Raw genomic sequence first — 72,089 nt, forward strand, 5'->3', positions numbered from 1 at the left:
GGGAAAGGGTTCATAGGAGGTTCACAAGAATGATCCCTGGAATGAAGAACTTGAGGACTCTGGGTCTGTACTCGTTGGGAGTTCAGAAGGATCAGGGGGGACCTTATTAAAACTTACAGGATATTATGAGGCCTGGATAGAGTGAATGTGGAGAGGATGTTTCCACTTGTTGGAAAACTGGAACCAGAGGACACAATCTCAGACTAAAGGGACAATTCTTTAAAACAGAGTAGGTTGAATTTTTTCAGCCAGAAGGTGGGGAATCTGTGGCACTCTTTGCCGCAGAAGGCTGTGGAGGCCAAATCACTGTGTGTATTTAAGACAGAGATAGATGGGATTCTTGATTAATAAGGGGATCAGTGGTTATGGGGAGAAGGGAGAAGAATGGGGATGAGAAAATATCATGATTGAACGGCAGAGCAGACTCGATGGGGCGAGTGGCCTAATTCTGCTCCTATATCTTATGGTGTTAGATCCTGAGTTTTTATTTTCTACAAGAGGGGCTGTTTAGCACAGGGCTAAATCACTGGCGTTGAAAGCAGACCAAGCAGGCCAGCAGCACGGTTCAATTCGCGTAACAGCCTACCCGAACAGGTGCCGGAATGTGGTGACTAGGGGCTTTTCACAGTAACTTCATTTGAAGCCTATTTGTAACAATAAGTGATTTTAATTTCATTTCATTTTGTCAAATGCCTTCTGGAAATCTAAGGACAGTGCATTCACCTGTTCCCTTTTATCCACAGTACATGTGACTCCATCAAATAACTGATAAATTGGTTAAACATGATTTGCCTTTCACAAAACCATGTAGGCTCTGCCTGATTACCTTCAATTTTTCTAACATGTTCCCTATGACAGATGTTTGGTTAACTGGCCTGTCATTTCGAGCTATCTGCCCCCCCCCCCCCTTTTACTTTTGTTATTTTCCAATTTAATGGATTCATCTCGATATCGAGCAAATTTTGAAAAATGAAACGGGTGCATCAACTCTCTCATTAGCTGCTTCTTTCAAGATCTTATGGTCGACCTGAATCCGGGGTTTTGTCAGCCTGCAGTCTCAAACATTGCTCATTAACACTTCCCTGGTGATTGTAATTTTTCTGAGTTCCTCTGTCCCTTCCATTTGCTGATTTACAGATATTTCTGAAATGTTACTTGATTCCTCTACAGTGAAGGCTGATGCAAATACCTGTTCAATTCAGCCCCACCTCAACCCATTTGTTTTCATTTCATTTTAACTGTCTTTTACCATTTCTTTCTTTCCTGCACCTTTCTCCTCTTTGCTTCCCCCTTCCCCTCCCCCCACACCTACAGTTCATCCTCTGATGTTAGTTTCCCTGCTGTTTGACCTTTCACATCTTTTGTCCTCTCTGGGGACTGCCATTAGCACTCTTTCCCATTGGTATCTGTGGCCATTAGCACCCGGTTCCCCAGGGTTTCTGTGGCTATGACTTTCATTCTCACTCCACAGTCTAAATATTTCCCACTCTCTCTGTCTGTTAGCTTTGACAAAGAGTCATCGGACTCGAAACGTTAGCTCTTTTCTCTACAGATGCTGCCAGACTTGCTGAGATTTTCCAGCATTTTCCCTTTTGTTTCAGATTCCAGCATCCACAGTAATTTGCTTTTACCTGTTCAATTAATTTGCCTTAACCTTACTTTCCATTGTTAATTTCCCAGATTGCTTGCGAGAGCATCAACACTCACTTGAAGAAAGAAGGAAGAAAGAAGAATTGAATTATTTACTATCACAAATATCTATTGAAACTCTATCTGTCTTTATATTTCTAGCCAGCTTTCTCTGGTACTCAAATTATTTCCTCCTTATTAATATTTTTGTGTTTATATTTGATGCTTTATATTCTGCCCAATGTTCTGACCTGCTATCTGCCTTTGCGCTGTTCCATGCTTTGTAAAAAACATTGATATGTCTTTAACTTTTTTAGTTAAAGAGAGATGCTGTGTCCTCCCCTTGGAATTTTCAATTCTCATGAGAATGTATCTATTCTGTTTATACTGAAATATCCCTTTCAATGTCTGCTACTGAATCTCTATTGACCTGACACACAAGCTCATTTTTTTTTTTAATTTTAGAGTACCCAATTCATTTTTTCCAATTAAGGGGCAATATAGCATGGCCAATCCACCTAGCCTGCACATTTATGGGTTGTGGGGGTGAAACCCACGCAAACACGGGGAGAATGTGCAAACTCCACACAGACAGCGACCCAGAGCCGGGATCGAACCTGGGACCTCAGTGCCGTGAGGCTGCAGTGCTAACCCACTGTGCCACCGTGCTGCCCCACAAGCTCATTTTAAAGTTCATTTTAGCTAGCTCTGCTTTGATGCCCTCATAATTGCTCTTATTTAAGCTTAACTTACTCGTCTTGGGCTCAATCTTCTTCCCCACAAACTGCATGTCAAATTCAGTCATATTATGATCACTGTTACCTGGGGATGCCTTCACCATGAGGTTATCAATTAATCTTTGTTGCACAATACCCAGCCTGGTGTTACCTGACCTCTGGTTGGCTCCAAAATGTGCTGATTGTAGAAACGATCGCAAGAACATTGTGAACTCCTCACCTATGCTACCTTCGACCATCTGATTTTTCCAGTTTATAAGTGTACTAAAATCCCCCTTGATATCGCTGTACCTTTTCTGACAGACTCCCATTATCTCTTCCTTTACACTCTGTCCTACTGTGTCGTTACAATTAGGAGGCCTGCACACCACTCCCAGAAGTGAATTCTTGCCTTAACCATTTTTCATCTCAAACCAAACCACTCCTACATCCTGGTTTCCTGAGCTTAGATCATCCCTGTCTAATGTGCCAACAGTATCGATAATTAACAGAGCTGCTCTTCCAACGTTTCCGAGTTTTCTGTCCTTCCTAAATTTCACATACACTACAATATTCAGCTCACCACCACCTTTTGAAGGGAAATGGATGATGGGCAATAAATGTTGGACTGGCCAGCGACACCCACATGCCACGAATGAATATAAAAAAATTCAGGCCCCAATCTATTTCTCTGAATGGCCATCAGATCATACTTACTTATTTCTATAGGTGCTGCCAATTCATCAGTTTTGTTTCAAATGCTACTTGTGTTTTGCTGCAGATCCTTTGGTTCTGTTCTTTTATTATTTTTGTAGTGTTTATCTGATGTAATTTTAAATGTGTTCTCTCCGTCTCTTCCTGCCACAGTCTGTTTATCATTTCCCATATTCTTACTTTTCTCTCTGGTCTTACTCTTTACTTTACCACATCACACAGATCAAATCAGAAAAGAGACAACAATGTAACAGTCGGTAACAGGACATCAATCAGTCTCCTCCGATCTGAAAATGTAAATCGCTTATTATCACAAATAGGCTTCAAATTAAGTTACTGTGAAAAGCCCCTAGTCGCCACATTCTGGCGCCTGTTCGGAGAGACTGGTACAGGAATTCAACCATGCTGCTGGCCTGCCTTGGTCTGCTTTCAAAGCCAGCGATTTAGCCCTGTGCTAAACCAGCCTCGATCTTAGCGAAATCAAGGACTGGAACACTGTCGTTAACACAAAGCAAATTTTATTAATCTATATCCAGAATATTAAACTCCGGCCGAGTCACAGGAATGATTACACATCAACTGAAACAAACTCCAACTGTCAGAATGAACACGGCTCAGTCCTGGATGTGATTAACAGCAGCAATAACAGAATCCAAACCCTTGTGAACTCGCTGGTGTTTCTGCAGGGTGAATGAATGAGTGAATCCTTTCCCACACACAGAGCAGATGAATAATGTCTCCCTGGTGTGAATGCGCTGGTGTTTCAGCCGGAGGGAATGCTGAGTGAATCCCTTCCCACACACGGAGCAGGTGAACGGTCTCTCTCCAGTGTGACTGCGCTGGTGAATCAGCAGATCCATTTTGCCTTTAAAGCTTTTATCACAGGCAGAACATTTAAAAGGTCTTGTATCAGAGTGAACACGTTGGTGTGAAGTGAGGTGGGCAGACTGAGTGAATCCCTTCCCACATTCAGAGCAGATGAACTGTCTCACCCCAGTGTGAATGCGCTGGTGTCTCAGCAGAGTGGATGACTGAGCGAATCCCTTCCCAAACACACAGCAGGGGAATGGTCTCTCCCCAGTGTGAACCCGCTGATGATCCAAAAGTTTGCATAACTGAGCGAATGTCACCCCACACTCAGGACAGGTGAATGGTTTCTCTCCAGTGTGAATTCTCTGGTGTGTCAGAAGGTTGGATAACTGAGCGAATCCCTTCCCACATTCAGTGCACGTGAATGGTTTCTCCCCGCTGTGCATTCGCTGGTGTGTCAAAAGGCTGGATAACTGAGTGAATCTCTTCCCACACTCAGAGCAAGTGAACGGCCTCTCCCCAGTGTGAACACGCTGGTGTGTCAGAAGATTAAATTTGTTTTTAAAGCTCTTCTCACAATCGGAACATTTAAAAGGTCTCATGTCAGAGTGAACAAGTTGGTGTGCAGTCAGATGTGTTAGTCGAGTGAATCCCTTTCCACACTCGGAACAGGTGAATGGTCTCTCCCCGGTGTGACTGCGGTGATGAGTTTCCAGCTCAGAAGGGTAACTGAATCCCATCCCACATTCCCCACATTTCCACGGTTTCTCAATGGTGCCGGCACCCTTGTGTCTCTCCATTTTGGACGATCAGTTGAAGCTTCTTCCACACACAGAACATGTGTGCAGTTTCTCCTCGCTGTGAATGGTGTGGTGTTTTCAAGGCTGTGTAACTGGTTGAAGCTCTTTCCACAGTCAGTTCACTGGAACACTCTCACTTGGGTGTGTGTGTGTCTTTGTGCTTTTCCAGTCACACTTAAGTTTGAAATCTTTTCCCACAGATAGAACAAACATTTCTCCATCCACATTCAAAAGTTGATGACATTCAGATTCTCATCAAAGTGTGACTGTCAGATCTTGATGTGTTGCTTGATTTGAGTTTCCAGTCTGTCAATCCATTCCTTGTAACCCTGTAAAACCAGTTTACACAGGTCAGAAATTCAGAACAGATAATTCAAGTTTCTGGGGAATAATTGTTTCTCTCGTTTCCTAAAGCTGCAAATCCCAGTCCCACACTTTCCCCTTCCCACACACTCACCACAATGGTTTCCAGGTCATTAATACTGAGTGCAGCTTTGAATTCCAGATTATCCCTCGAATTTAAATTCTACCATCTTCATTAACAAATCCATCTGTGTGAGTGCAGGATAGAAATCCTCCCCATTCTCTCCTCCTGCTCCAGGATCAGTAAAGTGAGTTAAAGATAATTTCTCCTGAACAAATCCATTGCTGCATTTCCTTCCTGAAGCCACATTTGTCCACTGGGGCCTGGCACCGGGAGAAAGCGGCAGCTTCCGTTGTGTTGGGTGTTGAGGCGGTGCGGCTAGTTTGTTATTGGGGGTGTTGAGGCCCCCACTGGGTGTGTGTGAAGCCTCCCCTCCCACCCACTGCCCCTAACGCTGCCTCCGCTTATCCGCCTCCTTCCCGCCTGAAGATGAGACCAACAAGCGTCTGTCCCTGGACATGAGCCGCACTGCGCATGCCCCACATCACAATGCCTGGGAGAGATTGACAGCAGCTCCAGACCAATAGTAGGAGGGAGTGGGGCTGGAGGACCTGGAGGGGAGGTTGGTCCTCCAACCAATCGGAATGAGTGAGGGTGGGTGGGACTTCGACTGAAGCATGCGCAGTGCAGGTAATGGCGATGGAGAGAAGCTGTTCTTTCGGATTCACAAAGGGTAAGAGGAATATTGTGGAACGCGGGAGCGATGGATCTGGCTGGTGGGTGGAGACATTTTCTAAACATGTTGTGAAAGTCCATACCCGGACAAATCACTTTTAGTTCCCCCATTTCACGGAGCGGGGCCGCGAGGGTCCAGTGAACGGTTCGGGGTAACGACCGCCATCTTTACTCGGGACAATGAGCAACAGAGCGCATGTGCGGCCGCCATGTTTGTTGGGGCAACATTTTCAATGACTGGGAGACGCTTGTTCCACATTGTTCAGAATGGAGACAGACTGGCCAGCAAACTGCATTAAACTTTGTCCTGGGTACTTGACCTCCCATTACCCCGGTTTGCACAGACGCAGATATCTAATTGTTGATCAGAGTAGCAACAGAGAAGTAAAGAAACAAGCAAATTGTGCCCCATGGATCCCACTAACTCAATGGATATCTGACTCCCTGTGCGGCTCTGTTCAGTCACGCAGAGACCCATGTCAGGAGAACTTTAGCAGTCTTGCCTATGGCGCTGAGGATCTGTATCGATGCCGGCCCCAGGTCACTGTGGAGTTGCACATTCTTACCGTGTCTGTGTGGGTCTCGCCTCCACAACCCAAAGATGTTCAGGGTAGGTGGATTAGAACATAGAACGATACAGCGCAGTACAGGCCCTTCGGCCCACGATGTTGCACCGACATGGGAAGTCAAAAGCTAAAGGCCATCTAACCTACACTATGCCATTATCATCCATGTGCTTATCCAATAAACTTTTATTGGATTGGTCACGCTAAATTGCCCAGGCTACATTGCCCCAGAATTGGAAAAAAAATTGGGCACTCAAAATTTATTTTTTTCAAAAGAAAATCTTTTCCTACAGACAGAACAGACAAAAATTTCTTCTTCCACATTCACAGGCCAATGATATTCAGGTCCTGATGAATGGAGTGACTGTTAAATCTTGATGTGAAGTTTGATTTGAGTTTCCATCTGTAAATCCTCCCCTTGTAACATCCTGTAAAATAAATTTATAAAACTCATCACTGGGGGCAGTCACGGTGGCTCAGTCGTTAGCCGAGGACCCGGGTTCGATCCCGGCCCCGGGTCACTGTCTGTATGGAGTTTGCACATAATCCCCGTGTCTGTGTGGGACTCAGCCCCAGAATCCAAAAAGATGCGCAGGGTCGGTGAATTGGCCTCGCTAAAATTACACTTCAATTGGGAGAAAGAGAATTGGGTAATCTAAAAAAAAAATTAAAAATTAAAAATAAGCAAAAGCCATCACTGCCAATCCTGGATAGAAATTCTGAACCAAGAATTCTAGTTTCTCCGGAACATTTTTCCCTGTCCCACACACTCCCTCCTCCCTGGGCTGAAATCCAAACCCATCTCACCATCTGCACCATTTCTTTCCTCCACTCCCAGTTTTCTCTCTCCCTCTCCTCTGCCTGGGTTCAGTTCTCCAGCTCTGTCTGCAGATTGACAATAAAACCAATGGGTCTTATTGGGGGTTTGGGGCCTCCAGCGGGTGTTTGTGAATCCTCCCCGCCCACCTGCCAGGGTTTCCTTCTTTACCAGAGATCAGAGTCCTCATTAATGATTTTAGCCCAAACTAGAACCACATTAATTGGAAAACAAATATTTTCACGTAGGTTAGGAGCTCCACAAAGTGTTTCCAACCCCTCCGACCCATCTCCTGAACAGGTTGACACATTTATTTGTCTGACTAAAAGAATGATCTTTGATCGCACCGTGGTTAGCACTGCTGCCTCATGGTACCAAGGACCCGTGTTCGATCCCATTTCTGGGTCACTGTCTGCGTGGAGTTTGCACATTCTCCCCATGTCTGTGTGCGTCTCACATCCACAACCCAAAGATGTGCAGGGTAAGTGGTTTGGCCACGCTAAATTGCACCTTAATGGAAAAAAATAATTGGTCACTCGAAATTTATTTAAAAAAAGGATTGTCTCTTTCCTAATGTTCACAATTAAAGGGATGGGTTCCCCAGCAGATGGCTGACATTTCAGGGGAAAGTAAATTGATAATGGACAGAGATATGTCTCGTGTTGTTATATGGTACAGATTAGATATATTATTTATCGTTCTGTAATAAAGTAAACACATTATTATTTCTCTTCTTGTAATATAAGAATATAGCTACGTTGTAGATTTCCAGTCATCTCTTCCCTCAGAGGGTTGTTAGTCTTTGGATTTCTCTTCCACAGGGACCAGTTGTATCTGGGGGCCATTGAATATATTGAAGCACAAGTTGGACAGATATTTTATTGACATTGGAGTTCAGGGTTATGGGGAACAGGTAGGAAAATAGAGTGAAAGCTGAGATCATGGATTTCTTCACTCGAGGATGTGGTGAAGCTTTTGAATTCTCTATCCCAGAAGAATGTGGAGCCTCAGTCATCAGGTATGTTCAAGACAAATATTGACAGGTTTCTAGATATTGAAGATATCGAGGGATATGGGGATCGTGTGGGAAAATGGTGCTGAGGTAGATCGGCCAAGGATCTCATTGAATGGTTGAGCAGACTCGGTGGGCCGAATGGCCTACTCTTGCTCCTATTCTAATCTCTGTGTCCTGGTCAGGAAGCAGTGAGCTGAGCTTGGATCTGTCAATCAACATGAATCCGCACCTTCAGGAGAATTGGGAGGGTGAATATTAGATACAGCAGAGTTAGAATGGAGGGGGGATTGTGGAGATTTACAGTTTTTAGAGAACGAGAGAAAATTATGTTCCATAAGAACTAGAATTGTCCTGAATTTTAATAACAATGATCTTGATTGTCACAGGTAGGCATACATTGCAATGACGTTCCTGTGAATTTCTATCCTGTACTAACTGATGACTTTTGTGAATTTAAATGAATCAGCACCTTCAGGAGAATTGGGAGAGTGAACAGTAGATACAGCAGAGTGAGAATGGAGGGAGATTGTGTGGGATGGAGATTTTCAGACTTTGGAGAACAAGATGATAGGAATGGACTTTCCAATTAAACACTAATTTGATGTCAATTATCCAAATGAAGTCACTGAGACAAAAAGGGTTACAGGTGGCACTATTTGTTCATGGAGATTTGTGTGTGAAGTTGGATCAAAGAAACAAAGGTGTTTGTGGAGAAACAGAGCTCTTGCCTCCTTTATTCTACAGCAACGGGCAGCACGGTAATTCAAGTGGGTAGCACTGTGGATTCACAGCGCTAGGGTCCCAGGTTCGATTCCCCGCTGGGTCACTGTCTGTGCGGAGTCTGCACATTCTCCCCGTGTCTGTGTGAGTTTCCTCCGGGTGCTCCGGTTTCCTCCCACAGTCCAAAGACGTGCAGGTGAAGTGGAGTGGCCATGATAAATTGCCCTGAATGACCAAAAAGGTTAGGAGGGGTTCTTCAGATGTGGGGATAAGATGGAAGTGAGGGCTTAAATGGGTTGGTGCAGACTCGATGGGCCGAATGGCCTCCTTCTTCATTGTATGTTCTATGTTCTAACTCAGAAGCTCGAACACAAGAGAGGAAATAATGTTCCATAGAAACTAGAATTGTGTTCTCCGAATTTCTATCCTGTGCCAACAATGATAACTTTTATAAATTGTTTTTAAAGGATATTGGAAGAGGAGGAATCGCAGACAGACGTCTCAAACATCACGTCAAACTCAAACGATTCCTTTTGATCTGAATATCATCGGCGAGTAGGAGAAATGTTTGTCCGATCTGTCGGCTTCAAAAGGTTTTAAACGTGAGTGTGACGGGAAAAGCACCGAGACCCACACAACACACACCCGAGTGAGAGTGTTCCAGCGAACTGACTGTGAAAAGAGCTTCAACTATGATACAGTCTGAGAAAACGTCACACCATTCACAGTGAGGAGCGACAGTGCACATGTTCTGTGTGTGGACAAGGCTTCCGCTGATTGTCCAATCTGGAGAGACACGGCGAGACCCAAAACATGGAGAAACCGTGGAAATGTGGGGACTGTGGGAAGGAATACAGATTCCCATCTGAGCTGGAGACTCATCGACGCAGTCACACTGGGGAGAGGCCATTCACCTGCTCTCAGTGTGGGCAGGGGTTCACTCGGTTATCGCACCTGCAGGCACACCAGCGAGTTCACACTGGGGAGAAACCATTCACCTGCTCTCAGTGTGGAAAAGGATTAATTGATTTATCCAGCCTGCAGTCACACCAGCGAGTTCACACTGGGGAGAAGCCGTTCACCTGCTCTCAGTGTGGGCAGAGATTCCGTGCTTTATCCAACCTGCGGAGACATCAGTGACTTCACACTGGGGAGAGGCCATTCACCTGCTCTCAGTGTGGAAAAGGATTAATTGATTTATCCAGCCTGCAGTCACACCAGCGACTTCACACTGGGGAGAAGCCGTTCACCTGCTCTCAGTGTGGGCAGAGATTCCGTGCTTTATCCAACCTGCGGAGACATCAGCGACTTCACACTGGGGAGAGGCCATTCACCTGCTCTCAGTGTGGGAAGGGATTTCATACTTTATCCAACCTGCAGTCACACCAGCGAGTTCACACTAGGGAGAGACCATTCACCTGTTCTCAGTGTGGGAAGGGATTTATTGATTCATCCACCCTGCAGACACACCAGCGAGTTCACACTGGGGAGAGGCCATTCACCTGCTCTCAGTGTGGGAAGGGATTCATTGATTCATCTACCCTGAGGAGACATCAGCGAGTTCACACTACGGAGAGGCCGTTCACCTGCTCTCAGTGTGGGAAGGGATTCATTGATTCATTCACCCTGCAGAGACATCAGCAAATTCACACTGGGGAGAGGCCATTCACCTGCTCTCAGTGTGGGAAGGGATTCAGTGATTTATCCACCATGCAGACACACCAGCTAATTCACACTGGGGAGAGGCCGTTCACCTGCTCTCAGTGTGGGAAAGGTTTTACTCAGTTATCCATCCTGCAGACACACCAGCGAGTTCACACTGGGGAGAGGCCATTCAGCTGCTCTCAGTGTGGGAAGGGATTCCGTGATTTACCCAACCTGCGGATCCATCAGCGAGTTCACACTGGTGAGCGTCCGTTCATCTGCTCTAACTGTGGGAAGGGATTCACTCAGTCATCCAGTCTGCAGACACACCAGCGAGTTCACACTGGGGAGAAGCCATTCACCTGCTCTCAGTGTGGGAAGGGATTTATTGATTCATCCATCCTGCAGAGACATCAGCGAGTTCACACTGGGGAGAAGCCATTCACCTGCTCCCTCTGTGGGAATGGATTCACACAGTTATCCAGTCTGCAGACACACCAGCAAGTTCACACTGGGGAGAGGCCATTCACCTGCTCTTAGTGTGGGAAGGGATTACATAGAAACATAGAAATATATAGAAAAGCCCATAGTCGCCACATTCCGGCGCCTCTTCAGGTACACAGAGGGAGAATCTCTGTCCTAAATGGTCTACCCCGTATCCTCAGACTGCGACCTCTGGTTCTGTACCCTCCCACCATCGGGAAAATCTTTCCTGCATCTACCCTGTTAAGTCCTGTTAGGATAATATAGGTTTCTATGAGATCCCCCATTCTTCTGAATTCCAGTGGATACAATCCTAACTGATTCAATCTCTCATACGTCAGTCACACCATCCCAGGAATCAGTCTGGTAAACCTTCGCTGCACTTCCACCTGAGCAAGAACATCCTTCCTCAGATAAGGAGACCAAAACTCATACAATATTCCAGGTATGGCCTCGCCACAGCCCTGTGTAATAATAGCAAGATATTCCTGCTCCTATACTTGAATCCGCTCGCAATGAAGGCTAGCATATCATTTGCCTACTTTACTGCCTGCTGTAGCTGCATGCTTACCTTCAGTGACTGGTGTACGAGGATACCCAGGTCTCGTTGCACAGTCCCCTCTCCTAATTTATGGCCATTCAGATAATAGCCTGCCGTCTCGTTTTTGTTGTCAAAGTGGGCAACCTCGCATTTCTACAAATTATACTGCATCTGCCATTCATTTGCCCACTCACTCAACTTGTCCAAATCACAATGAAGGATCTCTGCATGCTCCTCACAGACTCCCCCCCCCCCCCCCCCACACGCAAAGTGGTGTCATCTACAAATTTGGAGATATTGGATTTTCCTCCCTCACCAAATCATTAATATATATAGGGTGTTGCAGTGGTTAGCACTGTTGCCTCACTGTGGACCAGTGTTTAATCCTGCTCCGGGTCACTGTCCGTGTGGATAGAAGTGTCTCCGTGGTCTCACCCCCATAACCCAAAGAAGTGCAGGGTAGGTGAATTGGCCACACTCAATTGCCCCTCAATTGGTAAAAAGGAATTGGGTACTTTAAATTTTTCTTAAAATCATAAATATATCTTGTGAATATCTCAGGTCCTAGCACCGATCCCTGTGGTATCCCACTAGCCACTGCCTGCCAGTTTGAAAAAGACCACTAATTCCTACTCTGTTTCCTGCCTGCCAACCAGTTTTTTTTATCCATATCAATTCACTACCCCTAATTCCAAGTGCTTTAATTTTACACATTAATCTCTTATGTGGGACTTTGGTCAAAAGCCATCTGAAAGTCCAAATATTACATCCACTGGCTGCCCCTCGTTAACTCTACCAGTTACACCCTCGAAGAATTCCAGTAGATTTGTCAAGCAAGGTTTCCCCTTCATAAATCCATGCTGACTCTGTCCGATCCTGCCACTGGTTTCTCAGTGCTTTGCTATAAAATCTATGAGAATGGATTCTAGAATTTTCCCCACTGCCGATGTCTGACGTGCTGGTCTATAATTCCCTGTTTTCTCTCTCTATCTCTTTTTAAATGGTGGAATTACATAAGCCAATCTGCAGGAACTGTTCCAGAGTCTATAGAATCCTGGAAGATGACCACCGTTGCATCCACTATTTCTACACGACTTCCCAAAGTACTTCGGTTGTAGATTATCAGGCCCTGGGGATATACCAGCTTTCAATCCCATCAATTTCACCAACACCATTTCTCTCCTAATATTGAGCTTCTTCAGTTCCTCCCTCTCACTAAATCCTGCTTTCCCCAACATTTCTGGTAGCTTTGTGAAGAAAGAAGCAAATTATATATTTATTTTCTCACCCATTTCTTTGTCACCTCTGATACAATCAGACTGATTTCCTGTTTTATGCCATTCCGAACATCATCACTGCAGTTTGGGGTCTATATACGAGCTAATATCCTTCCTCACTATTACATTAATTTCCTCTTTAACCAGCGCTGCCTTTTCCTTTTGTCTGTCCTTCCTAAATACTGAATATATTCAATTCCCACCCTGGTCATCCTGCAGCCATGGCTCCATAATCCCGATGATCTCACTCCCGTTTACATCTATTTTCACAATTCACTTGGTTATGCCGTCTGCAGTCACACCAAGGAGTTCATACTGGGAAGAGGCCGTTCACCTGCTCTCAATGTGCGATGGGATTTAGTAATTTATTGCACTTTCTGAGACACCAACATGTTCACAATAGATTACAGGGATTGGATTCTGCTGTTATTGTTTCTGTTCTCAATTACATCCAGGACTGCATTTTGTTTATTCTGTTGGTCAATGGGGATGGTCAGAGGGTTTCTTTCTGCTGGACTGGCTGGTCTCACGGCTTCGTCTCCAGTGGGTTGATTCTCTCTGAGCCTTCTTGCGAATATCTGGTTTTGCATTTCACAAGGAGTGAAAGGGGTTTGGCGGTTAGAAGATGTTTCATTACCATTTCTGTTTGGAAACCCCAAAAATCATGCCTCATTGCCATGAAGATGGGCGATGGTGGTTACGTAATTGTTTTGTTTTATTTATCTTCATGCTTCTCCCAGAAGAAAACTATCAGGGTATGAGGGGCAAGTTATATGAGGGGCACTGGGAAACTACAGTAAATAGTATGGTGGGAGACAGGCAATCACTAATATTTAAGGAATTATTACAGATTTATACGGGGATCAGTTAGCTCAGTTGGCTGGATGGCTGGTTTGTGCTGAGTGACACCAACAGCACAGGTTAAATTCCCATAGCGGCTGAGGTTAGTCATGGTCTCTGTCAGTATTTATGCTCCACATGATCCTCCACCCACCACCTAACATCTCCCATCAGCATCTCCTCTATTCCTTTCTCCCTCATGTATGTATCTAGCTTTACGTTCAATGGATTCCTGCTGTTCACCTCAACCACTCGCTGTGTTAGTGAGTTCCACATTCTCACCACTCGCTGGGGAAAGAGGTTTCCACTGAAATTCCTATTGGATTATTGAATCCCTTCATAATATCAAAGACTTCCACCAGGTCACCCATCAGCCTTTGCTTTTCCAGAAAAAGGCAGCCCCAGCCTTTCCTGAGTGTTAAATGCTCTCAGTTCTGTACATTATGAATCTTTGTTGCGCCTTATCCAGTGCCTCTATTTCCTTTTTCTAAATGGAGATCACCAATGTTGACAGAGCTCCCATTGTAGTCTAACCATTGTTCTAAACAAGCTGAACATTTCCTCCATGTTTTTCAATTCTATCCCTCTGCAATGGAACCCTATATATGGGCTCCCCACTTTCGGAAAGATGTGATGTTCTTGGGGTGTAGAGGACATTAATGAGAATGGCACCAGGGATGAGGGACTCCAGTTAGTTGGAGCGACTGGAGCAGCTGAATTTCTCTCCTGAGGTCACAGCATCTGGAGGGTGGGGAATGAGGGCATTCAGCCCTTTGGGACCGTGTCGGCTCCCTGTGGAGGAAGCCAGTCTGTCCATTGCCCCGTTCTATCCCCGAATCCCTGTGTGTTTATTTCTCTCAATGCCTGTCCAATTTCCTATTGAAATCCTTCCGACATCTCTGCATCTCCTACCCTCATAGGCAGTAGGTTCCAGGTCGTTACCACTCGCTTTACATGTACACAAGGCTCCTCGAGCACTGAGAAGTCTATTTGGCCCATTTTACCCGTGCCAGCTCTTTGTACAGCGACCCATTTAATCCCAGAGTTCGACTATTTTGTTTTCTTTTTCAGAATGTACCAAATTCCCTTTTGGAAGTTACAGTCCAATAAGATTCTAGCACCATTTATAGCCAGTGCATTCCAAATCACAACAACTCGCTGTGTTTTACAGCAAATAATTGTGCGTATGGTGTATTGGGAATTTCACAGTATTCAAAATGGGGCCAATGCCGTTGTTATTACACAAAATTAAGACTCAATCTTTATCAATGATTTTGGTGAGGACACCGAGTGTAATATATCCTAGTTTCTGGACAATTAGAACAAATGTACATTTTTATAAAACCTCTCACTACCACTGGACCACCTGAAGTGTTTTAAAGCCAATGGAGTACTTTTGAAATGTATTCACTGTTGTCATGTAGGAAGCTGTAAGTACGCATATGTAATCACATTTAGTTTTAAAATTGTTATTTTCGTAGTGCAGTCACTGTCAATAATAAGGTCAAGGAAGCCCTTTTATATCTCTAACATGTGGCTTCCTGCAGCCATTTCACCTTCTGTACCTTTTCTATATGAACTATGTATTGATTTCACAGCAAAAAACAAGAATTAAATTCATGATTATTTAGTAGTTAACATTGATTATCATGAGTGAATTGGTGTATTCGGTCATTATATTGCAAAGACTAGATCTTTATTTTTAAAAATAACACGATCAACCAAAATGTTTCCAGAAACTGCAGAGCTATCAGAATTTGTTTGAAAAATGAATTACTTTTATAATTGTGAGAAGTTACAAGACATCATATTCTGCCAAGACTATGTGGGCTGGGCAGTGGAGTAATGGTATTGTTACTGGGCTAGTAATCCAGAGACCCAGGTTAATGCTCTGGGGATCTGGGATTGAATCTGCCTTTGACAGATATTGAAATTGAGTAAAATCTCAAATTAAAAGTCGAATGATGACATTGTTGATTGTTGTAAAAACCCATCTGGTTCATTAATGTCCTTTTGGAATATGCTCTCCTTATGTGTCCTGGCCTATACGTGACTCCAGATCCACAGCAATGTTGTGGTTGATTTGTAAGTGCCCTCTGAAATAGCCTCACAAGACACGCAGTTCAAAGGCAATTGGAATGAGCAGTAAATACTGGTCCAGCCAGTGACACCCACCTCCCATGAATGAATAATTCAAGAAGGCTCATTGTTCAATCTGAAGATTAGTAGGAAACTGTCTCTTTGATTGGATTTGATTTATTGTAACGTTTACCGAGGTACAGTGAAAAGTATTGTTCTGCGTACAGTCCAGACAGATCGTTCCATACATGAAAAACTCAGACATATGACAAATACACAATGTAAATATAGACACAGACACCAGGTGAAGCCTAAGTGACCTCGTGTATCTTGTATCAAATGTATCAATTAAAAATTGTATTAATTAGCTACCAATCTGTAACATGATTAAATAAGTAGTGATCCTTAATTGATTTACAATTAATTAAACAATAATGAATCAGTAGTTATAGGAAAAGTCTGAGTTTTATTTGTTGTAAAAATGTAAAAGCTTCATTGCTGTGTATATAAAGAATGTGCAATGAAGATAAATGTAGCAGGAAGAGAGACCTTCCAACTCTGATTCGCCTCAACATTTAAAACTATATAAGAAATTGTGCAGAATCAGGTAAAGGGCTGTTATGAAACTGTTCGATTGTATTCCTGTGAAAAGTAATGAGAGAAGGTGATGTCAGTAATTAAAGACACAATTAAATTAAACTGGTGCCCAATTAACCAATGGTCATGTTACCACAGGCCCAACTCTGACATGAGGTAATGGTCACTTTGGGGATAAAGGTCGAGGTTCCGAAGGTCTTCCTTGCTGGCCAAGTACTGAAGACTCTCGAGGCCGAGTTCCAAGGAAATTAGTGTCAAAGGAGCCAGGGAGGGTTACGCTTCCACAGACTGATCACCTGCGTGAAGTTGTAAACGTAAATGTCTTCAAGTCGTTCAGTAAAGCTTCTCATTAAAAAACTCCTTTTTAAATTTACTGTTCAGAATTCTGCCTTTGATTTAATTGGTTAAAGTCTTGCCCGAACCAAAGCAAATTTATTAATTGGGGATGTCTGAAATCAATCAAGGATCAGAAAGCATCAATCTTCAATTTAAAACTTGCACTTCTGTAGCGCCTTTCATAACCACAGCATGTCCCAAAGTGCTTCTGAAGTGTCGTCACTGTTATAGGAAATGCAGCAGCCAATTTCCACAAAGCAAGATGCCACAAACAGCAATGTGGCAATGTGCAGATGATCTGATTTTGGCGATGCTGATTAAAAAAAAAATTTATTAAGGTTTTTGTAATTTTATAATAAGTGACAACAGTAAACAATGCAAATCGAAACATAAAACATTGTGCATAAATCATCTCCATCCCTAAAAAGTCCCTCCTACCCTCAACAGAAAATAGCCTAACTACCCCCCTCCCCTTCAAGTTTTTTGCCTCTGCTGACAGTTAATTTTCCCTAAAGAAGTCGACAAACGGCTGCCACCTCCTGATGAACACGAGCGTTGACCCTCTGAGGGCAAACTTGATTTTTTTTCAAGACTGAGAAACCCAGCCATGTCGCTAACCCAGATCTCTGATTCCGGGGGGCTTCGAGTCCCTCCACGCTAGCAATATCCATCTCCGGGCTACCAGGGAGGCAAAGGCCAAGACATCAGCCTCTCTCGCCCCCTGGACTCCAAAATCTGCCACCTCTGGGCTCGGCACCACCCTTGTTTCTAGGGCCGTGGACATGACACCTGCAAAACCCTGCCAGAATCCCCAAGCTTCGGGCATGCCCAGAACATATGGACATGACTTCCCGCCCTCCCGCCGCCCCCCCCTTCCCGCCGCCCCCCCCTTCCCGCCCCCCCCCCCCGACCGCACACCTCTCCTCCACCCCAAAAAACCTGCTCATCCGGGCCACCGTCATATGCAGTGTGAATGGGGTGGCACGGTGGTTAGAATTGCTGCCTCACAGCGCTGAGGTCCCAGGTTCGATCCCGGCCCCGGGTCACTGTCCGTGTAGAGTTTGCATGTTCTCCCCGTGTCTGCGTGGGTTTCGGCCCCACAACCCAAAGATGTGCAGGGTAGGTGGATTGGCCACGCTAAATTGCCCCTTAATTGGAAAAAATAAATTTTGTACTCTATAAATTTGAAAATAAAATTGTGCCCGGTGAATGACCTGAAATTGTATCAGGCTGAGCCTGGCACATGATGAGGACGTATTGACTCTGCTCAAAACCACAGACCGGCCTCTATCCCTCCCCAGAGCTCCTCTTCCCATTTACCCTTTAGCTCCTCTATCTGAGTTAAATCCGACTCCACAAGTTCTTTGTAGATATCCGAGACCTTTCCCTCTCCCACCCCCATTCTAGAAACTACCCTGTCCTGTATCCCTGTGGTGGTGGGAGCGGAAAAGTCGAAACCTGCCTTCGCAAAAAATCCCATACCTGCAGATACCTGAATCCGTTTCCTGCCGGCAATTCAAATTTCTCCTCTAAATCCTTCAGACAGGGGAAGCTCCCATCTATGAATAAATCTCCCATCCTCTTGATCCCTGCTCCCTGCCACCTCCGAAATCCCCCATCCCGGTACAAACTGGTGGTTGATACAAATCGGGACCCAGACCGATGTGCCCTCCACTCATGTGCTTCCTCCACTGACCCCAGACTTTCAGGGCCGCCACCACCACCGGGCTTGTGGAGTACACGGGCTGGCGAGAACGGCAGAGGTGCCGTTATCAATGCTCCCAGACTTGTGTCCTTACACGTTGCCACCTCGACTCGCTCCCAGACCGACCCCCCCCCCCCCCCCCCCCCCCCCCCCCACCTAATCATGGCTTTATTTGCCACCCAGTAATAGTTGCTAACGTTCGGCAGTGCCAGACCACCCTCGACTACGCTCCAGCAACACTTTCTTCACTCGTGGGGTTTTACCCGCCCACACAAAACCCAAAATCACCTTGTTTACCGGTTTAAAAGAGGCCTTTGAGGGCAGCACGGTGGCACAGTGGTTAGCATTGTTGCCTACGGCGCTGAGAACCCGGGTTCGAATCCCGGCCCTGGGTCACTGTCCGTGTGGAGTTTGCACATTCTCCACGTGTCTGCGTGGGTTTCGCTCCAACAACCCAAAGATGTGCAGAGTAGGTGGATTGGCCACGCTAAATTGCCCCTTAATTGGAATAAATAATTGGGTACTCTAAATTAAAAAAAAAAAAAGAGGCCTTTGGGATAAAGATGGAGAGGCACTGGAAAACAAACAGAAATCCCGGGAGGACCGTCATTTTCACGATGTGTACCCTCCCCGCCAGTGACAGCGGGAGCATGTCCCACCTTCTAAAGTGCTCCTTCATTCGCTCTACTAGCCGGGTTAGATTTAACATTCCCGTGCCACCTGGATTCCCAAATAACAGAAGCACCCCACCCCCTGCTCCTCAATCATTCTAAACGATCACCCTCGGAGGTTCATATCACTCGCGGCTTCTCGCAAGCGCTCTATCTACTTCCAAGGGTCGAGAAACGCCCCATCTCCCATCAGCTTTTCCAGTATATTTGTCACACATGCCCTTGCGTCCGACCCTTCACTGCCCTCCAGGAGGCCGACAATCCTCAGGTTCTGTCTCTGGGACCTGTTCTCCAGGTCCTCCTGCAACTTTTTCTGGTGATCCCTCATCAGCCCCACCTCCACCTCCAAAGCGGTTAAATGGTCCTCGTGCTCGGCCACCTTCTGGATCGCCGGTCCATGGGCTTCCAGCCCCTGTTCCACCCAATCAATCCTTGCCTTAATTAGGTTACCTTCATTTGCTTGGCGAAGCTCCTGAATGAACTCCATCAGCTGTACCATTGACCACTGTGCCACCAAACCGGGATCCTGCGCCTCTGCCATGCTTTCCCGCGCTGCAGGTTCTACAGTCAGCTTCTCTGCTCAACTAATTCTTCTTGGACGACCATTTCTGATCCACGGCTCCACGTACTGGTGGGGGATTTCTCCTCACTGTCTCACTCTCCACCGATGTTTCTAATAGAATTCCAAAAAAAATCGGGAGAAAAGGTTCAAAAGGTCCGTCACGAGCGGGAGCTCCCAAATGCCCGACCTCCTACTCCATGGCCGCCACCAGTAGTCAAAAGGATGAAATTTAGAGACAGTTTGGTCCGGTGGGATCGTGGAAGGGAGGGAAGCAGCAGAGGCAGCTGATCGGATTGACTCAATCTCAGTCACAAGAAGCTCCACGAGCTCCTCACACTTCTTGTTGGAGGTGAGGATGGAAGAGACAGGGGAGAGCGAGAGTACTTCAAAAGGAAATAACTTGTGTCAGAGATATTAAAAAGTTTCAACACACTGCGTATTTAACATAATTCTAATTTATTTGACTTTTAGCCAGAATATTAGCCCCTGTACATGGGGTGGAGTTTGTTATCAGCAGAAAGAGACCCAAATGAACGTGGTTCAGTCCTGAATGTGAGGAACAGCAAAACCCAATGTCTGTGGTTACTTGTGACCTCGTTGGTGTCTCAGCAGGTTGGATGAAGTGGCGAATCCGTTCCCACACTGGGAGCAGGTGAACGGTCTCTCCCCAGTGTGAACTCGTTGGTGTTTCTCCAGGTCGGATAACTGAGTGAATCTCTTCCCACACTGGGAGCAGGTGAATGGCCTCTCCCCAGTGTGAATTCGCTGATGTACAGTGAGGTTAGATGATTGTCTGAACCCAGTCCCGCAGTGAGAGCACCTGAATGGTCTCTCGTCAGTGTGAACACGTTGATGGCGCATCAGGTCCACAGAACTTTTATAGCTCTTCCCACAGTCTGGACAATGGAATGGTCTCTCCCCAGTGTGAACTCGCTGGTGATTCCGCAGGTCGCATGAGTCAGCGAATCCCTTCCCACACTCGGAGCAGGTGAATGGTCTCTCCCCAGTGTGAACTCGCTGGTGTTTCCGCAGGTGGACAGACTGAATGAATCCCTTCCCACACTCGGAGCAGGTGAATGATCTCTCCCCAGTGTGAACTCGCTGGTGTGTGGACAGAGTGGATGACAGAGTGAATCCCTTCCCACACTTGGAGCAGGTGAATGGCCTTTCCCCAGTGTGAATTCGCTGGTGTTGCCGCAGTGTGGATGACTCAGTGAATCCCTTCCCACACGTGGAGCAGGTGAATGGCCTCTCCCCAGTGTGACTGCGTCGATGAGTTTCCAGGCTGGATGGGTAAGTGAATCCTTTCCCACAGTCCGCACATTTCCACGGTTTCTCCTCAGTGTGACTGCATTTGTGGCTTGTGAGGCCTGATGATTGACTGCATCCTCGTTCACACACACAACACGTGTACGGTTTCTCCCCACTGTGAACGATGCTTTTTCCTTCCATGTTCAAAGTACGATGATATTCAGGAAATGATAAATTGAGGACTCTGTCAGATCCTGATGTGATGCCTGGTTTGAGATTCCGGACTTTGAATCCTCCCCTTCGAACACCCTGTGAAACTGATTTAAGAACAGAAAATAGGGAGTGAGAGAGAACCCACAAAAACACAAAGGCAGGTTGTGAAATTGAGCTGAATGAATCTGGTCATTTGTGGGGCCAGCTCTGGGAAAAAGTGACCATGAAAACTGCTGAATTGTTATAAAAACCCCAACTGGCCTCTTTGGGAGGAGAGAGAAAGAGGTGAAGAGGAATTTTGTATATCTACAAGACATATTAAATAGAATAGATGGCAAAGCAAATTCGATCTTGAGCTTCATAAACAGTAAACAAAGAGAAAATGCTGGAACATCTCAGCATGTCTGGCAGCATCTGTAGGGAGAGAAAAGAGCTCATGTTGAGTCCAGATGGTCCTTTGTTAGTTCTTTTCTCTCCCTACAGATGCTGCCAGACCTGCTGAGATGTTCCAGCATTTTCTCTTTGGCTTCAGATTCCAGCATCCGCAGTAATTTGCTTTTATTCATAAACAGTAATCTTGATACCAAAACTATGCTTCTGGTGGTACAATGATTAGCACTGCTGCCTCACAGCGCTAGGGACTCGGGTTCAATTCTGGCCTTGGTGACTGTGTGTGTGGAGTTTGCACTTTCTCCCCGTGTCTGTGTGGGCTTCCACCTGGTGCTCAAGTTTCCTCCAACAGTCCAAAGAAGGGAATGTTAGGTGGATTGGCCTTGATATATTGCCCCTTAGTGTCCAGGGATGTGCAGGTTAGGTGGGGCTATGGGGTTACAGGGACTGGGTAGGGGTGTGGGCCTAGGCATGGTGCCCTTTCAGAGAATCAGTGCAGACTCAATGGGCCGAATGGCCTCCTTCTGCACTATAGGAATTCTATGGTTCTAATTCTATCCTGTGAATCTTTATGAAGCTCGGGTGTAGAAGTCAACTATTTCCTAACACACCTAATAGGTAAAAGATAGCTATTTAGGATAAATATTAAGCCCCAGTTTTACCCATTTTAAATGAAGGATTTCAACATTCTCATAACCTCAGGCAGGTCATCTCAAAACATACGGCTTACAAAATAGAATCCTTTTTACTGGCACAATGATTTTCCAGAGACCCAAAATTAATATCTTTACTGTCCTAATCATGTTCCAGAGTCACAAATACTTTTGACTGTCCCAATGATTTTCCAGACACCCAGGTATGAATCTCACCAAGGCAGAAGGTAAAATTTTAATTAATTGAAAGTTTACTGATGACCATGAAACCATTGTCGATTGTTGCAAAGAGCCACCTGGTTCACTCCTGTCCTTCAGTGAAGGAAATCTTCTATCCTTACCTGGTCTGGCCTACATGTGACTCCAGATCCACAGTCAGCTGGTTGGCTCTTGAAATGTTCTCTGAGATACACTCAGTTCAAGGGCAATTAGGGCTGGGCAGTGAATGCTGGCCCAGCCAGCGACACCCACATCCTGTGAATGAACAGAAAAACAAATCTGCCGTCCTTACCTGGTCTGGCCGACATGGTTCCAAACCACAGCAATGTGGTTGACTCTGTAAATGCCCTCTGACATGGCCGAGCCAGCCGCTCGGTTTGAGGGGAATTAGGGATGGGCAATAAATGTTGGCTGAGCCAGTGACTCCGACAAATGATTAAAATAAAATCCTGGAGACTCCAATCAGCCGATCCGGGAGAGTAGGCATTTGGTCCAGGCTCGCAGCGCATAATAATAACAATAATCCCTTATTGCCACAAGTAGGCTTCAATGAAGTTACTGTGAAAAGCCCCTAGTTGCCACATTCCAGCACCTGTTCAGGGACCCCGCCCCTCATTGGTTGGAGGACCAGTAACTCCAGGTCAGTCCTCCAGTCCCGCCCCTCCTCTTCTGTTGGTCATGAGCTGCCATCAATCACCCGGGCATTGTGACGGTGACAGATTGTGAGAGCAACCACAGGTTCAGGCTGAGTCGCTGATTGTCCAATAATAAGTGAGAGTCTCAGTGGGACAATCAGACAATAATAGTGGAGATGGGGCCCAGAGGAGAAACAGCAAAGGATTCACTCACTTTGAGAGTAACAAACACAGTGTCTGCTCCAATAAGAATCAGGCTGCAGTGTGTGAGTGAACACATCATTGGATCCAATGTAGAATCATAGAATCCCCTCAGTGCAAAAGAAAGCCATTCGGCCCATCGAGTCTGCAAGAACCCTCTGAAAGAGCATCCTCCCTTGGCGAATTCCCCACCCTATCCCCACAATCCCTCCCAGTGACAGTTTAACACAGCCAATCCATCTAACCGGCACATCTGTGGACTGTGGGAGGAAACCAGAGCACACGGAGGAAATCTACGCAGACACAGGAAGAATGTACAAACTGCACACAGTGACCCACGGTTGGAATTAATCATAGAATCTACAGTGCAGAAGGAGACCATTCAGCCCATCGAGTCGGCACCAGCATTACTTGATCTGGCCAACCCACTGAAATGGGGTGAATTCTGAATTGCATTCTGAAATTGCCAGCAAACCACTCAGTTTAATAGCAATTAGGAATGGGCATCCAAGCTGGTTTGCCCATGACACGCACATCCCATAAAGAACTAAGAAAATCAAAGGGTTCTTTCCAGTTCCGGTTTCCAAGGAATCGGTCCTGGGCCCTTCACACTCCTGGTTACATCATTGATTTGAAAGTAAATGTAGGAACATGAATAACAAGTTTACCTGTGACACAAGAATGTTTAAACACTTGATAGTGAGGAAGAAAGCTGGAGGGAAAACAAGGTAATGATAAATAGCAGGACAGGATTAGTTAGGCCAGAGCTAGATTCCTGTGCACAGGAAGACTGCAGTAAAAAAGCAGAGAGGGGATTTAAGAACATCAGCCAGAAATTGCCAATGTTTGCTCCGAGGAAAGTTTGGATAAACTGGGGCTGTTTTCTTTGGAACCGAAAAGAAGAAATGAAATTATGAAAAACAGCCCGGCTAGCTCAGTAGTGCATGGGAGCCTTAATCCCAGGGTCGTGGGTTCAAGACCCACATTGGTCGCTTCAGCTTCTTTAATCTGAGAACATCGAGCTGAACTGTTTTCTGGGTGGCACGGTAGCACAGTGGTTAGCACTGCTGCGTCACAGCGCCAGGGTCCCTGGGTTCAATTCCCACTTGGGACACTGTCTGCGCAGAGTCTGCACGTTCTCCAGTGTCTGTGTGGGTTTCCTCCCACAAGTCCTGAAAGACATGCTTGTTTGGTGAATTGGACATTCTGGATTTTCCCTCTGTGTACCTGAATAGGTGCCAGACTGTTACTACGAGGGGATTTTCACAGTAACATCATTGCTGTGTTAAGGTAAGGTAAGCCTACTTGTGACAATAATGAAGATTATTCTAAATGTATAAAATTCTGGGGGATCATGGTGGCACAGTGGTTGTGTGCCTGCGTGCTGGGGACCCGGGTTCGATCCTAGCCCCAGGTCACAGTCTGTAAGGAGTTTGCACATTCTCCCATTATCTGTGTGGGTTTCACCCCCACAACCCAAATATGTGCAGGGGAGGTGACTTGGCCAAATTAAATTGCCCCTTGATTGGAAAAAATATAAATTTAGATATTTTTTAAATTCTGAGGGATCAAAATATTTTGGATGGTAAGGTCCTATTCCCTTTGGTTGAGGGATACATATAAAAGAGGGCAGAGATTTAGGAAAGGACTAGGAGGTTCAGAGGGTGGTGAGAATCTGTGACGTGCTGCCCAAAATGATGGCAGAAACCCTCATAACATTTAAAAACTATTTAGATAGCCATATGAATTGATGTAACTTAAATGGACAGAGCACAATCCACAATTTTCCAATTAAGGGGCAATCTAGCATGGCCAATCCACCTATCTTTGGGTGGTGGGGGTAAAACCCAGGCAAACTCACGTACAGTGACCCAGAGCCAGGATCGAACCTGGGACCTCAGCACTGTGAGGCAGGAAGACTAACCCACTGCGCCACCATGCTGCCCTCACAATCTGGAAATTGAGATTAGGCTGAATACCTACCCAGTAGCCATGATGAGCTGCATGAAATGCAACAGGAACAACAAATTTTGATAAAATCCGGGATAGTAACTCTCACTACTATCAAGGTCAGCAGTTTGCCCAGTTTACCTGCCAAGTATGCAAATGTGGTAATTAAAACATTTATCTGCGTACATAAGAGTACAACAGCAAATTATTTAACTTCCCCAATGTGATCGGTGTAATTAGTCTCAAATTTAACCCGGAATGGTCATTAAAAGTTTCCCAGTCACTCTGATATCTGAAATCTTTGTCCTCAGACAGAACAGACAAACCATTTTACCTCCCAACGATATTCAGGTCCTGATGAATCGAGTAACTCAGTCAGAGGATGATGTGATGTTTGGTTTGAAGTTCCCGTTGGCAAATCCTCCTCTTTCTAAAGGAATTTCCAAAGGAATTTCACTCTCAGTCCTGGAGAGAAATTTACAAGATTCTCTCTTCTGGCTTCCGGTTCCTGGATGGCTGCGCATGCGTCCTGCTGCACATTTCCGCTGAGAAAGATGGAAACGCGCAGGCGCCCTGCGGCATATCGCCCCCGAAACAGATGACAGCCGTTAACAGGGGCCGGTCAGAGAGAAAATCACCGATGCGGCTGCCCCATTCGGTACAAACACCGAACTGTATCAAAAGTGTCGGAACCAATTTATCACCCTGAGGAACGTAACTGAATAATGGCGGATAAGATTACCCAGAATGCCGGGCGAGGAGGAATACACCCTATCTCTATCACAGGGGCCAGAACACGCAGGCGCCAGTATGCCCCACCCCCGGATGTCGTCTTTCTGTGAGGAGCACGCGCGGTGCTGCTCCGGGCTGAGTGCAGCCGCAGTGAGAGTGAGTGCGGCTCCCAGAGGTTGAATGAGAGCCGTCGCGAGCGGGGACAATGGTGAGAACCCAAACCCCCCAATAAGACCCATTGGTTTCATTGTCAGTCTGCAGACAGGAGCTGGAGAACTGAACCCAGGCAGAGGAGAGGGAGGGAGGGAGAAAACTGGGAGTGGAGGAAATAAATGGTGCAGATGGTGAGATGGGTTTGGATTTCAGCCCAGGGAGGAGGGAGAGTGTGTGGGACGGGGATTTACAGCTTTGGGGGAACAAGAGAGGAAAAAATGTTCCAGAGAAACTAGAATTGTCTCTTCAGAATTTCTATCCTGGACTGACAGTGATGGTTTTTGTAAATTACTTTCACAGGATATTGGAAGTGGAGGATTGGCCGACAGAAAACTCAAAACCAAACATCACATTGAGATCTGACTGCCACTCGATTCATCAGGAGCTGAATCAGTCTTTGAAACTGTAAGGAGAAATGTTTGTCTCTTCCATTTGAGGAAAAAAATTTGAAAGATCAGTGTGACTGGAAAAGCACCGAGACACACACACACCCGAATGAGAGTGTTTCATTGCACTGACTGGAAAGAGCTTGAACTAGTTACACAGCCTAAAAGAAAACCACACCATTCACAGCAGGGAGAAACTATACTCCTTTTGCGTGTGTCGACAAGGCTTTAAACGGGAGAGACATAACAACACCCTCACCATGGAGAAACCGTGGAAATGTGCGGACTGTGGGAAGGGATTCAGTTACCCATCACAACTGGAAGTTCATCGTCGCAGTCACACTGGGGAGAGACCGTTCATTTGCTCCATTTGTGGGAAGGGATTCACCCATTCATACAACCTTCTGACACACCGGCGAGTTCACACTGAGGAGAGGCCATTCACCTGCCCTGTTTGTGGGAAGGGATTCACTCGGTCATTCCACATTGTGACTCATCAGCTTGTTCACACTGGTAAGAGACCGTTTATATGTCCTGTCTGTGAGAAGAGTTTTAAATGTAAAAAGGATCTGCTGACACATCAACGTATTCACACTGGAGAGAGACCGTTCTCCTGCTCCCTGTGTGGGAAAGGATTCATTCAGTCATCCCACCTGCAGACACATCAACTTGTTCATTCTGATAATAAATCTTTTAACTGTCCTGACTGTGAGAAGAGCTTTAAAAACAAAAAGGATTTACTAACACACCAATATGCTCACACTGGGGAGAGGCCATTCACCTGCTCTGTTTGCGGGAAAGGTTTCAGCCGTCCATCTGCCCTACTGAACCACCAGAGAATTCACACCGGGGAGAGGCCATTTACCTGCTCTGACTGTGGGAAAGGATTCATTAATTCATCCAACCTTCTGATACACCAGCAACTTCATACAGGGGATAGACCGTTCACCTGTTCTGACTGTGGGAAGGGATTCACACGTTCATACAACCTTCTGACACATCAGCAGGTTCACAGTGAGGAGAGGCCGTTCACTTGCACAGTGTGTGGGAAGGGATTCACTCGTTCATCCAACCTATTGAATCACCAACGAGTTCACACTGGAGAGAGGCCGTTCAGCTGTTCTGTGTGTGGGAAGGGATTCAGTCAGTCATCCAACCTGCTGACACACCAGAGAGTTCACAGTGGGGAGAGGCCGTTCACCTGCTCCAGATGTGGGAAGGAATTTTCTCATTCATCTTATCTTCTGAAACATCATCACATTCACACTGGGGAGAGGCCATTCACCTGTAATGTCTGTGGAAAGGGATTTACTCAGTCATCCCACTTGCTAACACACCAGCGAGTTCACAAGTGACGACAAATTTTGGAATCTTCCTTTATTGATGCTGTTAATCATGTTCAGGAGTGAATCAGTTTCACTGTGACAGTCTTAATCTGTTGATGAGGTTTAAAATTCTGAATAAATGTGAAATAAATAAGCTTGGTTTGAAATGTTGTTGCAGATTTTTGTCTTTCCCACCTGAGTGGTTAACATCACCTGTCTGGAGCTCAGAAAGGACAATCTGGGGGAGGATCACACAGAACTTCAGCCTGGACACAGTCCTTTAGGGTCACACTGAGAGGGACAAATGACACTTGGGTCTTTCTCATATCTCTTCACCGACAGCAAAGTCCCCGTGTGGGTTAATCCTGAGGTGTGAGTGGAATATATCCCAGCTGTTCTCTTCCATGGTTCAGAGCTCCTCAACAGGGAACAGAAGCTCCTTTATGACTGTGTTTAGAGTCAGGAAGAACAATGGTGAATGCTGGAAATTTGCTGTCAAATCAGAGGTTGGTGTAAAACTGTGATATTCCTGATTGAATGTAAAGCAGCGTATTTAAGTTTCCAGACTGAAAATTTGGTCATGTGACAGTCACAATGAATTAATAGAAACCTACTGAAGATAGATTGTTGAAGTCTGCATTAAAATAGCAGCTGGAGGACTTCACGGGAGCCTGGTAAATGCTGGGACAATTAGACAACAGTTTGATTCCCAGATAAAGAAGGATTGCCCAGCTAAAGAATTCCACAGATTCTCTAACCTCTGATGGAAGAAATGTCTCCTCATCTCTGTCCTAAATTTGTGATCCCTTACTCTGAGATTATGCCCTCTGGTCCCAGGCTCTCCCACAATGCCAGACGCGACCCTGAAAACGTAAACAGTGCCCTGGACCCTGCCAGACGCAACCACCTACCTTCACAAGGGCTGACGTCTCCCATCGGATCCCAGGACCATCCAGCAGCAGCCGCTGACCGAGGAACCGAGGGAAACGCAGCGGTCTGCAGGTTAGACTAAAGCAACGCGGTTTCAAGACCCCTCTCCCCAGCATACTCCTGGCAAACGTCCAAGTGATTTAAAACAAGCCCGGATGAACTTAACGCCAGACTTACCTCTCAGAGGGAAGTAAGAGACTGCTGTGTGCTCTGTTTCGCAGAGACATGGCTCACCCCCGCCTCACCGGACTGTGCCATACAACCTGAAGGCTTCTCTATTCACCGGGCGGACCGCACGGCATCTTCAGGCAAAGCGAAGGGTGGAGGGGTTTGCCTCCTCATCAACTCCTCCTGGTGCTTGGATGTGGTGACCCTGGTGACCTACTGCTCCCCAGACCTGGAATACTTGACCGTAAAGTGCCATACTATCTTCCACGTGAGTTCACTTCAGCCATTATCACAGCGATCTACATCCCACCCCAGGCAGAAGTGAGGAAGGCGTTGGATGAACTGTACACAGTCATAAACAACGACGAAACAGAACACCCGGAGGCCTTGTTCATTGTGGCCGGAGACTTCAACAAAGCCAACCTCAAGAGTGTACTGCCAACATTCCACCAGCACATCTCCTGTCCCACCAGGGGCGACAACACTCTTGACCACTGCTACTCAAAAATCAAGGGCGCCTACCGTTACATCCCGGACCGCACTTTGGGAAATCAGACCATAAGACGGTGCTCCTTCTCCCGGCTTACAAGCAGAAACTCAAGCGGGAGAATCCAGCTAAGAAGGTTGTGCAGTGCTGGTCCGAGGAGACAGAAGAGCTCTTACGTGACTGCTTAGAGACAGTGGACTGGTCCATATTTAAGAACTCAGTGACTAACTTAAATGAGTATGCCACCACCATCACAGACTTCATCAGCAAATGTGTGGACGACTGCGTGCCGAAAAAAGCAGTACTTACGTTCCCCAACCGGAAACCATGGCTCAACCACGAGATTGACTCCCTACTGAAGGACAGATCTGAGGTGTTCATGGCAGACGACCCTGTCCTATACAAGAAATCCAGGTACGACCTCTGCAAATCCATCCAAGATACCAAGAGAGAATATCAAAATAAACTATAGTCAGAGACAGACTCTCGGCGTTTGTGGCAAGGACTAAACAACATAACGGGCTACAAAGTGAAGCCAAGCAGTATCTCTGGCAGCACCACACCTCTCCCCGATGAACTTAATGCATTCTATGCTCAGTTCGAGCAGGTAACCAACAATCTGCTGTCGAGTGCTCCAGCAGCCCATAATTCACCCATACCCACCATCACAGCTTCCGAAGTCCGATCGGCCTTCCTGAAAGTGAACCCATAGAAGGCGATGGGCCCGGACAGGATCCCTGGTCGTGCACTCAGAGCCTGCGTGGACCAGCTGGCAGAGGTAGCCACAGACATCTTTAACCTGTCCCTACTCCACTCCGAGGTCCCCACCTGCTTCAAGAAGACCACCATCACCAAAGAAGAACCAGGCAACGTGCCTAAATGACTACTGCCAGGTGGCCCTGACTTCAGTCATAATGAAGTGCTTCGAGAGGCTGATCATGAAGCGCATCACCTCCATACTCCCGGAATGCCTTGACCCACTTCAATCCGCATACCGTCGCAACTGGTCAACATCAGACGCCATTTCCCTGGCCCTACACTCATCCCTAGAGCATCTCAAAAACAAGGACTCCTACATCAGACTCCTATTTATTGACGACAATGAATACCGGCCAGTCCATCACACAAACCTGCCTCCCATCTATGGACTCCATCTACACCTCCCGCTGCCGGGGGAAAGCGGGTAGCATAATCAAGGATCCCTCCCACCCGGCTTACTCACTTTTCCAACTTCTTCCATCTGGCAGGAGATTCAGAAGTCTGAGAACACGCACAACCAGACTCAAAAACAGCTTATTCCCCACTGTCATCAGACTCCTAAATGACCCTGTTATTGACTGACCTCATTAACACTACACCCTGTATGCTTCATCCGATGGCAATGCTTATGTAGTTACATTCTATATCTTGTGTTGCCCTATTATGTATTTTCTTGAATTGTGTTTAATTCCCTTTTTTTCCATGTACTGAATGATCTGTTGAGCTGCTTGCAGAAAAATACTTTTCACTGTACCTCGGTACACGTGACAATAAACAAATCCGATCCAATCCAATCAAACAAATACAATACAAACAAGTCTTGTTTACCCATCCCCTAAGCTCACTTTCCTTTTAAGAAGTATCAAAAGTTGAAATTTCCCATTCTTCCTTTTCTGTAGTTGTGACCCTCCTGATCTCTGTAATCCCCTCCACACACACACACACACCCCTTCAAGATCTCTGCACTCATGTAATTCCGGCCACTATAGCATTCCTGATTTATTCGGTCCACCATTACAGGCCTTTTATCATTTGACTGGGCCACAAGCTCTAGAATTTCCTCCTTCAAACTCTGCGACTCTCTCACTCACTTTCCTCCATTAAGATTATCCTTAAAATCTCATATCTCCTCTTGTGGATCAGTATCAATTGTTATTTTGTAACATCTCTCTGAAATGTCTCAAAAAGCTTTATTCTGTCAAAATAAATCTGAATTATTGTCACTGACATTGTCACATGTATCGTTGTTCTGCCTCATAAATAGGATTTTGTAACTCAGTAAAACAGTGTCATGATGAAACATTTAAAAAACGTTGCCCTTAACAATGATGGCGACTGAGCCTGAACTGCGCTGCTGCTGCCCCCAATAAAAATGGTGGGTGCGCCTGCGCACTGCTGCTAGTGCCCAAATAATGTTGAATGGTGCGCATGCGCAACCCCGCTCGCGCGCGATGGAGATGGCGGCTCCATCGTCCTGTCTGTGAGAAAGCTGCAGGCCCCGCTCAGGGCCCCCCTGTACCGGTAGGTTATTTTTACGGGTTTTCGGTTTATGTAAAATATTTACGAAGTGTGTCCAACAACGCGCCTGATTCATTTTTCCCTCGGTTACGCCATTCCCACCTTTACGGATTGTGGATCCGAGAAAAACCTTTCTCTGCGCCGCCATTAATTGCACTGCGCATGCTTCACTCGGTCCCGTCATTCACTCCGATTAGCTGGAGGACCAGCCACTCCCGACTGGTCCTCCGAATCCGCCCCCTGAACCCTATTGGTTAGGAGCTGCCGTCAATCATTGTCCGCGCATTGTGAGGTGTCAGGTGAGAGGTCAGTGCAGGGGGCGGGGTTTACAAATCCCGAGTGTGGCCCCAGTGCCAAGTGTGAAACAATGAACTTTCTCCACTCTCACTGTCCGCCGGGATTGGACATGCGCCATGTGACTTCGATTGTACTGTCACTTCCGGCTTCTCTCCACAACCTCATAGAGACCAGGGGGAGACACTGAAGGATTAGTTCCCAGAAGGAAATAATCTATCTCCACTTGGAGAGGTAAGGTTTGATCAGGAATAGTCAACATGGCTTTGTCAGAGGGATAAAAGCAAATTACTGCGGATGCTGGAATCTGAAACGAAAGGGAAATTGCTGGAAAATCTCAGCAAGTCTGGCACAAAGAGTCATCGGACTCGAAACGTTAGCTCTTTTCTCTCCCTACAGATGCTGCCAGACTTGCTGAGATGTTCCAGCATTTTCCCTTTCGTGCCTTTGTCAGAGGGCTGTCTTCTCAGTAAAGTGAAGCAGGGCGACACCAGGATGCTTCACAGCTCCAGGGTCCCAGGTTCGGTTCCCGGCTGGGTCACTGTCTGTGTGGAGTCTGCACATCCTCCCCGTGTGTGCGTGGGTTTCCCCGGGTGCTCCGGTTTCCTCCCACAGTCCAAAGATGTGCGGGTTAGGTGGATTGGCCATGATAAATTGCCCGTAGTGTCCTTAAAAGTAAGGGGGGGGGGGTTGTTGGTTTACGGGTATAGGGTGGATACGTGGGTTTGAGTAGGGTGATCATTGCTCGGCACAACATCGAGGGCCGATGGGCCTGTTCCGTGCTGTACTGTTTTATGTTCTAGGGTGAAGAAGGAGGAGAAGCCCCTGGTCACCAGCAGCGTATGGGTGTTGAAGGGGTATCCGGGCCGCAGGCCGGCCCGGGCATCGGAGCGCCCGGCCAGGCCCAGCTCCTGCAGCGAGAGCGGCCACACCTGTAGCGAGACCGTGTTGTTTCCGCCGGCGTTGCGGGCCACATAGTGGTAGATGCTGAAGTCCATGCGGCGGACCGAGGTGATCTGCAGGCTGCCGTCCGGCAGAGGTGGGGTCGGAGAGGAGCGGGGCACGGGGCAGGCGGGGGTCCCACCTCCCCCAGACGCACATCCACACACAGCACACCTTCCCGCAGACACACACCCACACACAGTACACCTCCCCCAGCCACACACCCACACACAGGACACCTCCCCCCCCCCCCCCCCCCCCCCAACAACACACACAGGACAGATTAGGTGAATGAATAAATTTGTGGCAGATTGAATTGAATGTAAGCAAGTGTGAGATTATCCATTCTGGACCAAAAAAGGATAGAGCAGAGTATTTTCTCAATGGAAAGAGGTTAGGTACAGTGAATGTTCAAAGAGACTTGTGGTTCAGGTGCAGAGATTCTTAAAATGTCACAGACAAGTCCAGAAAATAATCAAAATGGCTAAAGGCATTTAATCTAGAGGATTGGAGTATAAAGAGACAGAGGTTATGCTGCAGTTATACAAAACCCTGTAAGACCACACTTGGAGAACTGTGAGCCATTCTGGGCACCACACCTTAGGGAGGGTATTTTGGTCTTGGAGGGACTGCAATAAAGATTTACTAAAGTGATACCCCACGATACCCAGATGAAGAGGGTTACGTTACGACGGGAGATTACACAAATTAGGCCTCTTTTCGCAAGAATTTAGAAGGTTAAGGTGTGATCTGGTTGAAGTATTGAAGATATTAACGGAAACACAGGGTAGATAAAGATAAACTATTTCCACTGGTTGGAGATTCTAAAACTGGGATCATTGTCTAAAAATCAGGGCTGGACCGTTTAGGAGAGATGTTCGGAAGAACTTCTTCACACACAGGGTGGGAGAGGTTTGGAACTCTCTCCCACAAACAGCAGGTGAAGCTGGATCAGTTGTTAAGTTTAAATCTGAGGTAGAGTTTTGTTAAGCAAAGATTAATGGATGTGAAGTTAGGTCACAGATCAGCCATGATCTTACTAAATGGCAGGACAGACTCGAGGGGCTGAATGGCCTTCTCCTGTCCCTGTGTGTATTTCTGTGATTCTGAAATTCAGACAACGCCATGACAGGGAAAGAGTCCGGATTAGAACCTGAGTTAGTCCGAGCTGCAAACCATCCCTCCAGATCCTGGCCCTTCATGGATTTAATGAAGGTCAAGGCAATAGTTGGATTATTGAAAGACTTGACGGAGTTGTTGGATACCATTTTTCAGGTTGCAGGATAAAGCCTGACAGAATTCGCTCCCCACAGCCTTCAACTGCTTTTGAACTTCATCGAAGCCTCGATGCTTTGTTTGTGTTGCTGCCGAAAAGTCCTGGAAGAAGTAAATCCTCACTCCCGCCTGGAGCCAGGTGCTACCTCGCAGTTCCCTCTCCAGGACTTTCTGTCAATTTGTGGAAGTGAATGATTACAGGCCTGGGATGAAAACTATCCCTCGGACTCAAAGACCGATGCACCCTTTCTAATTTGAAACGCCCAGGCTTCATAGCCAGCTTGAGAAAACGTCAGTCAGTCCTCGAAGAACCTACGGGAGCCTCACCCTCCACACTAAATGGACAGAAAATAACATAATTTATGGGGAGCGCAGTAGCGCAGTGGTTAGCACAGTTGCTTCACAGCTCCAGGGTCCCAGGTTCGATTCTCAGCTTGGGTCACTTTCTGTGCTGAGTCTGCAAGTTCTCCCCATGTGTGCATGGGTTTCCTCCGGGTGCTCCGGTTTCCTCCTACAGTCCAAAGATGTGCAGGTTAGGTGGATTGGTGATGCTAAATTGCCCTGAGTGTCCAAATAAAAGTTTAGGTGGGGTTAGGGGGATGGGGTGGTGGTAAGGGCTTGGGTTCGGTACTCTTTCTAAGGCGCAGACTCGATGGGCCGAATGGCCTTCTTCTGCACTGTAAATTCTATGATGACCATCTGACAGGCCGATGACTCGGATGTTCTTTCTCTGCCCTCGGTCCTCCAGGACTTCCACCACACCACTGGGCTGGTTTTCAAAGGATTGAATTCTTGCCTCCGTTGAGGAGGCATCTTGCTGAATGTTCAGGATTCTCTCCTCCGGATCATCGAGCCTCTTCCTGCCGTTTTGCAGCTGTGCTTCATGAGCTCACAGATATTGAGTCAGCACACTCAGCCTCTGGTCAATAACATGGATAATGTCGGCAGTTATCATTTTCGCCGCCTCCCGGAGCCCCAGAGACCGCGGGGTCGAGAGACCTCCCGAGGGTCAGGCCGCCGTGTTAAAAAGGCGGCTCCACCCCCGCTGAATCCACCGCCGCTGTTTATCAACGCATTTCTTCACTTTTTCCGGCATAATCCTACCATCCGAACCCTGAAGTCTTCCAGGGACACGATAATAAATATGAATTCAAGGATTAGGAAGATGAGTGCCAGGCAATTAGGATAAGTATCAAATTATAGGTGAGTGGTGCCAGAACCTGTGGAAAAGCAGCTACTCCCGCACCCGTATCACATGGGCCGAATGCAGCTCATGTTTGTTATGATCACCTGGACAGGAAGCTGTGAGCATGGATCTGTCAATCAGCCTGAATCAGCACCTTCAGGAGAATTGGGAGGGTGAATATTAGATACAGCAGAGTGAGAATGGAGGGAGAGTGTGTGGGATGGAGATTTACAGCTTTCGCGGAATAAGAGGGAGGAAAAAATGTGACACAGAAACTAGAATTGACTGTTCTGCATTTCTATCCTGTACTGACAGTGGTGAATTTTGTAAATTGTTGTTGCAGGATGTGAGACAAGGGGGAATTACAGACAGAAATCTCAAACGTCACGTCTCGATCTGACAGTCATTTCTTTCCTTGGAATCTGAATATCATCGGGCTTTGAATCTAGAAGGAGAAATGTTTACCCGAACTGTCAGCTAAATATTTCAACCATCAGTGTGACTGGAAAAGCACCGAGACCCACACAACACACACCCGAGTGAGAGAGTTCCAGTGAACTGACTGTGGAAAGAGCTTCAACGGGTTACAGCCTGAAAAAAATCACACCATTCAGAGCGGGGAGGGTCTGTACCCGTGTTGTGGACGAGGCTTCCACTGATTGTCCAACTTGGAGAGAGACGAGGAGACCCATAACACGGAGAAACCGTGGAAATGTGGGGACTGTGGGAAGGGATTCAGAGCCCCATCTCAGCTGGAGATTCATCGACGCAGTCACACTGGGGAGAGGCCATTCACCTGCTCAAAGTATGGAAAGGGGTTCATTCAATTATCCACCCTGCAGACACACCAGCGACTTCACACTGGGGCGAGGCCATTCACCTGCTCTCAGTGTGGGAAAGGATTTGCACATTTATCCACCCTGCGGGGACACCAGCGAGTTCACACTGGGGAGAGGCCATTCACCTGCTCTCAGTGTGGGGAGCAATTCATTGATTCATCCACCCTGCGGAGACACCAGCGAATTCACACTGGGGAGAGGCCATTCACCTGCTCTCAGTGTGGGAAAGGATTCAATCAATTATCTCACCTGCAGACACACCAGCGAGTTCACACTGGGGAATGGCCACTTTCCTGCTCTCAGTGTGGGAAAGGATTTGCACATTTATCCACCCTACGGACACACCAGCGAGTTCACACTGGGAAGAAGCCATTCACCTCTCACTCGGAGACGGGATTGCATGTTTCATCGCACCTGCTGTGACACCAACAATTTCACAATTGACTACAGGGGTTGGATTCTGCTGTTATTGTTTCTGCTCTACACCCAGGACTGCATTTTGTCCATTCTGACAGGTGGTCAGTGGGGATGGTCGGAGGGTTTCTTTCTGCTGGACTGGCCGGTCTCACCACTTTGCCTCCAGTGGGCTGATGCTCTTTGAGCCTTGTTGCTAATACCTTGCTTCAAATTGTACAAGGATCACAAAGTGAAAGGGTGTTTCCAAGTGTGAAGATATTTATTTTCCATTTCTGTTTCAAACCCCCCAAAGCGTGCCACGTTGCCATGGAGATGGGCCCTGGTGTTTACATGGTTCATTTGTTTAAGTTATCTGGATGTACCTCACAGAAGAAAACTATCCGGGTATGAGGGGCAAGATGTCTGAGGTGGACTGGGAAACTGATTGGTACAGGGACTACCTAATGGTTAAGGAATTATTACATATTTAACAGGGGTCGGTTAGCTCAGTTGGCTGGACGGCTGGTTCGGGGCCATCAGAGAGGATTCAACTCCTGTACTGGCTGAGTTTATTCATGAAGGCCCCACCAGGCTAACCAGGCTAAATCGCTCACCAGGCTAAATCGCTGGCTTTTAAAGCAGACCAAGCAGGCCAGCAGCATGATTCGATTCCCGTACCAGCCTCCCCGGACAGGCGCCGGAATGTGGCGACTAGGGGCTTTTCACAGTAACTTCATTGAAGTCTACTCGTGACGATAAGCGATTTTCATTTCATTTCCTCAGCCAGGCCCCTCGCCTGAGGTGTGCTGACCCTCAGCTTAAATCACCTCCAGTCAGCTCTCTCTCTGTCAAAGGGGAGAGCAGCCTATGGTCCTCTGAGATTTTTGCAACTTTTATTTCACACTTACACAACAAATATAGATTCCTTTAAGGAACAAAAATCCAACAGGAAAAGTGATGGAACCATGGCTAACAAGAAAAGTTAAAAGATTCCATGAGTTCCATTAGAATTCAGCAAAGGAGGATCAAGAAACTGATGCGAGCAAACTGGGGAGAAACATAAAAACCAACTGGAAAAGCTTCTACAGGAATGTGAAAAGGAAAAGATTAGCAAAGACCAATGTGGGTCCATTCCTGGCAGAGACAGGAGAGTTTATAATGGGGAGTAAGGAAATGGCAGAGAAACTGAACAATGTGTGTCTGTCTTCACAGAGGAAGATACAGAAATTGTCCCCAAAACACCAGAGAACCAAGGGACTGGCAGAGATTAGTATTGGTGAAAAAGTCGTACTGGAGACATTAATGGGGCTGAAAGTGAATAAATCCCCAAAAGCTGATGATCTACATCCCAGAGTGTTGAACGAGGTGGCTGTAGAGATCTCTATTCCTCATTCTAAATTCTCCTGACTCTATCTGGAACGGACAAACCTTTGTCTGAGCCAAACGTTTCCTTTTTACGTAGCCACAGAAACTTTTACAGTCCATTTTTATGTATTTTGCTAGTTCACATTCTATTCTATTCTCCCTTTTTTTACCTCGGTGTCTTGGTTGAAGAACGGAAGTAAATCCTCGGGAATGAATCATCACTTCGGACAGGTTCTGACACAATTAAGTTTCGACTTCCAGACAGAGTTACTATAATCGTGGAGTGAGATTTTAGATTTTGCAAGGGCACAGTTCTCGTTTATAGTTTAACGTGTAGGTTTCCGAGTTAAAGTAGCTTCTAGTTTGTTTTTGTTGTATTAAAAGTCATAAAACTTTTTTAAAATTTGTTTTTATTCAAAATTTTTCAATAATTTTTACAAAGTACTACCAAAAGAAAACAACGAAAAGAAAACATAGCAGTAAAACAGAAAGCAACTTAATTTAACAAAATAAGGTGGGGTATCTGCCCTTTACAAATGAAATCCATCCACTGCCTAAGCCCCCCCCCCCCGGTTTGCTGCTGCTGCTGCTGCTGACCTCCACCTAATGTTCCGCGAGAAAGTCAAGGAACGGTTGCCACCGCCTGGAGAACCCCTGTAAGCACCCACGCAAGGCAATCTTTATCCTCTCTAACCTGAGAAATCACTGACCCAAGCCTCTACGCCTGGGGGCTTTGCGTTCCTCCACATTAACAAGGGCCTTCTCCGGGCTACTAAGGAGGCAAAGGTCAGAACTCCGGCCTCTTTCGACTCCTGCACTCCCGGATCGTCCGATACCCCAAATATCGCTATCCCCCTGCTCGGTTATACCCGAGTGTTCAAGACCTTGGACAGAGCCTTTGCGAAGCTTATCCAAAACCCTGTAAGTGCCGGGCATGCCCAGAACATATGGACATGATTTGTCGGGCTCCCTGAGCACCTCACACACCTGTCCTCCACCCCAAAGAACTTGCTCATTCTCGCCGCTGTCACGTGCGCCCAGTGCACCACATTAAACTAAATCAGGCTGAGCCTGGCGCAGGATTAGGAGGAATTGACCCTGCCCAGGGTGTCAGCCCACAGGCCCTCATCCAGCTCCTCCACCGAGGCCTCCGCCTCCTGCAGCTCCTGATATATTTCCAATATCTTGCCACCCCCTACCCAAATCCCCGAGACCACCCTGTCCTGTATCTTCCGGGCAGGCAGCAGTGGGAATTCTCCCACCTTTTCCACGAACCTGCATGTAGCTAAAGGTATTCCCCGGGGGGGTAGCCCAAATTTATCCTCCAGCACCTTCAGACTAGCAAAAGTCCCATCAATGAACACGTCCCCCATCCTTTTGATACCCACCCTGTGCCAACTTAGGAACGCCCCGTCTATTCTACCTGGAACGAACCAGTGATTATTCTGTATTGGGGCCCAGATTGAAGCCCCTGCCTCCTCCCCCCCGCCGTTTCCACTGCCCCCAGATCCTCAATGTCGCCGCCACAACTGGGCTCGTGGTATACTGCGTCGGCGGAAGCGGCATCGGTGCCGTTATCAGTGCAAAAGTCATAAAACTTGAAGTCCCGTCGTGTCATCCTTTCATTTGTTGACTGGGGATTTGAATTTTTCTAAGGTGCTGACCTTTACGGAAATCAAAATCCACAAGTTTTGTTTTCCTATTTGAGCCTCGGGCACCTGTCTGTCTCTATTGCTCGTGTCACTGACAGCCAGGTGATGGAGCTGAGGGCTGAATTTAGCTGAGAATAACGGGGCCTGTTCCCCAATTGGGAAACTGCCATGGACTTCGCTAATAGAGACAGGAAGGTACTGGAGGCCTGACTGGGAACTGCACCTCCAACCAATCAGGGTTCAGGGCAGGGGGGTGACCAGGGCTGATGGTGATGCGACCCCCAGGGTTCAGTGACCCCGTGTCCAAAGTGGGGACTCACGGGAACAGGGTACAAAGGAGCTGAAGGGAAACTATTTGGGACCCAGAATATTGTGAACATCCTGGTACTCTGGTTGTCTTTGATCCTCAAGTAATTTTCGGTTATCTTTTTATAACCACGTTCTGTTTCATCAATTAACTTTTCACAAGAAAATATTTGAATTTGTTGGACTTTTCCTGCTTAAATTTGTTCACTTTCAGGAAAGTGGCTGAAAGGGGTTGACACAGTGTTTGAAAATGGGTTCAGGAAATCCATTGTGATTGCCTAGAACATTGTGAACATGACTAGAACATTAGGAGCTGGTTTAGCACAGGGCTAAATTTCTGGCTTTGAAAGCAGACTAAGGCAGTCCAGCAGCATGGTTTGATTCCCATACCAGCCTCCCCGAACAGGCGCCGGAATGTGGCGACTAGGGGGTTTTCACAGTAACTTCATTTGAAGTCTACTTGTGACAATATGCGATTTTCATTTCATTCACTAATTTATCAAGGTTCTCTGAGGAAGTAGCAAGGGATGTCAATAAAGGGGAACCTGTAGATGTGCTTTTATCATTTCCCAAGGTGCCACATTAAAGGTTATTACACAAAATAAGAGTTCATGGGTGTGGGGGCAACATATCAGCATGGATAGAGGATTGGTTAGCTAACAGGAAGCAGCCAGTAGGTATAAATGGGTCATTTCTGGGTGGGTAAGATGTGACAAGTGGAATGTCACCAGGTTCAGTGCTGGGCTCCCAACGATTTACAATCTGTATGAATGTGTTGGATGACGGGATTGAATGTCTGGCGGCTAAATTTTCTGATGCCTCAAAGGCAGGTAGGAAAGTAATTTGTGAAGTGGATTTCAGGAATCTGCAAAGGATTACAAATAGGTTAAGTGAGTGGCAAAAACCTGTCAGCTGGAGCATAACTTTGGAAAATATGAATTGTCCATTTTGTCAGGAAGTATTAAATAAACAATATTATTTAAATGGAGAGATTGCAGAACTTGGAGTTACAGAGGGATCAGTGTGCCCTGATACAGTTAGTCTGCAGGTACAGCAAGTGATCAGGAAGGTCAATGGCATTGTTGTTAATTGCAAAGGAAATGGAAACAAAAAATAAGGATGTTTTGCTGCAGTTGTACAGGGGCCTCGTGGGACCATATTTAGAGTACTGTGTACCGTTTGGGTCTCCTTATTTCAGAAATGAGATAAGTGCTTTAGAAGCAGTAGAGAGAAGGTTGACACCCCGGATTCCTGGAATGAGGGGGTTACCCTCTGAAGAAAGGTTTGACAGGTTGGGCCTGTATCCATTGCAGTTTAGCAGAATGAGAGATGGTCTTATTTAAACACATGAGACGCTGAGTGGAATTGAGAGAGAATGCTGAGAGGATGTTTCCTCTTGTGGCAGAGACTAGAACTAGGGGACTCGGTTTACAAATAAGGAGTCTCCCATTTAAGATGCTGATGAGAACTTTGCCCCCTGATGACAGTGGGTGTATGAATCTTTCTTCCCCAGAGTGGTGGCGGCAGTGCCATCGAATCTGCTTTAAGGCTGAATTTGATAGATTCTTGATTGACAAGAGAGTGAAAGGGTGGAGGAAGGAAAGGAGTTGAGACCACAATCAGATTAGCTCTGATTTCATTGAATGGTGGAGCAGACTCCTGATTTGTATTGACCCATAACACCCCCACTTTCCCAAACTCTGAAATGATTCACAGTGATAGCCCTTATTGGTGGCAATGGTTAAATTTTATTCAGTGTAAATAAGAGTTGACACAGTCTAATGTATGTATCAACGCTTTGATGATGTCACAATGTTGTCTCAATCCCTTGGTCACATTAACCATTTCATCTCCTGCTGTGTCTCAAGTAGCTGTGTGTGTTTGGGACCTGATCTTCAGCCCATTTCACCGTAAATTTACACTTGCTGTTTTTCACATGTAACAAATCACATCTACACACTCACACCAGTGTACCAAAACCATGTCACACACTCTTAACTCAGATGTGTTGATGAAAAGACCAAAGTGAGTGTCTGTCTTATTTCCCTGTTACAGTGCTGATATTTCACATAGTGGCCGGGCTTTCAAATATGGATTTCTTTAAAACAAAATTCATGGGCAGGAATGGAAATATTTCCAAGAGAAAGTGATCAACTCATTCATCCCATCTACACATTCCAGGCTTTCACTAGAACATAGGTGGATACCAGATTGAAATATTCCATTCAGACACACCCATGGTAAAATATTCCAATTCATTTATTGTCCAGGACAATATAATTCACAATATCTTTAAAACAGAAAATAAATGTTCCTTTGTGATTTCAGACATTAACATATTCTGTTTGTTCTTTATGGTCAATGTCAGGCTGGCGTTGTTCACCTTTTCACAAAGGAGGTTGAGGGGAGAGTTGATAGAGGTGGACAAAATTGACAGGTTTTGATAAGGTGGATAAAGAAAAGTTGTTCCCATTAGCTGAAGGGACAAGGACAAAGGGGAGACAGATTTCAGGTTTTGGGTAAAAGATGCAGAGGGAATGTGAGGGAGAATATTTTGATGCAGTGAATGGTAATGACCTGGAACTCGCTGCCTGTGAGGGGGTGGAAATGAAGTCAATGGAAGATTTCAAATGGAAACCGAATGGGCATCTCGGGATCTAAACTTGCAGGGCTACAGGGATAGTTTGGGGTAATGGGACTGACTAGTTTGCTCCAGGGAGCCAACAGGGAATCAATAGGCTGAATGGCCTCCTCTGATATCACTACAGATCTCAAAACAACAATTGCTGCTGCTCCAGTCTCCCACGCTCAATGAAGTCCCTCATCTCTGGTACCATTCTCGTAAATCTCTGCACTCTCTCCGAGAACTTCACATCTTTCCTAAAGTGTGGGGCCCATATATAGGGTTCCATTCCAGAGGGAGAGAATTGAAAAGCAGGAAGCTATGTTCAACTTGTTTAGATCCAGGGCTGGACGACACTGGGAGCACCGTCAACATTGGTGATCTCCATTTAGAAAAAGGAAATAGAGGCTCTGGAAAAGGAACAACAAAGAATCCGAGAATATACGAGAACAGAGTATTTAATCCTTAAGAAAGACTGGGACTGCTTTTCTCTAGAAAAGAGAAAACTGAAAAGTGACCTAATGGAAGATTATGAGGTTCAATAATTCAATAGGAATTTCAGCAGAAATCTCGTTACCACAGCGAGTGGTTGAGGTGAACAGCATGAATACATTGAAGGGGAAGCTAGATACAGACATGAGGGAGAAAGGAATAGAAGGAGATGCTGATGGGGGAGATGAAGAGGGGTGGGTGGAGGGTCAAGTGGAGCATAAATACTGACACAGACCAATGGAGCCAACTGGCTGCAGACTCAATGGAACACAGATAAATGTATTGATTTTAGATCCACCTGTACTGATATAGAACATCTCTATTCCTCCCATTGTGAAGGCCAACATACCATCCTATTGACATAAAAACATAGAAAATAGAAGCAGCAGGAAGCCCTATACAATTGCAGTAAAACAGGCCCTTTGAGCCTGTCCACCATTCATTCTGATCATAGCTGATCATCAAGTTCAATACCCTGGTCCCGCTTTGCCCCCCAAATCCCTTGATCCCTCAAGCCCCAAGAGCAATATCTCATTCCTTCTTGAAATTACACTATGTTTTGGCCTCAACAATTTTTGTGGTAGCGAATTCCAGATTCCCCACTCTCTGGATGAAGAATTTTCTCTTCACCTCAGTCTGAAAATGTTTCCCCTTATCCTCAAACTATGACCCCTAGTTCTGGACTCCCCCACCATCGGGAACATTCTTTCTGAATCTACCCTGTCTAATCCTGTTAGAATTCTGTAAGTTTCGATGAGATCCGCTCTCGCTCTTCTAAACTCCAATAAATATAATCCTCACCGACTTAGTCTCTCCTCATATGACAGTCCCACCATCCCAGGAATCAGCCTGGTAAACATTCACTGCACTCCCTCCATTGCAAGAACATCCTTCCTCAGATAAGGACACCAAACTGAACAAAATACTCCAGGTGTGGCCTCACCAATGCCCCATACAACTGCAGTAAAACATCTCTATTCCTCCCGTTATGAAGGCCATCATACCATTTGCCTTCTTTCCTGCCTGCTGTACCTGTGTGCTTACTTTCAGCGACTGATGCACGAGGACACAGGCCGCGCTGAGTATCCACCTCTCTCAAATTACACCCATTCAAATAATAATCTGCCTTCCTATTTTTGCTACTGAAGTGGACATCCACATTATACTGAATCTGCCATGTATGTGCCACTCACTCCGCCTGTCCAAATCCTGCTGAAGCATCTCTGCATCCTCCTCACAGCCATCTGGCCCATCGAGTCTGCATCGACCCTCTGAAAGAGCACTCCACCCAAGTCAACTCACCCATCCTATCCCAATAACCAAACCTACACATAGGCACAAATGGGCAATTTAGAATGGCCAATCACCTAACCTGCACATCCTTGGACACTTAAGAGGCAATTTGGCATGGTTGGTGGACCTCAAAAGAGTGGCCAATCCACCTAACCTGCACATCTGTGGACTGTGGGAAGAATCTGGATCACCGGGAGAAAACCCACGCTGACACGGGGAGAAAGTGCAAACTCCACACAGGCAGTCACCCAAGGCCAGAACTGAACCCTATACAGGATGAAATAAGTGTCCTTCATCAGCTTTTGTGGATCATTTCAGTGGGATTGTGCTCTTAAGACTCAACATCAGCCCACTGGAAGCTACGTCGGGAGACCGGCCAGTCCAGCAGAAAGAAACCCTCCCACTTCACCAAATGTCAGAATGTCAATCCTGGATGTGATTAACAGCAGAATCCAGCCCCTGTAATCGCTTGTGAACTCGCTGATGTGTCTGCAGGTTGGCTGACTGTGTGAATCCCTTCCTACAAACAGAACAGATGAATGGTCTCTCCCCGGTGTGAACTCTCTGATGTGTCAGCAGGCTAGATGACTGTGTGAATCCCTTCCCACATTGAGAGCAGAGGAATGGCCTCTCCCCAGTGTGAACACGCTGGTGTTTCAACAGGGTGGATGAATCTCGGAATCCCTTTCCACAGGCAGGGCAGGTGAATGGTCTCTCCCCGGTGTGAATTCGCTGGTGAGAGAGCAGGGTGGAGGACTGAGTGAATCCCTTCCCACAGTCAGAACAAGTGAATGGCCTCTCCCCATTGTGAACTCGCTGGTGCATCAGCAGCTTGGATAACTGAATGAATCCCTTCCCACATTCAGAGCAGGTGAACGGCCTCTCTCCAGTGTGAACCGGCTTGTGTGTCAGTAAATGGGTTAACTGAGTGAATCCCTTCCCACACTGAGAGCAGGTGAATGGCCTCTCCCCCGTGTGAACCCGCTGGTGTTTCTGTAGATTGGATGAATTAGTAAATCCTTTGTCACACTGGGAGCAGGTGAAAGGCTTCTCCCCAGTGTGAACTCTCTGGTGTGACTGCAAATGGGATAACAGAGTGAACGCCTTCCCACATTCAGAACAGGTGAATGGCCTCTCACCAGTGTGAACCCGCTGGTGTGACTGAAGGTTGGATGATCGACTGAATCCCTTCCCACAATCACAGCAGGTGTATGGCCTCACCCCGGTGTGAACTCGCTGGTGCATCAACAGGTTGGATGAATCACTGAACCCCTTCCCACAGTCAGAGCAGGTGAACGGCCTCTCTCCAGTGTGACTGCGTCGATGGATTTCCACCTCAGATGGAGCTTTGAATCCCTTCCCACAGTCCCCACATTTCCACGGTTTCTCCATAGTGCGGGTCACCTTGTGTCTCTCCATGTTCAATGATCAGTTGAAGCCTCGTCCACACGCAGAGCACAGGTGCAGTCTCTCCTCACTGTGAATGGTGTGATGTTTTGGCAAGCTGTGTAACTGGTGAAAGATCTTTCCACAGTCAGTTCACTGGAACTCTCTCACTAGGGTGTGCATTGTGTGGGTCTCAATGCTTTTCCAGTCACACTGATGTTTGAAACCTTTAGCTGACAGTTCGGGCAAACATTTCTCCTAGATTCAAAGGCCGATGATATTCAGGTTCCAAGGGATCGAGTGACTGTCAGATCGAGACGTGACGTTTGAGATTTCTGTCTAATTCCTCCTCATCTAATATCCTGTAAAAACAATTTACAAAAGTCATCACTGTCAGTACAGGATAGAAATCCAGAACAGACAATTCTAGTTCCTATGGAACATTTTTTCCTCTCTTATTCCCCGAAAGCTGCAAATCTCCATCCCATACACTCTCCCTCCATTCTCAATCTGCTCGATCCCTGTGGTGTGCCACTTTACACTGGCTTCCAGTCACTAAAGCAGCCGTCCATCATCACCCTCTGTCTCCTACAGATTGCTGATTTTGAATCCACCATATCATGTTACGTGTATCCCATGTGCTTTTGCCTTCTTTGTAAAGTCTCCTGTGTGGGATCTTGTCAAAGGCTTTGCTGAAATCCATGTAAACCACATCAACTGCACTACCCTCATCTACACAGCTGGTCACATAAATAATCAATCCAAAATTGTTAGGCATAACCTCCCTCTAACAATGCCATGCCAACTATTCCTGATCAAATATTGCCTCTTCAAGGTGAAGATAAGTCTCTCTCCTTCTGAATTTTTTCCAATATTTTCCCTAGCACTGACACGAGACTCATTAGTCTGTAGTTCTCGAGTTTATCTCTACAAACGTTCTGAAATAGTGGGACCACATTAGGTGATCTCCAGGCCTCTGGCGCCTCTCCGTGGCCAGAGAGGAATTAGAAATTTGGGTCAGAGCCCCTGCAATCTCCTCCCTTGTCTCTCACAGCATCCTGGGACACAGTTCATCCAGACTTGGAGATTCGTCCACTTTTAAGCCTGCCAACACCTCCAATACCATGTCACTCCCTATCTCAATTTGCTCAGGAACCTCAGTCTCTCTGTCTGAGTTCCATATCTACCTCCTCATTCTCTTGGGTGAAGACAGATGTGAAATATTTGTTCAACAGCTGACCAATGTCCTCTGGCTCCACACACAGATTGCCCCTTTGTCCCTAATGGGAACACACTGTTCTTGATCTGATGGAAGATCCTGCTGACCTGAAACATTAACTCTGTTTCTCTCCACAGGCGCTGCCCAATATGCTGAAGATTTCCTGCTTTTGTAGGGGTTTTTTTTTTTAAATCACAGCTGTCCAGGTGGTGTCGAACAAGGATTTTATATATCTCAGGGCTTCTCCAGTCACACAGATACTGGAAATCTTTTCCGACAAACAGAACAGACCAGAAGAAATAGGAACAGGAGTCAGTCATTGAGCCCTTTGAGCTGCTCCACCATTTAATAAGATCACGGCTGATCTAACACTCAGTAAGTCCACTTTCCTACCTTCCCTCAGTAACCCTTAATTCCCCTACTGATTAAAAACAGATCGATCTCAGCCTTGCAACTGATCAAGGACTCGGCCTCCACATTTCCTGGGGTAAATAATTCCAAGATTTACCAGTTTGGGAGAAGAAATTCTTTCCGCATTTGGCAGACCCCCATCGTTCCTTGAAGAAGGTGATCAAAACTGTAGTGTTCTAAATGTGGCCTCACTGGCTGCTTGTACAGTTGCAGCAACACCACTTTGCTATTAGACTCCACCCTCCTTGAAATAAACAGAATAATAATCTTTATTAGTGGCACAAGTAGGCTTAACACTGCAATGAAGTTACTGTGAAAATCCCTTAGTCACCACACTCCGGCAACAGTTCGGTTACACCGAGGGAGAATTCAGAATGTTTAATTCACCTAACAAGCACGTCTTTCGGGACTTGTGGCAGAAAACCGGAGCACCTTAAAGGAACCCACGCAGACACGGGGAGAACGTGCAGACTCTGCACAGACAGTGACCCAAGCTGGGAATCAAACCCAGGTCCCTGGCGCCGTGAAGCAACAGTGCTAACCATTGTGTTACTGTGCCACACGATAACTCGGGTGATTATTTGATTATTCTGCCCGCTTTCCCAAGGCAGCAGGAGGTGTTGACAGAGTCAGTGGATGGAAGGGGGTTGGGAAGTGGGTGAGAAGAATGGATGGGAGGACACCAAGATCCCGCTGTACAAAAGCATTTTGAAGTTTCTCTTCATTTAGATAATAAGTTGCCTTTTTATTCAATTTTGGCCCACTCACCCAACCTATGCAAATCTATTAGTTTATTTCTTATTTCCCCACTGCAACTTGTTTTCCCACCCATTTCAGTGTTATCTACAAATTTGGATATTGTATATTCTATCTGTCCCATAATCATTAATATAGGTTGTAAATAGGTGGGGCCTGAGAACCAACCCCTGAGGCACTCTACTGCGAACAGCTTGCCGACCAGAAAAAGACAGATTAATCCTCACTCTACTGTCGGTTGGTTAGCCAATCCTCTATCCAAGCCATATTATTATTGGTTCAAGCGCCTGACAAGTAAACAGGAGATCCTGCGTTCGAAGTCCAGTGGTGCCTACTCTTTATTTTAAGGATGGCACAGTAGCAAGCACAGTTGCTTCTCAGCATGAGAGACCCAGGTTCGATTTCTGGCTTGAGTCACTGTCTGTGCGGAGTCTGCACCTTCTCACCGTGTCTGCATGGGTTTCTTCTGGGCACTCTGGCATCCTCCATATGTCCCAAATGACGTGCTGTAAGGCAAATTGGACATTCTGAATTCTCCCTCTGTGCACCCAAACAGGCGCCGGAATGTGGCGACTAAGGGATTTTCACAGTAACTTCATTGGTGTTTTTTTTAATTTAGTGTACTCAATTCATTTTTTCCAATTAAGGGGCAATTTAGAGTGGCCAATTCACCTACCCTGCACATCTTTGGGTTGACATGATGTGGAGATGCCGGCGTTGGACTGGGGTGAGCACAGTAAGAAGTCTTACAACACCAGGTTAAAGTCCAACAGGTTTGTTTCAAACACGAGCTTTCGGAGCACGGCTCCTTCTTCAGGTGAATGGAAAGGCTTGTTCCAGAAATGTTTATATAGACACAGTCAGAGATGCCCCGGAATGCGAGCACCTGCAGGCAATCAAATCATCAAAGATGCAGAGAGAGAGGTAACTCCAGGTTAAAGAGGTGTGAATTGTCCCAAGCCAGTTCAGTCGGTAGGCCTCTTTGGGTTGTGGGGGCGAAACCCACGCAAACACGGGGAGAATGTGCAAACTCCACACGGACAGTGACCCAGAGCCGGGATTGAACCTGGGACCTCAGCGCCGTGAGGCAACAGGGCTACTGAGCCACCGTGCTGCCTTCCATTGCAGTGTTAATGTCCAGTAAGAAGTCTTACAACACCAGGTTAAAGTCCAACAGGTTTGTTTCAAACACGAGCTTTCGGAGCACGGCTCCTTCTTCAGGTGAATGGAAAGGCTTGTTCCAGAAATGTTTATATAGACACAGTCAGAGATGCCCCGGAATGCGAGCACCTGCAGGCAATCAAATCATCAAAGATGCAGAGAGAGAGGTAACTCCAGGTTAAAGAGGTGTGAATTGTCCCAAGCCAGTTCAGTCGGTAGGCCTCTGCAAGTCCAGGCTTGTTGGTGGGGGACGAATGTAATGCGACATGAATCCCAGATCCCGGTTGAGTCCGCATTCATGCGTGCGGAACTTAGCTATAAGTTTTTGCTCAGCAATTTTGCGTTGTCGCGTCTCCTGAAGGCCTCCTTGTAGAATGCTGACCCGGAGATCAGAGGCTGAATGTCCTTGACTGCTGAAGTGTTCCCCAACTGGAAGGGAACAGTCCTGCCTGTTGATAGTCGCACGATGCCCGTTTATTCGTTGTCGCAGTGTCTGCATGGTCTCGCCAATGTACCACGCTTCGGGACATCCTTTCCTGCAGCGTATGAGGTAGATTACATTGGTCGAGTCGCACGAGTATGCGCCGCGTACCTGGTGGGTGGTGTTTCCACGTGTAATGGTGGTGTCCATGTCGATGATCTGGCATGTCTTGCAGAGATTACCCTGGCAGGGTTTTGTGGTGTTGTGGTTGCTGTTCTGAAGGCTGGGTAATTTGCTGCAAACAATGGTTTGTTTGAGGTTGCGCGGTTGTTTGAAGGCCAGTAGTGGGGGTGTGGGGATGACCTTGGCAAGATGTCCATCCTCGCTGATGATGTGTTGGAGGCTGCGAAGAAGATGTCGTAGTTTCTCCGCCCCAGGAAAGTACTGGACGACGAAGGGTACTCTGTCAGTGGTGTCCCGTGTTTGTCTTCTGAGGAGGTCGGTGCGGTTTTTTGCTGTGGCGCGGTGGAACTGTCGATCAATGAGTCGAGCGCCATATCCCGTTCGTACGAGGGCATCTTTCAGCATCTGTAGGTGTCTGTTGCGCTCCTCCTTGTCTGAGCAGATCCTGTGTATACGGAGGGCTTGTCCATAGGGGATGGCTTCTTTAATGTGTTTCGGGTGAAAGCTGGAGAAGTGGAACATCGTGAGATTATCTGTGGGCTTGCGGTAAAGCGAGGTGCTGAGGTGACCGTCCTTGATGGAGACGAGTGTGTCCAAGAATGGAACTGAATTTGGAGAATAGTCCATGGTGAGTTTGATGGTGGGATGGAACTTATTGATGTCATCGTGTAGTCGTTTCAGTGATGTCTCGCCGTGGGTCCAAAGGAAAAAAATGTCATCGATGTATCTGGTGTATAGCATCGGTTGAAAGTCCTGTGTGGTGAGGAAGTCCTGTTCAAACTTGTGCATGAAGATGTTGGCATATTGAGGTGCAAATTTGGTCCCCATGGCTGTTCCGTGCGTCTGGATGAAGAATTTGTTGTCGAAGGTGAAGACGTTGTGGTCTAGAATGAAACGGATGAGTTGCAGAATTGCGTCTGGAGATTGGCAGTTGTCGGTGTTGAGGACTGAGGCTGTTGCAGCAATGCCGTCGTCATGGGGGATGCTGGTGTAGAGTGCCGAGACATCCATTGTGACGAGGAATGTTCCTGGTTCAACTGGTCCATGGGTGCTGAGTTTCTGTAGGAAGTCCGTCGTGTCGCGACAGAAGCTGGGTGTACCTTGTACGATGGGTTTTAAGATGCCCTCGATGTGGCCAGAGAGGTTCTCACACAGGGTCACAGATGCTGAAAGATGCCCTCGTACGAACGGGATATGGCGCTCGACTCATTGATCGACAGTTCCACCGCGCCACAGCAAAAAACCGCACCGACCTCCTCAGAAGACAAACACGGGACACCACTGACAGAGTACCCTTCGTCGTCCAGTACTTTCCTGGGGCGGAGAAACTACGACATCTTCTTCGCAGCCTCCAACACATCATCAGCGAGGATGGACATCTTGCCAAGGTCATCCCCACACCCCCACTACTGGCCTTCAAACAACCGCGCAACCTCAAACAAACCATTGTTTGCAGCAAATTACCCAGCCTTCAGAACAGCAACCACAACACCACAAAACCCTGCCAGGGTAATCTCTGCAAGACATGCCAGATCATCGACATGGACACCACCATTACACGTGGAAACACCACCCACCAGGTACGCGGCGCATACTCGTGCGACTCGACCAATGTAATCTACCTCATACGCTGCAGGAAAGGATGTCCCGAAGCGTGGTACATTGGCGAGACCATGCAGACACTGCGACAACGAATAAACGGGCATCGTGCGACTATCAACAGGCAGGACTGTTCCCTTCCAGTTGGGGAACACTTCAGCAGTCAAGGACATTCAGCCTCTGATCTCCGGGTCAGCATTCTACAAGGAGGCCTTCAGGAGACGCGACAACGCAAAATTGCTGAGCAAAAACTTATAGCTAAGTTCCGCACGCATGAATGCGGACTCAACCGGGATCTGGGATTCATGTCGCATTACATTCGTCCCCCACCAACAAGCCTGGACTTGCAGAGGCCTACCGACTGAACTGGCTTGGGACAATTCACACCTCTTTAACCTGGAGTTACCTCTCTCTCTGCATCTTTGATGATTTGATTGCCTGCAGGTGCTCGCATTCCGGGGCATCTCTGACTGTGTCTATATAAACATTTCTGGAACAAGCCTTTCCATTCACCTGAAGAAGGAGCCGTGCTCCGAAAGCTCGTGTTTGAAACAAACCTGTTGGACTTTAACCTGGTGTTGTAAGACTTCTTACTGTGCTCACCCCAGTCCAACGCCGGCATCTCCACATCAGTGTTAATGTCAGCCTACTTGTGACACTGAAAAAATGATATATTACATTACCTGACAACCTCATGGGATCTCACCTTGTTTATTATCTTTTGTGCGGCACCTTATCAAATGTATTCTGGAAGTCCAAATACATCTACAGTACCCCCATTATCCACTTGGCTTGTAACATCTTCTTAGAATTTTAGCAAATGATTCAAACACGATTTACGCTTCACAAAACCATGCTGACTCTGATGGACCTCTCACCCGATACCTCACAATGCCCGGGGAATGATTGACGGCATCTCCGGACCAATGGAAGCAGAGGGGCGGGACCGGAGGTCCGATCAGGAGTAGCTGGTCCTCCAACCAGTTACAGTGAATGGGGGGGGCGGGACTGGGCTGAGTGAAGCATGCGCAGTTTGATTAATGGCGACGTGAAGAAGGTTCTTGCTCCGATTCACAATCCGTAAAGGTCGGAATGGCAGGTCGGAGGGATGAGCCCGGTCGTTCGGTACACTTCGTAAACATATTATAGAAACAGAAAACCTGGAAAAATAACCTACCGGTGCCCGGAGCGGAGGCTGCAGCTTTCTCACAGACAAGCCGAAGCAGCCGCCATCTTGGTTTCGCACTTGGAGAAATGCGCATGCGCACACTTTTTAAAAATTGTGTACTCGCAGTAGTGCGCACGCGCGTCTAACATCTTGATTGGAGTACAGCGCAGGCTCAGTCGCCATCATTGTTGGGGGCAACATTTTTACAAATGTTTCTTCATGTCAGAATGTCCCATCAAACTTTTTCACTCTGAGTTACAAATTGTTATTTATGGGGCAGAACAATGATACGTATCCAGAGCTGTGACAATAATTCGTATTTATATTGTGTCTGGAACAGAATAAAACATTAAGATTTTTCAGAGAAACGTTACAAAATAGGTGATCTGGATGATAATGTGGATATATGTTTGGGATCTCATCTAGGGGTTCAATATTTTACCAGGGATGTGAAAAGTTTTCTTCAGCCTCAGACATTTGGCAGGTACAAACAGGGATGGAGTTTGTCGAGGGGACGGAAGAGAATGGGTTTAATCGTCTCAATATTTAAATAGCGGAAATTTCTGCTCTTCCAGCACTGGATGTCAGATAAGATCGGAAAGGAATTGCAGGTGGTGATGTTCACATCCATCTGCTGTCCTAGTCCATCCAGGTGGTGGAGGTTAAGGGTTTTGGAGATTCTGTCAAATTGTGATTCCAATTTAGGTTGAGAAAAAGCCTCTCCGTTGCTCCTGTCACTCCCACTCCCTTCTCTCTCTCCCTTTCCCTCATAATTTCTGTCTCTGCACCAGGACTCACTCTCATTTTCTCTCTCTCTCTGTCTTTCTTGTCACATGGAATTCCCTAGCACAAAGGATTGTGGATATTCCATCATTGAATATATTTAAGGTTAAAATGGTGAGATTTTTGGTCTCTCAGGAAGTGAAGGAGATTGGGGAGCTGGCAGGAAAGGGGAATGGAAGACCAAGATCAGCCATAATTGTGTTCAATGGCAGAGCAGGTTCGGCGGGCTGAATGGTTTCCTTCTGCTCCTATTTCTTGTGTTCTTGCAAAGGTGGGTTAAGGCCAGGTAGTAGCTTGCCTTTCCTGAAGGACATTAGTGAAGCAGTTGGGTTTTTAATGACAATCCAGCAGTTTTCATGGTCACTTTTACCCAGTGCTGGCCCCACAAATGACCAGATTAACTTAGGTCAATTTTACAACCTGCCTGTGTTTTTGTGGGTTCTCTCTCACTCTCTTTTTTGTTTTCAATCAATTTGACAGAGTGTTACAAGGGGAAGATTTGCAGTCAGGAAACTCAAACCAAACATTACATCAGGATCTGATTTGTTGGATTAGTTGCAATTTGTTGCAACCTGAATATCTGTGAATTTTGAACATGGAAGGAAAAAGCACCGTTCACAGTGAGGTGAAAACCATGGGAATGTGAGGAGGGATTCAGATCCACATCGCAACTGGAAATTCATCATCCCAGACACTCTGGGGAGAGGTCATTCATTTGCTCCGATTGTGGGAAGAGATTCTCTCGATCATCCAGCCTGTTGCAACACCAGCGAGTGCACACCAGGGAGAAACCATTCAACTGCTCCGTGTGTGGGAAGGGGTTCGCTCAGTCATCCAACCTGCTGAGACACCAGCTAGTTCACACTGGGAAGAGACCATTCATCTGCTGGGAGTGTGGGAAGGGATTCACTCGGTCACCTGACTTGATGATGCACCAGCGGGTTCACATGGACGACAGACCATTTAAATGTCCAGACTGCGGGAAGTGCTATAAAAGTTCCCAGGACCTGATACTCCATCATCGTGTTCACACCAACGAGCGATCGTTCAGATGCTCTCACTGTGGGACTGGGTTTAGGCAGTCATCTCAACTCCGTGAACACCAGCGCACTCACACTGGGGAGAGGCCGTTTACCTGCTCTGTGTGTGGCAGTGGATTCAGTAGGTCATCAAACCTGCGGACACACCAACGGGTTCACACTGGGGAGAGACCTTTCACCTGCTCTGAGTGTGGAAAGGGATTCACTCAGTTACCAACTCTGCTGAATCACCAGAGTGTTCATTGTGAGAAGAGACCATTTAAATGCCAAGACTGTGGGAAGTGCTACAAAAGTTCCCAGGAACTTGTGCGCCATCAACGTATTCACACTGATGACAAACCGTTCAGGTGCTCCTACTGCGGAACTGGGTTCAAGACATCATCTGACCTCACTGTACACCAGCGAACTCACACTGGGGAGAGGCCGTTCACCTGCTCCCAGTGTGGGAAGACATTCACTGAGTCATCCAGCCTGCTGACACATCAGCGAGTTCACACAAGGGAGAGGCCATACACCTGCCCCAAGTGTGGGAAGGGATTCACACAGTCATCCAACCTGATGAGACACCAGCGAATTCACAAGTAATTACAGTGAGTGGACAATCTGATCAGCTGCCTCTGCTGCTTCCCTCCCTTCCACTAGCTCCACTGGGCCAAACTGTCACTAAAAATCCCCCTCGTCTGAGTGTGAACTCGGATCTATCTCCAGGTTCTCTCCGATCTCCTGTCATGTCCTGTTCAATCTCATCTTGATTACAAGACCTGACTTCTGCTCCCTTGACCCTATTCTCACTAAACCACTGACAAACCAACTTCCTCACATTAACTGATATTGTTAACAGTTCTCTCTCTCTTCTGGTTTTGCCCCTCTCACTTTTAAATACACTATCTTCACCTTGCCTGAGAAAACAACCTTTGACTCCAACTTGTTTACAAATGGCCACCCCATCTCCAACCTCCCTTTCCACTGCAACATGGTGTCCCCCAAGGATCTATCCTTGGCCCCTCCTATTTCCCATCGACATGATGGCATGAGAATCCATAGAATCCCTACAGTGTAGAAGGAGTCCATTCAGCCCATCGGGTTTGGACTATACGTCTGAAAGAGTGCGCTAACTAGGCCCATAAGCAGCACGGTAGCATGGTGGTTAGCACAATTGCTTCACAGCTCCAGGGTCCCAGGTTCGATTCCCGGCTGGTTCACTGTCTGTGCGGAGTCTGCATGTTCTCCCTGTGTGTGCGTGGGTTTCCTCCGGGTGCTCCGGTTTCCTCCCACAGTCCAAAGATGTGCAGGTTAGGTGGATTGGCCATGCCAAATTGCCCTTTGTATCCAAAATTGCCCTTAGTGTTGGGTCGGGTTACTGAGTTACGAGGATAGGGTGGAGGTGTGGGCTTGGGTGGGGTGTTCTTTCAGAGGGCCGGTGCCGACTCGAGGGGCCGAATGGCCTCCTTCTACACTGTAAATTCTATGATCTATAACCTCACCCTAACCCCATAACACCACCTAACCTGCACATCTTTGGACTGTGGGAGCACCCGGAGGAAACCCACACAGATTTGGGGAGAATGCACAAACTCTGTTCTGACAGTCATCCAAGGCCAGACTCAAACCTGGGTCCCTGGTGCTGTAAGGCAGCAGTGCTATCCACTGTCCTGCCATCCAAAAACACCGTGTTAATTTTCACATGGACACTGACAACACCCAGCTCTACCTCACCACCATCCCTCTCCATTCCTCCACTGTCACTAAATTATCAAACTGCTTATCCCACATCCAGTACTGGATGAGCAGAAATTTCCTCTAATTAAATATTGGGAAGACAAAAGCCACCACCACCTCAAATCCCATTCCCTAACTCCCGAGTCCATCCCTCTCCCGGGGAACTGTCTGAGGCTGAACCACACTCTTCACAATCTCCGTGTCAGATTTAAATCCAAGTCGAGTTTCTGATCACATATCCACACCATCACAAACACCACGTAATTCCACCTCTGTAACGTTACCTGTCTCCAGCCTGCCCCAGCTTGTCTGCTGCTGAAATCTCATTCACACCCACATCAACTTGAGGTTTGACTATTCCAATGCATTCCTGACCTGCCTCTCACACTGACCCTGCTTCCCAGCACCTGGAAACCTTAAATCAACCAAATCTCTGCTGCTCAGATGCTTTCTCACCCCAAATGTATTTCATTTTTATTCATTTTTCCACTTAAGGGCCAATTTAGCATGGACAACCACCTAACCTGCACATATTTTGGTTTGTGGGGGTGAGACCCACACAGACACGGGGAGAGTGTGCAAACTCCAAATGGACAATGACCCCTGTTCGGGGTCGAACCGGGGTCCCCAGCACTGTGAGGCCGCAGTGCTAACCACTGCGCCACCGTGCCGCCCTTTTCTCACCCCAAGTTGAGGGGAGAATATGGTGTAGTGGTCATGTCATCTGGACGGGTTATCCAGAGGCTCAGGCGAATGATCTGGGGATTCGGGTTCAAATCTCAGCAGGCTGACAAGGTGTGGGAGTGAGTAGAACATATTCCAGAGCTTAGTGTTGAGGCAACTGAAGGAGCAGGGCCACCAATCGTGCACAATTGAAATGGTGGGGGGGGGGGGGGGGGGGGGGGGGGGGGGGGGCTGCAAAAGGGGCCACAATTGGAGGGGGTGTTGTGTAAGTAAATGGACTGTCTGCAAGTTAAGACATGGGGCAGCAAAATTTTGAATGACCTCAATTTTATAGACGGAAGAATGTGGCAGAGCAGTCAGGAGTACATTAGAATTGTCAACTCTGGAGGTAATCCACAGTATGTACTCTGTTTTCATGTCTGGAACGATCTGTCTGGACTGTACATAGAACAATACTTTTCACTGTACCTCGGTACATGTGACAGTAAATCCAAATCCAAGAATCATAACAGAATGCAGCAAACGTGCACACAGAGGAACTTGGACAGCCAGCACGGGGTTCAACCCTGTAACCCTGGCATTATTAGCACCACGCTCTCACCATTCCCGATTCACTGAATCGTCCACTTGACAGAATGGTCACCATCAGGGTTAGAAATCTTTCTATATTCTCGATTGCCAATTCATTTTGCTTGCCATTTAATCTCTTCTGCATTTCATAGACCTCTCATAGCCTACTTGTGACAATAATAATGATGATTATTATAGAATCTAGTTCAGGCCAGATTCCTGACTCAGGAACATTAAAAGATCCCTGGATAGAAAGAACCACAGGCTTATGCACAACAATAATAATAATCTTTATTTAAATTTTTTTTTTTTTAAAATACATTTTGTGTACCCAATTATATATTCTTTTCCAATTCAGCAGCAATTTAGCATGGCCAATCCACCTAACTGCACATCTTTGGGTTGTGGGGGTGAAACCAATGCAGACATGGGGAGAATGTGCAAACACCACATGGACAATGACCCAGGACCAGGATTCGAACCCGGGTACTCAGCGCCGCAGTCCCAGTGCTATCCACTGCGTCACATGCCGCCCTAACAATCTTATTGCCACAAGTAGGCTTACATAACACTGCAATGAAGTTACTGTGAAAATTCCCTATGTCGATACATTCCGGCGCCTGTTCGGGTACACTGAGGAAGAATTCAGAATGTCCAAATTACCTAAAGGAAAGGATTACTTGCGTAGTTGTATAATTTGGTTCTTAATTTTTATTGATTCCCATCCCAGTGTACCCATTCGCCACATGATATCAAAAAAATTCACTGTTCACTGGTTTTAACTTTCAATGGCAATGTTTATACCCAGTATGCCTCACGGTTGGGAATGTCCTCTATTCACACCACGGGAGAACAGTGCGCAACCGCAGTACCGCCCGGTGTTTGGAGCATGCGCAGTGATAGCGATGGTAAGTCTTGTTTGTCGCATCTGCAAACTGGTGAAGATGCGGAAGCGCAGAGGGAGCGATGTGTTGTGAGTGTGGACGAGGCTTCAGCCAATCAGGGAGAGACCTTTCACCTGCTCTTTCTGTGGGAAAGGTTTCACTTGGATGTGCACTTAATCACAAGTGGGGTCAAACTGGGGAGAGGCTGTTCTCTGCTCAGTGTGTGAGAAGACACAAGGGGAAACTACTGATTGTCAAGAGATTGTTTTCATTCTTTCATGGGAGCATTGTTGACAAAACCAGCATTTGTTGTTCATCCCTAATTGTCCTTCCAAAGTTGGGGGTGAGCTTCCTTCATTAATCACTGCAGTCTCAGTACTGTTGGTGTACCCATAGTGCTGTTAGGAAAGGAACTCTAAGACTTTAGCCCAGAGACAGTGAAGGCACAGCAAACTACCTCCAAGTTGTGATGTTCCCATGTTCCTGTTGTCCATATCCTTGTAAGTTAGGGGATTTGTCAGGTATTTTCAGAAGAGGCTTGGTGAGTTGCTGGTCATGTTAGCGATGTCCATGTCCCATTTTATTTGTTCAGCATTTATTGCCCATCCCAAATTGCCTTTGAGGGGACAGTTCAGAGTCAACCACGTTGCTGTGGGTCAGGAGTCACAGACAGGTCAGACCAGGTAAGGATGACAGATTTCCTTCACTAAAGGACATTCGTGAACCAAATGGGTTTTTACAACAATCGACAATTGTTTCATGTTTATCACTTTTAAATTCCGGATTTTAATTGAATTCAAATTTCGTCATCTGCAGTGGCGGGATTTGAACCTGGGACCCCAGAGTAGTCTGGATTTCCAGTTCAGTGACAATACCACTATGCCACCGCCTCCCTCATTTTAAAATATTGTAGACGTAAAAAGGATTAAAAACAGAAATAGTTTAGCTGATTATAAACACAGTCTTTAACTGGTCTGTGTTTCTAGACTCTTCTGTGAGCTACATCTGTAATAAAACACTATAAACATCTTGGGGGTTACCATTGACCAAAACCTGATTTGCACTAGCCATATAAATACTATTGCTACAAGAGCAGGTCAGAAGCTAGGAATCCTGTGGCAAGTAACCTTTCTCCTGACTCCCCAAAGCCTGTCCAATATCTACAAGACACAAGTCAGGAGTGTAATGGAATACTCTCCACTTGCCTGGATGAGTGCAGTTCCAACAACACTCAAGATGCTTAAATCATTCTTTTTTTAAATATAAATTTAGAGTATCCAATTAATTTTTTCCAATTTTGGGGAAATTTAGCATGGCTTGGGTAGGGTGCTCTTTCCAAGAGCCGGTGCAGACTCAATGGGCTGAATGGCCTCCTTCTGCACTGTAAATTCTATGATTCTATGATTCAATCCGCCTAACCTGCACAGAGTTACAAGTTAGCCAGGAAGGACCTAAAGCATATATATCAAACTCAAGGCCCGCGGGCCAAATCCGGCCCGCGGTGGAATTATCTTTGGCCCGTGAGATAATATCTAATTACTTTTTTTTTATTTTAATTTTTTTTTAAATTTAGATTAGCCAATTATGTTTTCCAATTAAGGGGCAATTTAGCATGGCCAATCCACCTACTCTGCACATTTTTGGGTTGTGGGGGCAAAACCCACGCAGACACGGGGAGAACGTGCAAACTCCCCTCGGACAGTGACCCAGAGCCGGGATCGAACCTGGGACCTCAGCGCCGTGAGGTGGTTGTGCTAACCACTAGGCCACCGTGCTGCCCTAATAATGTCTAATTACTGTTAAAGCTGGCCCCAGCAATTGAAGCGCCTATGGCGTATGATATGGCTGATGCCGAGTTTATTCAGGTATAGTGTGAATCACAAAGTGTTGGCCTGTGGAAAAATGTTTTCATTAGAAATTACTCTGGAAAAGCTCCAGATAAAGCAATAAGAAATAAATGCAACTAATTTTTTTATTTATTTAATATTTAATGTTGTTTTTATAGGCAATAACCTAAGCTTTATTAGTTCCAGGTTCAATAAGTTCATTTCAATAAGTTTTGCAAAAAAACATTGAACCAGTCCGGCCCTCGACTTGTCCCGATTTTTTAATTTTGGCCCACGGTGTATTTGAGTTTGACACCCCTGACCTAAAGGGAGAGTTAAGAAGAGCGAGGAGAGGACACGAAAAGTCATTGGCGGATAGGATCAAGAAAAACCCTAAGGTTTTCTATAGGTATATCAGGAACAAAAGAATGACTAGAGTAAGATTAGGGCCAATCAAGGATAGTAGTGGAAAGTTGTGTGTGGAATCAGAGGAGATAAGGGAAGCGTTAAATGGATATTTTTCGTCAGTGTTTACGCTGGAGAAGGACAATGTTGTTGAGGAGAATACTCAGGTACAGTCGACCAGGCTAGATGGGATTGAGGTTCACAAGGAGCAGGTGTTAGCTATTTTGGAAAGTGTAAAAATAGATAAGTCCCCTGGGCCAGATAGAATTTATCCTAGGATTCTCTGGGAAGCCAGGGAGGAGATTGCAGAGCCTTTGCCCTTGATCTTTATGTCATCTTTGTCGACAGGAATAGTGCCGGAAGACTGGAGGATAGCAAATGTTGTCCCCTTGTTCAAGAAGGGGAGTAGAGACAACCCTGGTAATTATAGACCTGTGAGCCTTACTTCGGTTGTGGGTAAAATGTTGGAAAAGGTTATAATATAGATAGGGTTTATAATCACCTTGAAAAGAACAAGTTGATTAGCGATACTCAACACGGTTTTGTGAAGGGTAGGTCATTCCTCACAAAACGTACTGAGTTTTTTGAGAAGGTGACCAAACAGGTGGATGAGGGTAAAGCGGTTGATGTGGTGTATATGGATTTCAGTAAGGCGTTTGATAAGGTTCCCCATGGTAGGCTATTGCAGAAAATACGGAAGTATGGGATTGAAGGTGATTTAGCGGTTTGGATCAGTAATTGGCTAGCTGAAAGAAGACAGAGGGTGGTGGTTGATGGCAAATGTTCATCCTGGAGTTCAGTTACTAGTGGTGTACCGCAAGGATCTGTTTTAGGGCCACTGCTGTTTGTCATTTTTATAAATGACCTGGAAGAGGGTGTAGAAGGATGGGTTAGTAAATTTTCAGATGACACGAAGGTCGGTGGAGTTGTGGATAGTGCTGAAGGATGTTATAGGTTACAGAGGGACATAGATAAGCTGCAGAGCTGGGCTGAGAGGTGGCAGATGGAGTTTAATGCGGAAAAGTGTGAGGTGGTTCACTTTGGAAGGAGTAACAGGAATGCAGAGTACTGGGCTAATGGCAAGATTCTTGGTAGTGTAGATGAACAGAGAGATCTCGGCATCCAGGTACATAAATCCCTGAAAGTTGCCATAGGGCTGTTAAGAAGGCATATGGTGTGCTAGCCTTTATCAGTAGGGGGATTGAGTTTCGGAGCCACGAGGTCATGCTGTAGCTGTACAAAACTCTGGTGCGGCCGCACCTGGAGTACTGCGTGCAGTTCTGGTCACCACATTATAGGAAGGATGTGGAAGCTTTGGAAAGGGTTCAGAGGAGATTTACTAGGATGTTGCCTGGTATGGAGGGAAGGTCTTACGAGGAAAGGCTCAGGGACCTGAGGTTGTTTTCGTTAGAGAGGAGAAGGCTGAGAGGTGACTTAATAGAGAGATATAGGATAGTCAGACGGTTAGATAGGGTGGACAGTGAGAGTCTTTTTCCTCGGATGGTGATGACCAACACGAGGGGACATAGCTTTAAATTGAGGGGTGGTAGATATAGGACAGATGTCAGAGGCAGTTTCTTTACTCAGAGAGTAGTAGGGGTGTGGAACGCCCTGCCTGCAACAGTAGTAGACTCGCCAAATTTAAGGGCATTTAAGTGGTCACTGGATACACATATGGATGAAATTGAATAGTGTAGGTCAGATAGGCTTCAGATGGTTTCACGGGCAGCGCAACATCGAGGGCCGAAGGGCCCGTACTGCGCTGTAATGTTCTATGTTCTATCTTTGGGTTGTGGGGGCGAAACCCACATGAACACGGGGAGAATGTGCAAACTCCACACAGTGACCTAGAGCCGGGATTGAACCTGGGACGTCGGCGCCGTGAGGCAGCAGTGCTACTCATGGCGCCAACGTGCTACCCTAGCACTCAAGAAGCTGGACACCTTCCAGGACAAAGCAGCCTTTTTGCTTGGTACCCAATCCACAAACATTCACTCCCTCCAGCACAGTGGCGGCAGCGTGTACCATCTACAAGATGCACTGTAGGAACTCACCAAGGCTCCTTATGCAACACTTTCCAAACCCACAACCACGAAGGATAACAACAAGATGCACATAGAAATCCCATCGCCTGGAAGTTCCCCTCCAAGCCACTCACCATCCTGAATTAGATATATATTGCAGTTCTTTCACTGTCGCTGGGTCAAATCCTGAAACTCTCCGTAATATCACTGCGGCTGTACCTACATCACATGGACTGTAGCAGTTCACCAAGGCAGCTGGCCACCATCTGCTGAAGGCAGCTATGAATGGCAATAAATACTGGCCTAGCCAGCGACTCCAGAATAAAATTAATGAATTTTTAAAAGCAAAAACATTGCAGATGTTGGAATATCAAAATATGACACACTAATGAGGTTGGACTGCATCTGCAGAGAGAAAGGAACAGAATTATAGGTTCAAGTCTGATCTGCGCTCAGTCGCCAGTAAAACACTGGGCGCGATTCTCCCCAAAGGCGGCGGGTCGTGAAGGCTGCCACAAAAACGGCCGTGTTTCACGGCAGCCTCCGAGCCCCCGCCCGGGACCCGATACTGCTCCCCGGTCGGGGCTAGCATCGCGGCCCCGTGAACTACGGCATCGCGGGCTTAACGAATTTCGTTAAGCCCGCGCGCCAAAGTTAGCGACGGCTGATGCATTGATGACGTCAGCCGCGCATGCGCGGATTGGACGACTCCAACGTGTGCATGCGCGGATGACGTCATCCGCGCATGCGCGGTCGGTAATGCCCCTCAGCCGCCCCGCGGACTGATCCAGCGGGGCGGCAGAGTAACAATAAGTGCGCGGGGTAAGGACCCGCTGCCCGCGATCGGTGCCCACCGATAGCGGGCCCATGCCACCCTTAGCACGGCCGTGGTGCGGTCGTGTCAATCGGTAGCATGGTTGTGCAGAACGGCACTTTGGCGCCGTTTTCACGAACTTGTATAGCAGGTGTATTCAAATTCGTGAAAACGGCCGAATAGGCCTTGGAAATCGGCCCATCGGCCAGGGGAGAATCGCTGCTCGCCGTAAAAAAACGGCGAGCAGCGATTCGTGTCCGGGGACGGGCGTGGGGGGAGAATAGCAGGAGGGTGTCGGACCAGCGTCGCCGAATTTGCGCCGCCCGCTATTCTCCCCCGTCGTGAGTGCGGAGAATCGCCCACTGACTTTCTGCAGCTGATGAGTGGTGGCAAGAGTTCCCACAATCCTCCGCAGCCCAGAAACCGCTCCATCCAACTGACTCATTGCCCAGGCGCTCAGTGCGCATGCTCCAGGGCCAGCCGGCCGCGGGGCATTCTGGGTAGTTCCTCTGTTCCATGTCGGAGGGAAACGGGAAGTGGTGGTGTGGATGGGCTGCAGTAAACTGGTAAGGATATGGAATCCCAGGGGGAGTGATGGAGCCAGCTCTGGACGGGAAGAGTTTCGCAACTCTTCAGTGAACGCCGCAAACCCTCAATAAGACTCTGCGGTCGCGGGTTTTTGGCTCTGGGTCCTGTGCCTGGGATTAGGCCCGGATGAGCGGCCGCCATGTTGGTTCAGCGAGGTGAAGAGCGCATGCGCTGGCGTCTGGCTGCGGTCAGAGAGAATGGGCGGGACGTTCAGGGTCTCTTTTCCAACTGGGTCCTAATGCACGGTCGGATAGTTTAAAATAGTTAATTAGTGGCATTGTGGTTGGCACTGCTGCCTCACAGCGACAGAGACCTGGATTGGAATCCGAGCTTGGGTGGCTGTCGTTGTGAAGTTTGCACATTCTCCCTGTGTCTGTGTGGGTTTCTTCCGGTGCTCTGCTGTCCTCCCACAACCCAAATATCTGCAGGTTATGGGGATAGGGTGGGGGGAGTGGGCTCACGCAGGATGCTCTTTTAGAGGGTCAGCTTTGCTGCACAGAGCGGTCTGGGCTAGTTGGAGTGGAAGTTCTGCTCCTGATCTGTTTAAAATACCAATTTGTAGACTGGATGGGAGCCCTATGGGGGAGAATGTAGGGCTTCCTCTGGCTGCTGGCCTCTCTTCCATGAGAGGCCATGTGCTCTTGTCCATGTTCAGGTGGCCCTGGAGTGGGACCATGAGGTGTCCACACTTGATCTTCCACAACTGTTGTTACCTCCGATGCAGAGTATTTCTGAGACACTGAAAGCAACATTGTTGTTTAGTTAAAAAACTTTCCTTTTGTTTCGTTTTCTAAATTTACAGTCCCCAATTTCTTTTCCAATTAAGGGGCAGTTTAGCATGGCCAATTCACCTACCCTGCACATCTTTTTTGGGTTGTGGGGGTGAGACCCACGCAGACACGGGGAGAATGTACAAACTCCACATGGACAGTGACCCGGGGCTGGGATTGAACCCAGGTGCTCAGCGCCGTGAGGCAGCATTGCTAACCACAATGCTGCCATAGCTTACCATTGTTTATGTTGGGATTTTGACTCCTTTTACTTTGATTGGGCAACATATTTGGGGAAACATGAGAGGGAAGAATATTCCACAGAGATTAGAATTATTTGTTCTGTATTTCTATCCTGGAATGAAAGTGATACCGACATTGTCAACTCCTTTTACAGGGGATTGGAAGGAGAGGATGTGACACGTTCATCAGGATCTGAATATCATCAGCCGTTGAATGTGAAAGGAGAAATGTTTGTCTGTTCTGTTTGTGGGAAAGGATCTGAAACATCATTCTGACTGGAAAAGACAAACAAATACACACAAGTGGCAATGTTCCAGTGAACTGACTGTGAAAACCCTGAAAAAACATCGCACCGTTCACAGTGGGGAGAAACCATACACATGTTGTGTAGAGGAGGCTTCAACTGATTATCAAGCCTGTTTTTTTTCATTTGTTCATGGGATGTGGGCATCGCTGATTGTGGAAACATTTATTCCTCATCCCACGGGCATTTAAGAATCAACCACACTGCTGTGAATCTGGAGTCATATGTAGGCCAGGCCTGAAGGACATCAGTGACCCAGATGGGGTTTTACAACAATTGACAATGGTTTCATGATCATCATTAGAATTTGAATTCCAGATCTTTATTGAATTCAATTTTCACCATCTGCCGCGGTGGGATTCGAACCTGGGTCCCCAGAGCATTACCCTGGGTCTCTAGATTATTAGTCCAGTGACAATACCCCCATGTCACTGCCTTGGTAACACAAGGACGCCGGCAGCATGGGAAAACCATGGAAATGTGGGGACTGTGGGAAGGGATTCAGATTCCCATCAGGTCTGGAAATTCATCGACGTAGTCACACCAGGGAGAGGACTTTCAACTGCTCTGACTGTGGGAAAACCTATAAGAATGCTGCAGGTCTAATTAATCATCAACGTGTTCACACGAGAGAGAAGCTGTTCACCTGCTCCACCTGTGGAAAGGAATTCACTTCAGCATCCAGCCTAATGGCACACCAGCTAGTTCACACTGGAGAGAAACCATACGATTGCCCTCAGTGTGGGAAGGGCTTCCGGTGTTCATCCAACCTCACTGAACATCTACGGGTTCACACTGGGGAGAAACCATTCCACTGCTCTGAGTGCGGGCAGAGATTCACTTGTTCTTCCCATCTCACTGATCACAAGCGTGTCCACACTGGTGAGAGGCCGTTCATCTGCTCCGTGTGTGGGAAGGGATTTATTAAATCGGCACACGTTCTTAAACACCAGCGTGTTCACACTGAAGAGAGACCGTTCACCTGCACTGAGTGTGGGAAGAGTTACACTAATCCATACAATCTCCGGGATCACCAGCTAGTTCACACTGGGGAGAAACCCTTTACCTGCTCTGAGTGTGGGAAGGGATTCGCTTTGAAATCGCAGCTCAGGAAACATAAGGTTGTTCACACTGATGAGAGACCATTTCAATGTTCTGACTGTCAGAAGAGCTTTAAAAGCGGAAGTGATTTGACAAAACACCAGCGAATCCATTCCGGGGAGAAGCCGTTCACCTGCCCCGTGTGTGATAGAGGATTCACTCGGCCATCCAATCGTCTGGCACATCAGAGAGTTCACATGTGATTGCAGGGATTGGATTCCTACACCCAGGAATGAACCATGTCCATTCTGACAGTTCAGATTTATTTCCATTGGTGTTAAACTCCAGCCCTGTTAAAGGGATTAATATAATGGACATGAATTGCATTAAATGGACAGTGTTGGAATCCTTTATTTCTCTTAGAAAGTGCTTTTCACACAATGAAGTTCTTTTGAATTGTAGTCACTGTTGTAATGTCGGAAATGCAGCAGCCAGATTGCTTACATAAGGCTCCAACAAACACAAATATGATGCTGGAAATACTCAGCTGGTCAGGCAGCATCTGTGAAGCAAGAAAGTGAGTTCAAAACAGAACTGTGATTATGACCAGATTATCTGTTCAGTGTTCATCAACGAGGGCTTTATAGTGAGCAGTTCACCCGAGAGAACTTCCTCCTTCGAAATTTCATCAGCAGGACCTTTATGTCCAGCTGCAAGAGCAGATGGGGTTATACTGGAAGGTGCCTCCGAAAAACAGTGCTGTATTCCCTCAATACAGTATTCCCTCAGTACAGTGCTGTACTCCCTCAGTACAGTGCTGTATTCCCTCAGTACAGTGCTGTATTCTCTCAGCACAGCGCTGTATTCCCTCAGCACAGCGCTGTATTCCCTCAGCGCAGCGCTGTATTCCCTCAGTACAGCGCTGTATTCCCTCAGTACAGTACTGCATTCCCTCAGTAGAGTGCTGTATTCCCTCAGTACAGTGCTGTATTCCCTCAGTACGGTGCTGTATTCCCTCAGTACGGTGCTGTATTCCCTCAGCACAGCGCTGTATTCCCTCAGCACAGCGCTGTATTCCCTCAGTACAGCGCTGTATTCCCTCAGTACAGTGCTGTATTCTCTCAGTACAGTGCAGTATTCCCTCAGTACAGCGCTGTATTCCCTCAGTACAGTGCTGTATTCTCTCAGTACAGTGCAGTATTCCCTCAGTACGGTGCTGTATTCCCTCAGTAGAGTGCTGTATTCCCTCAGTACAGTGCTGTATTCCCTCAGTACGGTGCTGTATTCCCTCAGTACGGTGCTGTATTCCCTCAGCACAGCGCTGTATTCCCTCAGTACCGTGCTGTATTCCCTCAGTACGGTGCTGTATTCCCTCAGCACAGCGCTGTATTCCCTCAGTACAGCGCTGTATTCCCTCAGTACAGTGCAGTATTCCCTCAGTACAGCGCTGTATTCCCTCAGTACAGTGCTGTATTCTCTCAGTACAGTGCAGTATTCCCTCAGTACGGTGCTGTATTCCCTCAGTACGGTGCTGTATTCCCTCAGCGCAGCGCTGTATTCCCTCAGTACAGTGCTGTATTCTCTCAGTACAGTGCAGTATTCCCTCAGCACAGTGCTGTATTCCCTCAGCACAGCGCTGTATTCCCTCAGCACAGCGCTGTATTCCCTCAGTACAGCGCTGTATTCCCTCAGTACGGTGCAGTATTCCCTCAGTACAGTGCTGTATTCCCTCAGTACAGTGCAGTATTCCCTCAGTACAGCGCTGTATTCCCTCAGTGCAACGCTGTATTCCCTCAGTACAGTGCTGTATTCCCTCAGTGCAACGCTGTATTCCCTCAGTACAGTGCTGTATTCCCTCAGTGCAACGCTGTATTCCCTCAGTACAGTGCTGTATTCCCTCAGTACAGCGCTGTATTCCCTCAGTGCAACGCTGTATTCCCTCAGTACAGCGCTGTATTCCCTCAGTACAGCGCTGTATTCCCCCAGTACAGTACTCCCTCAGTACAGTGCTGTAGTCCCTCAGTACCGTGCTGTATTCCCTCAGCACAGCGCTGTATTCCCTCAGTACAGCGCTGTATTCCCTCAGCACAGCGCTGTATTCCCTCAGCACAGTGCTGTATTCCCTCAGCGCAGTGCAGTATTCCCTCAGTACAGCGCTGTATTCCCTCAGTACAACGCTGTATTCCCTCAGTACAGTGTGGTATTCCCTCAGTACAGTGCTGTATTCCCTCAGTACAGTGCTGTATTCCCTCAGTACAGCGCTGTATTCCCTCAGTACAGCGCTGTATTCCCTCAGCGCAGCGCTGTATTCCCTCAGTACAGCGCTGTATTCCCTCAGTACAGCGCTGTCTTCCCTCAGTACAGCGCTGTATTCCCTCAGTACAGCGCTGTATTCCCTCAGTACAGCGCTGTATTCCCTCAGTACAGCGCTGTATTCCCTCAGTACAGTGCAGTATTCCCTCAGTACAGTGCAGTATTCCCTCAGTACAGCGCTGCATTCCCTCAGTACAGTGCTGTATTCTCTCAGTACAGTGCTGTATTCTCTCAGTACAGTGCAGTATTCCCTCAGTACAGTGCTGTATTCTCTCAGTACAGTGCTGTACTCCCTCAGTACAGTGCTGTACTCCCTCAGTACAGTGCTGTACTCCCTCAGTACAGTGCTGTATTCTCTCAGTACAGTGCTGTATTCTCTCAGTACAGTGCTGTACTCCCTCAGTGCAGTGCAGTATTCCCTCAGTACAGAGCTGTATTCCCTCAGTACAGTGCAGTATTCCCTCAGTACAGCGCTGTATTCCCTCAGTGCAACGCTGTATTCCCTCAGTACAGTGTGGTATTCCCTCAGTACAGCGCTGTATTCCCTCAGTACAGCACTGTATTCCCCCAGTACAGCGCTGTATTCCCCCAGTACAGTACTCCCTCAGTACAGTGCTGTAGTCCCTCAGTACCGTGCTGTATTCCCTCAGCACAGCGCTGTATTCCCTCAGCACAGTGCAGTATTCCCTCAGCGCAGTGCAGTATTCCCTCAGTACAGCGCTGTATTCCCTCAGTACAACGCTGTATTCCCTCAGTACAGTGTGGTATTCCCTCAGTACAGTGCTGTATTCCCTCAGTACAGCGCTGTATTCCCTCAGTACAGCGCTGTATTCCCTCAGCGCAGCGCTGTATTCCCTCAGTACAGTGCTGTATTCCCTCAGTACAGCGCTGCATTCCCTCAGTACAGCGCTGTATTCCCTCAGTACAGTGCAGTATTCCCTCAGTACAGTGCTGTATTCCCTCAGTACAGTGCAGTATTCCCTCAGTACAGTGCTGTATTCCCTCAGTACAGTGCTGTATTCCCTCAGTACGGCGCTGTATTCCCTCAGTACAGCGCTGTATTCCCTCAGTACAGCGCTGTATTCCCTCAGCGCAGCGCTGTATTCCCTCAGTACAGTGCTGCATTCCCTCAGTACAGTGCTGTATTCCCTCAGTACAGCGCTGTATTCCCTCAGTACAGTGCTGTATTCCCTCAGTACAGCGCTGTATTCCCTCAGTACAGTGCTGTATTCCCTCAGTACAGCGCTGTATTCCCTCAGTACAGCGCTGTATTCCCTCAGCGCAGCGCTGTATTCCCTCAGTACAGTGCTGTATTCCCTCAGTACAGCGCTGCATTCCCTCAGTACAGCGCTGTATCCCCCCAGTACAGTGCAGTATTCTCTCAGCACAGCGCTGTATTCCCTCAGTACAGTGCTGTATTCCCTCAATACAGTATTCCCTCAGTACAGTGCTGTATTCTCTCAGTACAGTGCTGTATTCTCTCAGTACAGTGCAGTATTCCCTCAGTACAGTGCTGTACTCCCTCAGTACAGCGCTGTATTCTCTCAGTACAGTGCAGTATTCCCTCAGTACAGTGCTGTATTCTCTCAGTACAGTGCTGTACTCCCTCAGTACAGTGCTGTACTCCCTCAGTACAGTGCTGTACTCCCTCAGTACAGTGCTGTATTCTCTCAGTACAGTGCTGTATTCTCTCAGTACAGTGCTGTACTCCCTCAGTACAGCGCTGTATTCCCTCAGTACAGTGTTGTATTCCCTCAGTACAGTGCTGTATTCCCTCAGTACGGTGCTGTATTCCCTCAGCACAGCGCTGTATTCCCTCAGCACAGCGCTGTATTCCCTCAGTGCAGTGCAGTATTCCCTCAGCACAGTGCTGTATTCCCTCAGCACAGCGCTGTATTCCCTCAGTACAGTACAGTATTCCCTCAGTACGGTGCTGTATCCCTCAGTGCAGTGCAGTATTCCCTCAGTACAGTGCAGTATTCCCTCAGTACAGTACAGTATTCCCTCAGTACGGTGCTGTATCCCTCAGTGCAGTGCAGTATTCCCTCAGTACAGTGCAGTATTCCCTCAGTACAGCGCTGTATTCCCTCAGTGCAACGCTGTATTCCCTCAGTACAGTGTGGTATTCCCTCAGTACGGTGCTGTATTCCCCCAGTACGGCGCTGTATTCCCCCAGTACGGCGCTGTATTCCCTCAGCGCAGCGCTGTATTCCCCCAATACAGCGCTGTATTCCCCCAGTCCAGCGCTGTATTCCCCCAATACAGTACTCCCTCAGTACGGCGCTGTATTCCCTCAGTACGGCGCTGTATTCCCTCAGTACGGCGCTGTATTCCCTCAGTACGGCGCTGTATTCCCTCAGTACGGCGCTGTATTCCCTCAGTACGGCGCTGCATTCCCTCAGTACGGTGCTGTATTCCCTCAGTACGCCGCTATATTCCCTCAGTACGGCGCTGTATTCCCTCAGTACGGTGCTGTATTCCCCCAGTACGGCGCTGCATTCCCTCTGTACGGTGCAGTATTCCCTCTGTACGGTGCAGTATTCCCTCAGTACCGTGCTGTATTCCCTCAGTACCGTGCTGTATTCCCTCAGTACAGTGCTGTATTCCCTCAGTACCGTGCTGTATTCCCTCAGTACCATGCTGTATTCCCTCAGTACCGTGCTGTATTCCCTCAGTACAGTGCTGTACTCCCTCAGTACAGTGCTGTATTCCCTCAGTACCGTGCTGTATTCCCTCAGTACAGTGCTGTATTCCCTCATTTGGTCACTCCTGGTGTTGGCTGAACAGGTATTAGTGTGAATATGCACACAAGCAGCAGATGTTTACATGACCTTATGTAGAGTTGAATCGGAGAGGCCGGCAAGGGGAACATTAGTGTAGTTAAGGTTTGAGATGACAAAGGAATGAATGAATTTCAGTAGCAGATGAGATGAGGCAGCAGCAAATCTGGACAATGTTACTGAGGTGGAAATGGACAGTCTTTGTGATGTGTCGTCAGTAACTCAGTTTGGGATGAATTTGCCAACCAGATTATGAACAGATTGGTTCAGCCTCAAAGAGTTGCAATAGAGAGAATAGCTAGGGAATGGGCTATGTAACAGAAACTGAAGGTGATCGTTTTCCTCTTTCCAATATTTAAATGGAGAATCGATTCCCGGCTGGGTCACTGTCTGTGCGGAGTCTGCAGGTCCTCCCCGTGTGTGCGTGGGTTTCCTCCGGGTGCTCCGGTTTCCTCCCACAGTCCAAAGATGTGCGGGTTAGGTGGATTGGCCATGCTAAATTGCCCGTAGTGTCCTAAAAAGTAAGGTTAAGGGGGGGGGGGGTTGTTGGGTTACGGGTATAGGGTGGATACGTGGGTTTGAGTAGGCAGATCATTGCTCGGCACAACATCGAGGGCCGAAGGGCCTGTTCTGTGCTGTACTGTTCTATGTTCTAACATTTATGCTTATTCAGTACTGAGTCA

The 72,089-nt window shown here is 47.1% G+C and overlaps 1 protein-coding gene, 1 long non-coding RNA gene and 1 pseudogene across 2 annotated transcripts; 2 read left to right on the forward strand and 1 right to left on the reverse strand.

The window, feature by feature from the left end:
- The first annotated feature begins 9,732 nt into the window (after window positions 1-9,732).
- Window positions 9,733-10,968, forward strand: LOC119960249 (annotated as a pseudogene).
- A 9,109-nt stretch (window positions 10,969-20,077) lies between these two features.
- LOC119960248 (zinc finger protein 850-like) lies at window positions 20,078-46,053 on the reverse strand. Its single transcript, XM_038788000.1, has 3 exons — window positions 44,798-46,053; window positions 25,167-25,338; window positions 20,078-21,189 (listed from the first exon to the last, which is right to left on the reverse strand). The coding sequence occupies exons 1-3, from the start codon at window positions 45,731-45,733 to the stop codon at window positions 20,204-20,206; spliced, it is 2,094 nt and encodes a 697-aa protein (XP_038643928.1). The 5' UTR covers window positions 45,734-46,053; the 3' UTR covers window positions 20,078-20,203.
- On the forward strand, window positions 25,985-28,333 carry LOC119960250. Its single transcript, XR_005459351.1, has 3 exons — window positions 25,985-26,073; window positions 26,379-26,977; window positions 27,968-28,333. It is a non-coding gene; the product is annotated as an uncharacterized LOC119960250 (long non-coding RNA).
- Window positions 46,054-72,089: the final 26,036 nt, after the last annotated feature.

Source organism: Scyliorhinus canicula, unplaced genomic scaffold, assembly GCF_902713615.1.
Source record: "Scyliorhinus canicula unplaced genomic scaffold, sScyCan1.1, whole genome shotgun sequence".
NCBI classification, from domain to species: Eukaryota; Metazoa; Chordata; class Chondrichthyes; order Carcharhiniformes; family Scyliorhinidae; genus Scyliorhinus; species Scyliorhinus canicula.

Coding starts and splice junctions, on each gene's coding strand:
- LOC119960248 (XM_038788000.1), bottom strand. CDS start 45,733: ATGGAGAGACACAAGGTGACCCGCACTATGGAGAAACCGTGGAAATGT. Junction 25,339..44,797: donor CAGCCAACCTGCAGACACAT/CAGCGAGTTCAC, acceptor GAAGTTAAATAA/TTTGCTGTTGTACTCTTATG. Junction 21,190..25,166: donor CAGCTCATCATGGCTACTGG/GTAGGTATTCAG, acceptor TTCTTAAATCAG/TTTCACAGGGTGTTCGAAGG.